The sequence below is a fragment of the Papio anubis genome, chromosome 4 (assembly GCF_008728515.1).
Source record: "Papio anubis isolate 15944 chromosome 4, Panubis1.0, whole genome shotgun sequence".
NCBI lineage: Eukaryota > Metazoa > Chordata > Mammalia > Primates > Cercopithecidae > Papio > Papio anubis.
The window spans coordinates 152,686,693-152,758,781 of record NC_044979.1 but is presented as its reverse complement, the minus strand read 5'-3'; the positions used below and the strand labels follow the sequence as shown (position 1 = coordinate 152,758,781).

Here is a 72,089-nt window from a genome sequence, read left to right as displayed (position 1 = left end):
TCTTCTTTGTACATTTGGAAGAATTCGCCTGTGAATCCATTCAGTCCTGGGCTTTTTTTTTTTATTGTTGCTGGGAGGTTTTTCATTACTGATCTCGCTACTCATTACTGGTCTGTTCATAATTTCTATTTCTTCCTGGTTCAATCTTGGAAGGTTGTATGTTCCAGGAATTTATCCATTTTCTTTAGGTTTTCTAGTTTGTGAGCATACAGTTGTTTATAACCTCTGATGATTTTTTGTATTTCTGTGGTCTCAGTGGTAATATATTCTTTTTTTATTTCTGATTGTGTTTATTTGGATCTGCCCTCTTCTTTTCTTCTTTTCTTAGTCTAGCTAGTGGTGTATCAATTTTATCTTTTCAAAGAACAAACTTTGTGTTTCATTGATCCACTGGGTTTTATTTTTGGTCTCAATTTCATTTAGTTCTGCTCTGATCGTTGTTATTTCTTTTCTGCTGCTAGCTTTGGGTTTGGTTTGTTCTTGAGATGTGACATTAGGTTGTTAATTTGTGATCTTTCTATTTTTTTGTGTAGGCATTCAATGCAATAAACTTCAAAAGGCCCTAAATCTTATGATTGATGTCCTCATAAGGGGAAAGGGAGTTGGAGACACACACAGACACACGTAAATGGAGAAGGCCCTGTGAAGTTGGAGGCAGAGATTGAAGTGATGTGTCTATAAGTCATGAACGCCAAGGATTGCCAGGAACTACCAGAAGCTAAAAGACAGGCAAATTCTTTCTCACATCCTCCAGAATGAACCAATCCTACTAACACCTGGATTTCAGACTTCCAGCCTCTAGAACCATGAAAGAATAAATTTCTGTTGCCTTAAGCCACCCAGTTTTGTGGTATTTTGTTATGGTATCCCTAGGAAGCTCATAGGGGAATGTCATTCCAATATCCAAAAAGCAATGCCAATAATTAGTTTAAAATTTTGATCTGAAACTGAGGAATTACTCTAATAAAGGCTCTTAGCCAGGACCTGTTATGATTAGGATAAATATCCTTGATTATATCCCTCCCAACCATCATCCCCTAGAAAATATGGGTTTCCACATTTGTTGTCGAGAGTAGTCTAGGACGCTGGGCACGATGGCTCACACCTATAATCCCAGCACTTTGGGAGGCCGATGCAGGTGGATCACTTCAAATCAGGAGTTCAACACCAGGCTGGCCAACATGGTGAAACACTGTCTCTACTAAAAATACAAAAATTAGCTGGGCATATTGTGCCTGTAGTCCCAGCTGTTTGGGTGGATGAGACAGGAAATTGCTTAAACATGGGAGGTGGAAGTTGGAGTGAGCAGAGATCATGCCACTGCACTCCAGCCTGGGTGACAGAGCAAGTCCCTGTCTCAAAAAAAAAAAAAAAATAGTCTATGAGATCTCAAATATCTCTTTGGCAATCTGAGAATTGAGAAAAGAAAGACATAAAATTAAGAGACGTTAGAAAGCAAACAAGATATGATAGAGAGCATTGAGAAAGTTGTTTTACCAAAGCACTCCAAATTCTGCTTCAAAGGGCAGAGAAGCTTTTATTATGTTTGAGATTGGTGTGTTATTTGACCACCTGACTATTGTAGCTGCTCAGAAGTCTCTTAGAGCTATTTCCTCTAATTCAGTCATCACTTTTTAAGAAGGTCTGGAAGATAACCTTTTAGGCCTTTTCTGGGATGTAAACATCATTATCAATTGCCTGTAAGAATCTAAAGGTCATCCTAATGTATCATAGGCCAGTCTACCTCCCAGGTCAACCAAATTGTTGCAACAGGCTCATCATCAGTGTTTTTCTCTACCCAGCACAGCCTCCAGTATAAATGAGCCTTGAACCCAGAAAAGATTAACTGACTGGAAACTTGGACTAGCCAGGAATGAAGATGTCCATGTTCATTTCACTTAGGCTTTTGTGCATGATTCATAGCCCAGTCCTCTCCGGAGCTGGCTAAGAGGAATTACACTAGGCTGGTCCTAAAGAGTTTTGGTCTTGAGTGGGACTATGTATTAATATGATCCATTACAGGGCAAGGAACAATAAAGCTGTTTTACATGCAGATAGTTTCAGTTGACCAGTGCATCAGGAGTTCACATCAAGTACAGTTGTCCAGGATGTGAAACTGTATCTTTTTAGACAGAATTCAGGGATGATGCTAAGGGGTGCCAACTTAGTTCACCTAAGGTAAACAAACTCACTGAATGCAAGTATACCTGGTAAATGATTACTACATGAAACTTTATCCAAAGCTCTCTCTTGGGATTCCTGGAACATACACTCTGGCAAACCTAATCTAAGTGTCCTCTCCCACTCCTCCTGATCCTACCTCACCCACCAGCTGTGCAATTGGAAGTATTTTCACCACTCTAAGACACATCAAACACAAATTCTCAAAGCAATACACAAAGATGAGCTTGTACCTAGACAACTCTCGATGGTCGGGAAGAAATGCTCACGAGGTCTCTGGCCAGACCTCCCTCACCCGCTGACTTCTCACCTCTCTCCTAGGCTACTCTTAATGCTAAGTGCTAACTAAATTTTTGTGCTAAATGGCTCCCCTCTCCAGGCCTAGACATGAACCGAAAACTTCTTTTTGCCTCTTTCCCTGGCAAAGGCAAAGAAAGATGAATGTTTATATAAGGGCAACTATCAACAACAAAAAAGTAAATAAAAGAAAGTACAAAAGCATGAGTAAATGTTCAGTTAACATATCCTGCCTGATATGATTTGGCTACATGGGATATGTAGCTCTCACAGTTTCCACGTGTCATCAGAGGAACCCTGTGGATGTGATTGAATTATAGTGATAGTGAATGAGTCTCACAAGATCTGATGGTTTTAAAAACGGGAGTTTCCCTGCACGAGCTCTCTCTTTGCCTGCCGCCATCCACATAAGATGTGACTTGTGGCCAGGAATGGTGGCTCATGCCTGTAATCCCAGCACTTTGGGAGGTCAAGAGATCAAGACCATCCTGGCCAACATGGTGAAACCCCATCTCTACTAAAAATTCAAAAATTAGCTGGGCGTGGTGGTATGTGCCTGTACTCCCAGCTACTTGGGAGGCTGAGGCAGGAGAATCACTTGAACCCCAGAGGCAGAGGTTGCAGTGAGCCAAGATCATGCCACTGTGCTCCAACCTGGTAATAGAGTGAGACTCCGTCTCAAAAAAAAAAAAAAAAAAAAAAGATTTGACTTGCTCCTCCTTGCCCTCCACCATGATTGCAATGCCTCCCCAGCCATGTGGAACTGTAAGTCCATTAAACCCTTTTTCCTGTGTAAATTACCCAGTCTCAGGTATGTCTTTATTAGCCCCATGAAAATGGGCTAATACAGTAAATTGGTACCACAGTGGGGTGCGGCTGAAAAGATACCTGAAAATGTGGAAGCGACTTTGGAACTGGATAACAGGCAGAAGTTGGAAGAGTTTGGAGGGCTCAAAAGAAGACAGGAAAATGTGGGAAAGTTTGGAACTTTCTAGAGACTTGTTGAATGGCTTTGCCCAAAATGCTGGTAGCGATATTGACAATAAAGTCCAGGCTGAGGAGGTCTCAGATGGACATGAAGAACTTGCTGGGAACCAGAGCAAAGGTGACTCTTGTTACGTTTTACCAAAGAGACTGGCGGTATTTTGCCCCTGCCCTGGAGATTTGTGGAACTTTGAACTTGAGAGAGGTGATTTCAGGTATCTTGTGGAAGAAATTTCTAAGCAGAAAAGTATTCAGGAGGTGACTTGGGTGCTGTTAAATGCAATCAGTTTTATAAGGGAAGCAGAGCATAAAAGTTCAAAAAAAATGCAGGCTGACAATGCAATAGAAAAGAAAATCCCATTTTCTGAGGAGAAATTCAAGCAGAAATTTGCATAAGTAATGAGGAGCCAAATGTTAACCCCAAGACAATGTGGAAAAATTTTCCAGGGCATGCCAGAGGTCTTCACATCAAACCCCTGCATCACAGGCCTAGAGGCCTAGGAGGAAAAAGTGGTTTCATGACCAGGCCCAGGGTCCCCATGCTGTGTGCAGCCTAGGGACTCGGTGCCCTGTGTCCCAGTTGTTCCAGCCATTGTTGAAAGGGGCCAACATAGAGCTCAGGCCGTGGCTTCAGAGGGTGCAAGTTTCAAGCCTTGGCAGCTTCTATGTGGTGTTGAGCCTGCAAGTGCCTATAAGTCAACAATTGAGTTTTGGGAACCTTTGCCTAGATTTCAGATGATGTATGGAAATGCCTGGATGTCCAGGCAGAAGTTTGCTGCAGGGGCTGGGCTTTCTTGGAGAATCTCTGCCAGGGCAGTGCAGAAAGGAAATGTGGGGTCAGAGCCCCCATGCACAGTCTCTACTGGGGCACCACCTAGTGGAGCTGTGAAAAGAGGGCTGCCTTCCTTCAGACCCCAGAATGGTAGATCCACTGACAGCTTGTACCGTGCACCTGGAAAAACCACAGACACTGAATGCCGGTCTATGAAAGCAGCCAGGAGGGAGGCTGTACCCTGCAAAGCCACAGGGTCAGAGCTGCCCAAGGCCAAGGGAACCCACCTCTTGCATCAGTGTGACCTGGATGTAAGACATGGAGTCAAAGGAGATCATTTTGGAGCTTTAAGATTTGACTGCCCCTCTGGATTTCAGATTTGCATGAAGCCTTTAGCTCCTTCATTTTGGCCAATTTCTCCCATTTGGAATGGGTGTATTTATCCAAGGCTTGTACCCCCATTATATCTAGGAAGTAACTAATTTGCTTTTGATTTTACAGGTTCATGGACAGAACTGACTTGCTTTGTCTCAGATAAGACATTGGACTGTAGGCTTCTGAGTTAATGCTGAAATGAGTTAAGACTTTGGGGGACTGTTGGGAAGGCATGAGATTTGAGAGGGGCTAGGGGCAGAATGATAGAGTTTGGCTCTGTCCCCACCCAAATCTCTTCTTGAATTGTGACCCCCACATTTGCCACATGTTGTGGGATGAGCCCAGTGAGAGGTGAAAGAATTATGGGGGCCAGGCTTTCCTGCACTGTTCTTGTGATCATGAATGATTCTCACAAGATCTGATGGTTTTAAAAATGGGAGTTTCCCTGCACAAGCTCTCTCTTTGCCTGCTGCCATCCATGCAAGATGGACTTGTTCCTCCTTGTCTTCCATCATGATTGTGAGACCTCCCTAGCCATGTGGAACTGTTAAGTACACTAAACCATTTTTTCTGTATAAATTACCCAGTCTCAGGTATGTCTTTATCAGCAGCATGAAAACAGACTAATACACTGCCCAAGTGGACTATGGATTGGTGAGCTGACTGATGCTAATACCTAGGAATCCAAGGTGGTTGGGCTACAACTTGGCTTTATACATTTTGGGGAAACATAAGACATCAATCAATACATGTAAGATGTACAATGACTGTTTGGAAAAGTGGTACAACTGGAAGTGGCAGTTGCCGGTGGGGAGGGATTTCAGGTCACAGCCAGATTCAAAGATTTCTGACTGGCAATTGGTTATTATCTAAAGATCTGGAATCAATCGAAAGGAATTTCTGGATTATGATAAGGGATTGTGGAGACCAAGGTTTTATCATGCAGGTGAAGCCTTCAAGTAGCAGGCTCCAGGGAGAATAGATTGTAACTGTTTCTTATCCAACTTGAAGAGACTGTTCTACAGAAAATCAAATACTGCATATTCTCACTTATAAGTGGGAGCTGAATGATGAGAACGCATGGACACATGAGGGAAACAACACACAATGAGGCCTGTTGGAAGGTTGGGGGAAGGGGAGCAGGGAGGGAGAGCATCAGGAAGAATAGATAAAGGATACTGGGCTTAACCCATTTATGCCTGAGGTTGAAATTTTTTGAATTTTTGCAATCAATCAGACTTTGGCAATGACCTTGAGCAGTAGGATATAAATAACTCCCACATGCTTAGTGTTCCAATAATGGAACATTAGGCAAATACCTAGGTGATGGGATGATCTCTGCAGCTAATCACCACGGCACACATTTAACTATGTAACAAATTTGCACATCTTGCACATGTACCCCTGAACTTAAAATAAAAGTTAAACATAAAAAAAAGAGTCTTTGTTTGCCAATGGTCTATCAATTTTATTTATTTTTTCAAAAGAACCAGCTTTTTGTTTCATTTATCTTTTGTATTATTTGTTTCTTTCAATTTCATTTAGCTCTGTTCTGATCTTGGTTATTTCCTTTCTTCTGCTAGGTTTGGGTTTGGTTTGTTCTTGTTTCTTTAGTTCCTTGAGATATGACTTTGGATTGTCTGTTTGTGTTCTTTCAGACTTCTTGATGGGGGCATTTATGGCTATGAAGTTTCCTCTTAGCACAGCATTTGCTGTATCCTAGGGGTTTTGATAGTTGGTGTCACTATTGCTGTTCAGCTTGAAGAATTTTCTAATGTCCATCTAGATTTCATTTTTGACCCAATGATCATTCAGGAACAGGTTATTTAATTTCTATGTATTTGCATGGTTTTGAAGGTGGTTCTTTTGGAGTTGATTTCCAGTTTTATTCCACTATGGTCTGAGGTAGTGTTTGGTATAATTTCAATTTTCTTAAATTTATTGAGGCTCATTTTATGGTCTGTTATATGGTCTATCTTGGAGAAAGTTCTATGTGCTGTTGAATAAAATGTATATTCTGTGGTTGTTGGGTAGAATGTTCTGTATATAGCTGTCAAATCCATTTGTTCCAGGATATAGTTTAAATTGATTGTTTCTTTGTTGAATTTCTGTCTTGATGACCTGTCTAGTGCTGTCAGTGGAGTACTGAAGTCCCCAACTACTATCGTGTTGCTGTGTCATTTCTTAGGTCTATTAGTAACTGTTTTATAAATTAGGGACCTTCAGTGTTAGGTGCACATATATTTAGGATTGTAATATTTTCCTGTTGGATAAGACATTTTAACATTCATATAATGTCCCTCTTTGTCTTTTTTAATTGCTGTTGCTTTAAAGTTTGCTCTGTCTGATATAGGAATAGCTACTCTTGCTCACTTTTGGTGTCCCTTTGCATGGAATGTCTTTTTCCATCCCTTTAAGTGTATGTGAGTCCTTACATGTTAGGTGAGTCTCTTGAAGGCAGCAGATGGTTGATGAGTTCTTATCCATTCTGCAGTTCTGTATCTTTTAAGTGGAGCTTTTAGGCCATTTACATTCCACATTAGTATTGAGATGGGAGGTACCATTTCATTCATCATACTATTTGTTGCCTGTATACCTTGGATTTTTTGTTTTGTGTTTTTTTGTGGTTTTTCTTTTTGTATTTTTGCTTTATAGATCCTGTGAGATTTATGCTTTAAAGGGGTTCTGTTTTCATGTGTTTCCAGGATTTGTTTCAAGATTTAGGCTCCTTTTAGTGGTTCTTGTAGTGCTGGCTTGGTAGTGGCGAATTCTTTCAGCATTGGTTTGTCTAAAAAAGACCATTTTTCTTTCATTTATGAAGCTTAGTTTCACTGGATACAAAATTCTTGGCTGATAATTGTTTTGTTTGAGGAGGCTAAAGATAGGTCCCCATTGTCTTCTAGCTTGTAGGGTTTCTGCTGAGAAATCTGCTGTTAATCTGATAGGTTTTCCTTTATAGGTTTCCTGGTGCTTTTGACTCACAGTTCTTAAGATTATTTCCTTCATCTTAACTTTAGGTAATCTGATGACAATGTGCCTAGGTGATGTTCTTTGTGCTTCTTGTATTTGGATGCCAAGGTCTCTAGCAAGGCTAGGGAAGTTTTCCTCAATTATTCTGCCAAATATGTTTTCCAAACTTTTAGATTTCTCTTCTTCTTCAGGAATGCCAATTATTCTTAGGTTTGGTCATTTAACATAAACGCAGACTTCATGGAGACTTTGTTCAATTTTTCTTATTCTTTTTTCTTTGTCTTTGTTGGACTTGATTAATTCAAAGACCTTGTCTTTGAGCTCTGAAGTTCTTTCTTCTGCTTGTTCAAATCTATTGCTGAGACTTTCCAGAACATTTAGTGTTTAAGTGTGCCCATTGTTTCCTGAAATTTTGGTGTTTTTTAATGTATGCTGTCTATTGCATTGAATATTTCTCCCATAACTTCTTGTATTTTTTTTTCCTTAGATTGGGCTTCACCTTTCTCTGTTGCCTCCCTGATTAGCTTAATAACTAACCTCCTGAATTCTTTTTCAGGTAAATCGGGGATTTCTTCTTGGTTGGAATCCATTGCTGGTGGGCTAGTGTGATTTTTTCTGGGTGAAGAACCTTGTTTTATCATATTGCCAGAGTTGGTTTTCTGGTTTCTTTTCATTTGGGTAGCCTCTGTCAGAGAGAAGGTCTAAGGCCAAAGGCTGTTGTTCAGATTCTTTTGTCCCATGGGTGTTCCCTTGATGTAGTACTCTCCCCCTTTTCCTGGGATGTGGCTTCCTGAGAGCCAAGCTGTAGGGACTGTTATCTCTCTCCTGGATCTAGGCAGCCAGCAAGTCTACCAGGCTCTGGGCTGGTGCTGGAGGTTGTCTGCACAGAATCCTCTGATGTGAACTGTCTGTGAGTCTCTTTGCCATTGATACCAGCATCTGCTCTGGTGGAGGTGGCAGAGGGGGTAAAATGAGCTCTGTGAGGGTCCTTGGCTTTGGTTCTTAATGCACTATTTTTGGGCTGGTTGACCTCCTGCTGGAAGGTGGTGCTTTCAAGAAAGCATCAGCAGTAGTAGCATGGGGAGGAACAGGTGGTGGGGGCAACCACCAGACCCTTGAACTCCCAAGGGTATATGCCCTTTGTCTTCAGTTACCAGGGCAGATAGGGAAGGACCATCAGGTGGGGGCAGAGCTAGGAACCTCTGACCTCAGACTCTCTTTGGGCGGGTCTTGCTGCAGCTGCTGTGGGGGATGAGGTTGAGATTCCTAGATCAACAGAGTTATGTTCCTAGGAGGATAATGGCTGCCTCTATTGGGTCATGCAACTTGTCAGGGAAGTGGGGAAAAGCCAGCAGTCATAGGCCTCACCCAGCTCCCAGGCAACCCAAAGGGCCAGTCTCACTCCCCTGTGCCCCCAGCAATAGCACCAAGTCTGTTTCCAGGCAGTGGGTGAACAGGACTGAGAACTTGCCCTAGGCCACCTACCTTCCAGCTGTGAAAGCAATTAGGGCTTATATTCTTCACCTGCCTATGGAGTCTGCACACTAGATTCATGTCCTCCCCTGAGTCTTGGCCAGGAGGCTTCTCAATCAGTTCAAATTGTTAGAAAAGTTCAGCTGGAGATTTTCTTCTCTCTGTGGCCTTTTCCCAGTGCCTCTGGCCACCCTCCCCAAGGGCCCCTGTGAGGCAGGGCAAAAATGGCTTGCTAGGGGACCCAACAAGCCCACAGGAGTTTTCTGCTGCTTCCTCTATCCCTGTATTACACTCAGCTCTCTAAATTGACTCAGCTCCAGGTAAGGTCAGAACCTTCTCCCATAATCTAAGCCTTCAGATTGCCCTGTGCAGGGGGGTGTGTTCTGGGGTGGATGATCTCCGTTTCCCACTTCCACAGTTTGGGCACTCATAGTATTTGGGGTGTCTCCTGAGTCCTGCAGGAGCAATCTGCTTCCTTCAGAGGGTCTATTGGTTCTCTTGGCTTTCCTAATGTATTCCTGCAGTCATTTTGGAGCAAAAGTTCGGGATGCAAGCCCCCACATGCTGCTCTGTCTGTCTGAGTGGTAGCTGCAATCTAGTCCTGGCTCCCATCTGCCATGATCCCTGGATTATACATTTTAAATAAGTCTGGTCTATCAGCCTTAAGGTCTGTGTTGATGTTAATGATAATGAGGCACGTCCAACTCCTCTTTCCCATTATGGCCTGAACTAGCTTTTCAGGTTAACTTTGGAATACCCTTGGCCTACAGGAGGGTCCATTCAAATGGTTGGGGGTGCTTAGAATTTTATTTTTGATTTATAATACTAAATTCCACTGAATTATTCACTTTAAAATGGTAATTTTTATTTATTTTATTTATTTATTTTTTAAGGTCCTTCCCCTGACCTTAAAAAAATGGTAATTTTTGTTAGGTAAATTTTACCTCAGTAAAAAATTAAAATGTTTTTTAGAAAGCAAGTACACACCATGCACACACACACACACACACACACACATATTCTGTGTTAGCCAGTTCTCACATTGTTATGAAGAAATACCTAAGACTGGATAATTTATAAAGAAAAGAGGTTTAATTGGCTCATGGTTCCACAGGCTGTACAGGAAGCATGATGCTAGCATCTGCTTCTGGGGAGGCCTCAGGGAGCTTTCACTCATGGTAGAAGGCAAATGGGGAATGAGGCACCTAAGCAGGAGCAGGAGTAAGAGGATCAGGGGAGGTGCTGGACACTTTTAAACAACAAGATCTTGCAATAATTCACTCACTCACTATCATGAGAATGACACCCAGAAGATGACGATAAACCATTCATGAAGGATCACCATCATGATTCAATCACCTCCCACTAGGCCCCACTTCTGACACTGGGGATTACAATTGACATGAGCTATGGGTGGGTACACAGATCCAAACCACATCACATACATGCATATATCCACATACATGTGCGTGCGCGCGCACACACACACACACACACACACACACACAAGCTCTTAGACTGGCAACCTTTTACTAACTAGATTGAATAAAACAATTGGGACCATCTACAATAAATTTCCCTCAGTTTTCAATCTCATCATCTTGCACTCAAACATGTGGACATCCACACTTTTACTGCCTCATTTCATCCGAAGAGAATAAAGTATCCTTCTTATTTTAAGACAACTGCTCCAAATCCCTTCATTTTTTCTTCCAAGTTCTCACTCCTTTAAATTTCACTTTTTCTGTTGAATATTCCATCTTTTTGTTCTATTGATTTTTTTTCTCTTTAGGCTATAAATAGTCCCAAGTCTCTCCCACCCTAAAAAAACCCATTGACCTTGTACTACTCACTGTAATTTGTCTCCTTTCATTCTCTGCCAACTTTCTCAGACAGCAGTCAACATTCACTTTCTGCTTCAATTTGTCTCCCCAAGGTCACCAATGCCTCCATACTATGAAATCTAACAGACATATTTAAGTCTTTATTATAAAAACAATTCATGATATTGTGAAATATATATTTGATCTTTCACCTATTTCCTGGCATACAACTCTTAAAATCCTTAGACTCTCCAAACTAATGATTTTTTGTATGCTAATGTTGACTGATGGCTGCCAGCCCCTATGTAGCTTCAGGATGGGAGCTGGTCATGGAAAGACCAAGGCATGATTAGAGGACTGGGATTTTTCATCCTACCTCCTGACCTTTGGGGAGGGAGAGTGGCTAAAAGTTGAGTTGATCACTAATGGCTAATTATTTATTCAATCACGTCTATGTAATGAAGCTTCCATAAAAACTCAAAAGGATCAGGTTTGGAAAACCTCCAGGTAACGGAACACTTGGGGGTCCCTGGAGGGTGACTGCCTAGGAAGGACATGGAAGCTCCGCATACCTTCCCCCACACTTTTTTTCTAAGCATTTTTTCATCTGTATCCTTTGTAATATCCTTTACTTATTAATTTTTTTGAGACAGTTTCACTCTCCTGTCACCCAGGCTGGAGTGCAGTGACACAATCTCAGCTCACTGCAGCCTCCACCTCCTGGGTTCAAGCAGTTCTCCCTGCCTCAGCCTCCTGAGTAGCTGGGACTACAGGTGTGTGCCACCACCCCTGGCTAATTTTTTTTATATTTAGTAGAGAGAGGGTTTCACCATATTGGCCAGGCTGGTCTTGAACTCCTGACTTCAGGTGATCTGCCCACCTCGGTGCCCCAAAGTGCTAGGATTACAGGTGTGAGCCACTGTGCCCAGTCATTAATGTATTTATTAAATAATAAGACTTGAAATTCTGTAATGTCCTCTATAATGAACCAGTAAACTGTTTCCCTGGCTTCTGTGAATAAATCAAACCCAAGGGGAAGTTAGGTGATAGAACACTTGAGGACTAAGTTCTGATTTTTTTATCTTGCCCAAATTCCTATCTAAGGGGTCTGGGGAGTCATGCCCTACAAACCATAAATTCTCATCAGATTGGTTTTATTTAACCCTATATATTGTGACTTACTTTCCAATCTGATTCTGGCATAACATTATGAAACAAGAAAGAAAATAAAAATATTTTACCTGAAAACATGTTTCTTTGTCATATTTTGAAATGGCCCTATGAAGCTGTCCTTTGTAGGGGAATATTTGCATCTGTAAAGAATCTCTATTAACATAGCAGAATCTCTATTAACATAGCTAGGTGTTTTTCTTCTGGGCCCTCCCAATCCTAAAGAGATTAACTAAAAGTCTAGTACCTTTTAAAGATCTGAATAGGAAGCATTTGTCATCTATTGTCTCTAAGGGCAGCCACGGTAATAAGACTTCAAAAGAATCTTGGTCTTACAATCTTTTATCTTAACCTGAGCATTTTCTTTCTATGGATCCAAGGTCTTTGGACAAACTGAACAAATTGTCAAGCAATTTGGAAGTGCAAAGTGGAAGTTCCCACTTTGAGTTGCCTTGCCTTTCTATACCAAATCAATGTATTTCCTAAATGTATTTGATTGATTGATGTCTCATGCCTCCCTAAAATGCATAAAACCAGGCTGCCCCTTGACTACCCTGGGAACATGTTCTCAGGACCTCCTGAGGGCTGTGTCATGGGCCATGGTCACTCATATTTAGCTCAGAATAAATCTTTTCAAATATGTTACAGAGTTGGACTCTTCATTGACATGTTTTAGTTAAATCACATTATACTAATTACACTATACCTATTAGTATAATGTGATTCAACATGTCTCAAAATGGAGTCACTTGTGACAAGTGAGAGTCCAGAGTGAAATTGGACATCATTGACCCCTCAAAGTGATAAGCGTATATATGGTGAACGGAGGTGATAACACTTGCTTGGCCAGGCACCCCTAAGACCCAACAAGAAAGCGAAGCCAGATTGGGTACAGTGGCTCATCACGCCTGTAATTCCAACACTTTGGGAGGCCGAGGCAGGTGGATCATGAGATCAAGAGATTGAGACCATCCCAGCCAACATGATGAAACCCCACTTCTACTAAAAATACAAAAATTAGCTGGACATGGTGCCACGCACCTGTAGTCCCAGCTACTCAGGAGGCTGAGGCAGGGAGAATCACTTGAACCCAGGAGGCGGAGGTTGCAGTGAGCCAAGAACGCACCACTGCACTCCAGCCTGGCGATGAGTGACACTCTCTCTCTCTGTCTCTCTCTCTCTCTCACACACACACACACACACACACACACACACACACAAAGTGAAGCCAAAAGGCAGCTGTGATATTGACCATGGACATACCTGAGGAGGGACATAAAAACAGCAAAGAAACTGACCATGGCCAAGATGCCTGCAGAAGCTCTGTCTCAGAATTCTGAGGCCTCTTCTCCACTGGCAGTGGCCACCAGAAGCTGTGGGGACAAAAGCAGCAGCCTCCCACCCACTGTGCTGGTTGGCATTTCCAGGGAAATCCAGTCCTGTCCTGTTCATCCTTCAGCATGCTGGTCCCCTCTCTCTCTTATTGCTGCCTGTGTGTGTGTTGAATATATTTGCATGATTGTTGATGTGTGAAAGCCTCACAATAAACCATGAATTCAAAAGCATTTAATTGGCCACTGAGTCATCCTGAAACCTTCCAGCTCCTAAGTCAGAGTTAGCACAACGAGGCTGATTCGAACCTGACACAATATTGTGGAAACCCTGGTTTACAGGCAGTCAGAAGCCCTGGTAGAACAACCAGGGGCTTGGGATTGACACTGGAAGCGAGGCAAAGCCCCAACCTGTGGGATCCAATACTACTTCCAGCTCCATAGTGTTAGCATTTAACTGAATTGGAGCCATCCAGCTGGGGTCCACTGGAGAACTGATTGCTCACTTGTGTGGGGAAAATCGCACCCACATTTGGTCACAGAATGTGGTTTTCTGTGTTGATTGTTGATGAATGAGAGAATAGAGAAAGCCCTTTGCATTTTTTTGTCCACAGACAATTCCTTTGCTTTGTTTCCACATATCCTGTGTTGGTACTGTTATCTCCATCCACTCTTCAAATATTTGTCTTCCCAAGAGCCCATCCTCAACCCACTCATGCTTCACACTCTGTGTAATTTTAGCCACTCTTATCTTTCTAGCAACCACCTATAGGATGATGAGTCTCTAATCTATTTTTTTATGACTCTCTAATCTATACCCTTGAACAAGATGTTTCCCCAAAACTTCAGACACATATATCCAATTTCTCACCTGCAGCAGGGCACAGTGGCTCACGCCTGTAATCCGAACACTTTAGGAGGCCAAGGTGGGAGGATGACGTGAGCTCAGGAGTTTGAGACCAGCCTGGGCAACATAGTGAGACGCCACCATCTCTACAAAAAAATTTGTTAAAAAAATCAGCTGGGTTTAGTAGCACACACCTATAGTCCCAGCTACCCAGGAGGCCAAGGTGGGAGGATTGCTTGAGTCCAGTAGGTTGAGGCTGCAGTGAGCCATGATCACACCACTGCATTCCAGCCTGGGCAACAGAGTGAGATACCATCTTAAAAAACAAAAACACATTTGGGCCGGGTATGGTGGCTCATGCCTGTAATCCCAGCACTTTGGGAGGCTGAGGTGGGAGGATCACCTGAGGTCAAGAGTTCGAGACCAGCCTGGCCAACATGGTGAAACCCCATCTCTACTGAAAATATAAAAATTAGCTGGGTGTGGTGGCACACATCGGTAGTCCCAGCTACTAGGGAGGCTGAAGTGGGAGGATCGCTTGAACCCAGGAGGCAGAGGTTGCAGTGAGCTGAGATTACGCCACTGTACTCCAGCCTGGGTAACAGAACAAGATCCTGTCTGAAACACATACACACAAACACACACACACATACACAATTTGCAACCAGATGATCCATGGAAATTTCAGATTCAGCACATCTAAAATAAAACATCAACTTCTATGCAAAACCTTCTCCATCTGTAGCACCCATATCCACCCAATTAGCTAAGTTGAAAACCTGAGCATCACCTTTGAATGGTTTTTTTTTGTTTGTTTTTGTTTTTTGAGAGAGAGTCTCACTCTGTTGCCCAGACTGGAGTGCAGTGGTGCAATCTCGGCTCACTGCAACCTCCGCCTCCCAGATTCAAGCGATTCTCCTGCCTCAGCCTCCCGAGTAGCTGGGACCACAGGTGTGCCACCATGCCCTGGTAATTCTTGTATTTTTAGTAGAGATGAGGTTTCACCATGTTGGTCAGGCTGGTCTCAAATTCCTGACCTTGTGATCCGCCTGCCTCAGCCTCCCAAAGTGCTGGGATTACAGGCATGAGCCACCGCGACTGAACCTCACCTTTGAATCTTTGAACTTCTTCACCCCACTCTCTCCTTTAAATGTATTTTCAGAAATTACCTAATTCTGAGAATGTTACCTCTTTAATATTTCTCAGAATTGATTATGCCACTCCCTGCTTAAAACCCCAATAGCAGCTGGGTGCAGTGGTTCACACCTGTAATCCCAGCACTTTGGGAGGCCAAGGCAGGCAGATCACCTGAGGTATTCGAGACCAGCCTGACCAACATGGCAAAACCCTGTCTCTACTAAAAATACAAAAAAATTAGCCAGGCGTGGTGGTGCACGCCTGTAATCCCAGCTACTTGGGAGGCTGAGGCAGGAGAATCGCTTGAACCCAGGAGGCGGAGCTTGCAGTGAGCTGAGATCATACCATTGCACTCCAGCCTGGGCAACGAGAGCAAAACTCCATCTCAAAAAATAAATAAATAAAAATAAAAACAATAAATAATAAAAATCCAAGGTCTTTCCACTGCACTTGGCATAAAAGGACTATTCCAAGGCCCCACATGATCTGCCCTGTGTCTATCTCCACCCACACTCCCCACAGCTTGGCTCCTCACTTACTGGGCTCTTGCCAGATTATGTCTCTTTCTGGTCCCCAAATGCTCCAGCTCATTCATATATCAAGGTTGTGCCCCTTGAGGATTCCTTTTCCTAGAACTGTCTCTTGCCAATTTTTTGCATAGCTAGTTCCTTCCTCATGTCTGCTCTCAACACAAAAGTCATCTCTAAGGGCCCTTCACCCACATCTAATCCTACCCCTTTGCACCCCACCCCTTAACAAGTAAACCCTTTTGGAGATACTATCTTATTTTCTTCATAGCTCTTATCACTGTTTGAATCATCTGATTTGGGCATTTGCTTATTGTCTGTTTCCTCTGCTAAATTAATAACTTATCATTTTGGAAATACTGTATTTGTTCAACTTGGTTTGGCCCATCTCCCCTGCTAGAATGTAAGTTTTATGACAACAGGGATCTCGTGTATATCTTATACATCCAACTCCTGTCCCCCTTCTAGCTGGTCATGGATTCCTCCCTCCCTCACCCTCCCGGTCCAGTACTACTAACATCCCAGCATGCTTTATGTCAGGCCTCTGAGCCCAAGCTAAGCCATCGTATCCCCTGTGACCTGCACATATATATCCAGATGGCCTGAAGTAACTGAAGATCCACAAAAGATGACATTCCACCATTGTGACCTGATCCTGCCCCACCCTAACTGATCAATTGACTTTATGACAATACACCCTCCCTGCCCTTGCGATAATGGACTTTGTGATAATGGACTTTGTGATATTCCTCCGCCCTTGCAGTAATGGACTTCGAGATATTCCCCTGCCCTTAAGAAGATATTTTGTGATATTCCCCCACCCTTAAGAAGGTATTTTGTGATATTCCCCCACCCTTAAGAAGGTACTTTGTAATATTCTCCCCGCCGTTGAGAATGCACTTTTTGAGATTCACCCCCCACCCACAAAAGAATTGCTCCTAACTCCACCGCCTATCCCAAACCTATAAGAACCAATGATAATCCCACCACACTTCGCTGACTCTCTTTTCAGACTCAGCATGCCTGCACCAGGTGAAATAAACAGACTTGTTGCTCACACAAAACCTGTTTGGTAAACTCTCTTCACACGGATACATGTGACACTTTATGCCTGATCTTAACTGAAATATGACAAATAAAAAGAAGGACAAAAAATTCTTTCCATTCACCTTCTAAGAGAAGTCGCACTCCCAGTTCTGAGTGGTGCTAAGTGTATCTTGACATTCAAAATGGCAGCACCATGCTTACTTGGACGCCCAACATTTATTAGACACCTTCTATTTCCATTGTACCATATTGAAGGTTGTGTGAGTTACATTGGGGAATACAGGACTATCTCTGGCCTATAAGAGTTCATACTTTTATCAGGGAAGACACAGCAACTGTAACTGTGGTAATCAAGGATCTTACATTATCTGGGGCAATTCTGATTGCAGGATTATGTGTCCTGGTTTGTGATTCAGAATTTCTTGACCTTATAACTATAAATCTGTATGATAAACACTTACCAATGGTATGAACAAAGCTCTTTGAAAGCATAAAAGAAGCAATTAATTCTGCTGGTAGGATCAAGGGAATTCTCACAATGAATCAGTCATTGGATTCTGAAATAAATACAAGATTTTCCTTTCCAAATGAAGAAGATAAGAAACAGCATTCAACTCAAAGCAAAAACTATGAGCAAATGTACAGAACTGCACAGGATTCTCACACACCAGGGAGGAGAGGAGAAGAGAAAAAAAGAAAAACAACAACAACAACCTACAAAGGTGAATGACTACAGAATGATGGGAGCTTGGTGGTAAATAGCCTTGAATGTCATGGTGAGGAATGTTGATCTCCCCTCTCTTACTCACTGGTTCCCCAGGCCTTGTCAAACTGACTACATGGGAATCACCTGGAAAACTGGATTAAAATACATATTCCTGGGCTCAGATCTCCTTGGGTAGTCCGATTTACACCACTCATAATGGGTCCCTGGAATCTTCCCAAGAAATTCATATGATTAGCCCACGTTGGGAACTATTACTTTAGAGAATGGAGTAAATCATTCTTAGTCTGTATCCGCTTGTGTTACCAATATCTAAAATGGGAACAGGGCACAGTGGCTCATGCCTGTAATCCCAGAACTTTGGGAGGCCGAGGCAGGCAGATCACTTGAGGTCAGGAGTTCAAGACCAGCCTGGCCAACATGGTGAAACTCCATCTCTACTAAAAATACAAAAATTAGTTGGGCGTGGTGACGCGCACCTGTAGTCCCAGCCACTCAAGAGGCTGAAGCAGAAGAATCGCTTGAACCCGGGAGGCGGAGGTTGTGGTAAGTAGAGATTACGCCACTGCACTCCAGCCTGGGCGACAAAGTGGTGAGACTCCATCTCTAAATAAATAAATAAATACATACATAAATAAATAAAATGAATAGGTTTGGCCTTAAAGAGTTCCTGAATGAGGCAGGAAGTGGATTGGTTATCTCATATTCATCGGAGTGCAGGCTCGGGTGCCCTGCTATTACGGTGCATTGCTGGGAGTGCTTGGGCATTTAATGACCACTGGGCCTCCGGTCTTCTCCCATCCTTCCCGACATGTGCCCAGTGTACATAGCTGGGCTTCTGGCCCAACATCACCAGCAGCAACCCAGTTTTCTCCAAAGCTGGCAACTGTGGGAGGAACCCTTAATCATCTGATTGGAGCCTAAGAATCTGCCAAACCCTGACACTCCCTTTTCTGTGGGCTTGGTCCTGGCTGTTAGTGAAGGTCTTAACCCAAACTAGAGAGAACCCCAGAGAAAAAGGTCCTTGCAAACAAGGAGTTATGCAAACAAAGGTTTTCAGCAGGGAGATAACATTTTTGGGTTCATGTTTCAGGAGGATGAATTATTAAAAAAGAAAATAGGGGAAAATGCAGCAAAGCATTTAGAAACTGCTGTCGTAGTTTAGGGAGAAAGACAGTGAAGGAAGAACTTCTCAAAGCAGCCACGGAGAGAATGGAGAGGAAGGGACTGGGAGCTTGGTCACCGATTAGAGGCAGACGGGACAAAGGCAAAGATGGCACCGAGATATCTAGCTTTTATAAAGCAACATTTTAGCTAGATCAGCTATACTGCTTTTGCATCATTCGTTACCTATGTTTTAACCATACTCAAAATTGTCACTCATAGGGTAGCACTATTGTTAACCAATGTCGCCGTGTGTCATGGCCCATCTCTAGAACACACTGTAAGGAGAGCAGCATCAAAAACCTTTCTTCTGGCTTAAACCAAGTTCCTCCACCACAGATGTCAAAAGTGCCTGCAAATGGTAAAGCAATCATTTAGCCACCAAAAGTAACACTATTATTTTCACTTCAAAATAATCCCTTGAAATGCTATCTTATAAAAATAAAAACCATGAGGCCGAGTGCAGGGGCTCACGACTATAATCCCAGCACTTTGGGAGGCTGAGGCGGGTGGATCACAGAGTCCGGAGTTCAAGACCATCCTGGCCAAGATAGTGAAACCCCATCTCTACTAAAAATACAAAAACTAGCCAGGCATGGTGGCGGGTGCTTGTAATCCCAGCTACTTGGGAGGCTGAGGCAGGAGAATCGCTTCAGTCTGGGAGGGGGAGGTTGCAGTGAGCTAAGATCACACCACTGTACTCCAGCCTGGGCGACAGAGTGAGACTCTGTCTCAGAAAAATAAACAAATAAAATAAAAAATAAAAACTATGAATACTTAGTTTATCTTTCAAGGTGAGACTCTTTTTCATTTCAGGATTGCTAATGTGAAAATAAAACTAAAAAACAATAGTAGCAAGTCACTAATCTTTATGTTGCCTTTTATTTTTCACATGTGTATTTTTAGCTTTATTTAATAACTGTATTCCTAATTTCAACAGATGTGCATTACTTTGGTATTTAGCTTGGGAGAGTTTTTTTTTTTTTAAGTAAAACTAATACAAATCACATTTTATTTTTGGAATGTTTATTTTTTCTGAGATTCTGAGAAATGTGCATAGAGTTAAAAGAACAATTTAAAATTTATATTTACTTTTGGACCTTAGAAGTGTCATTCCATTTATAGAGGTTCCATCCTAAAAAAACACATGAATATCCAAATGTCCAATTGTCATATCTTGATTCCCCGAAGGAGCATAGTTGCTTCCTTTCCTCTGCTTAAAGATGCTAAGTAGAACCAAAAGCAAAATTAAGCAGTAAACTTGCTGAAGTAAGATCCTTCATTGCTACGTTGCCTAATGCCCAATTATAAATTAGAATACAACAAAACTGTCTCAGGTTTTCTTTGCAAAGAAACTTGACTCATATGCTGAGTCCACAACCTCCAAAATGCAAACTTGGCTTCCTGATGCACTGGCCAAAATCGCTGGAAAGGCACCCCAGACCTTTTTGTCAACTGAAACAATTCTTTCTTTACCAGGAATTTTATTTTTCCTGGTTTTCTTCATTTAACAAAATAATAAAATGATTGCTAACCTCCAATTTTCTTCTGTTTTACAAAAACTTTCCTACCACAGAGGATGCTTTCGAAACATGCACTATGAAATTATTTTCCTTCTGGTGAGTTCACTCAGCATAGCATGTGCAAGGAGGGGGAACAAAGAGCAGATAAATAATTGCTAATGAGTAAGAAGAAAACTCCTGGCCAGAGGAAGAAGAGTTGCCAACTCCTCATTCTCTAGCACATCCCCTGCCAGTAACAATTGGTAGGCTGCGCCGTGATTTTCCACACTCAAGATTCAGAGGGGCTGAACATTGTTCTGTTCTTCTTCCTTCAAATAAACCAGAGAGAAAATGAAAATAAATGAATAAATTAAGGAGCAGCAGGGGTGGCCTACTTCACTGCTGCCTGAACCTCTAACAAAGGAGCAAAAACCTCCTACACCTGCATGTAAGAACACAGCTCAAATGCAACAGGAATTTGGAACTGAAAGCCAGTTTCTGAGCAATAAGTTTGGAATTGACTTAAGCCAAGAAAGTTAGCACAAGCTAGGACTTGAAGGGATATCTGAGCGTTAACAGAAAAGGGTCTTGATCCACACTCCAAGAGAGGGTTCCTGGACCTTGTGTAAGAAAGAATCCAGGGTAAGTCCATACAGTAAAGTGAAAGCAAGTTTATTAAGAAAGTAAAGGAATAAAAGAATAGCTACTTCATAGGGAGAGCAGCCCCAAGGGCTTCTGGTTGCCTGTTTTTATGCTTATTTCTTGATTATATGCTGAAGAAGGAGTGGATTGTTCATGAGTTTTCCAGGAAAAGGCTGGGCAATTCCTGGAACTGAGGGTTCCCCCTTTTTTCAGACTGTCCTGACATTGCCTTGGCATTTGTAAACTGTCCAGTGCTGGTGAGTATGTCTTTTAGGATGTTAATACATTCTAATTAGTGTATAATGATCAATTAGCATATAATGAAAGTGACCAGAAGTCACTTTTGTCATCATCTTGGTTTTGGTGGGATTTGGCCCCTTCTTTACCACATGCTGTTTTATCAGCAAGGTCTTTGTTACCTGTATCTTGTGCTGACCTCCTATCTCATCCTGTGATTAAGAGTGCCTTAACCTCCTGGGAATGCACCCCAGCAGGTCTCAGCCTTATTTTACCCAGCCGCCATTCAAGATGGAGTTACTCTGGTTCAAATGCCCCTGACATGAGGACTTGACATCTCGCTGCTTGGTCTTCTCCCCAGCTGGTGCTTAAGAGAAGAGATGGTAGGCATGTTAACCCAGCCATCACTCATACTATTCTGTACCTGCTAAAGTGACCTGAACCGAGAGCTCTAACTCTGCATTCCAGCTGAGAGGATCAGGCAAGACAGAGACCCAGGAGCTCAGTTCCAGAGCCTCAAATTCATCCTCATGTCTTTGTGATTATAACCCGTGAATTGGGGATTTAAAATAATAAGTTGGACCAGAATTTTAAAAAGTCAAATACATCGACTGCAGGAACAAACCAGCAAAACTGAGAGGGCCCACAGATCCTCTGAAGAAAGCAGACGGCTCCTGCAGGACCCGGGAGACACCCCAAATACTGTGAGTGTCCCAACCGTAGAAGTAGGAAAGAGAGACCCGCCTCTCCCAGACACACACACCCACTGGAGAAGCCGAAGGTCTGTTTGCAGGAGAAGTTTTTGACTTTACCTGGAGCCGAGTCCAGTTAGAGAGCCGAGTGAAATATGGGGGGTAGATGAAACAGCAGAAAGGCCCTGGGAGCTCGCTGGGTCCCCAAGCAGCCCATTCCTGCCTGGGACCACACATCAGGAGGGTGACCAGAGGAGCAGGGGGTAAAACTCTACAGGGAGAAGGAATTCTCTAGCTGAACTTTGTAACAATTTGAATAGGGTAAGAAGCCTCCAGGCAAGAACTCGGGAGGGTGTGAATCAGGCATGCTGACTTCACAGGCCCGGGAAGAACTAAAGCATGTTTCTTTCCTGGCTGGGAGGTGGATAGCCTTAGGCAAATTTTCAAGCCCATCTCACCCTCCTCTTGGAAACAGATTCCGGGCTGTTGGCCACGGCATGGTGGGAGTAGACCAGCCCTTCGGTTTGCATGGGAGCTGGGTGAGGTCTGTGACTGCTGGCTTTCCCCCACTTCCCTGACAACCTGCATGACTCAGCAGAGGCAGCCGTAATCCTCCTAGGTACACAAGTCCAGTGACCTGGGAACCTCAACCCTAGCCCCCACAGGAGCTGCAGCAAGACCTGCCCATGGAGAGTCTGAGCTCAGACACACCCAGCCCTGCCCCCACCTGGTGGTCCTTGCCCATCCACCCTGGTAGTGCAAGAGAACGGGCACATAACCTTGGCAGTTCTAGGGTCACATCCACTGCCAGTCCCTCCCCACACTACTGCCGCTGATGCTTTCTGGAAAGCGCCACCTCCTGGCAGGGGGTCAAACAGCACAAAAATAGAGCATTAAACCACCAACGCTAAGGACCCTCACAGAGCCTATTGCACCCTCTGCCACTTCCACCCGAAAAGGTGCTGCTATCCATGGCTGAGAGACCCATAAATGGTTCACATCACAGGACTCTGTGCAGACAACCCCCAGTACCAGCCTAGAGCTGGGTAAACTCACTGGGTGGCTAGATCCAGAAAAGAGACAACAATCACTGCAGTTCAGCTCACAGGAAGCCATATCTATAGGAAAAGGGAGACAGTACTACATCAAGAGAACACCCCAAAGGACAAAAAAATCTGAACAACAGCCTTTATCCCTTGACCTTCCCGCTGACAGAGTCTACCCAAATGAGAAGGAACCAGAAAACCAGTCCTGGTAATATGACAAAACAAGGCTCTTCAACACCCCCAAAAAATCATACTAGTTCACCAGCAATGGATCCAAACCAAGAAGAAATCCCTGATTTACCTGAAAAAAGAATTCAGAAGGTTAGTTATTAAGCTAATCAGGAAGGAACCAGAGAAAGGTGAAGCCCAGTGCAAAGAAATCCAAAAAACAATACAAGAAGTGAAGGGAGAAATATTCATGGATATAGATAGCTTAAACAAAAACAATCAAAAATTCAGGAAACTTTGGACACACTTTTAGAAATCTGAAATGCTCTGGAAAGTCACAGCAATAGAATTGAACAAGTAGAAGAAAGAAATTCAGAGCTCAAACCCAAGGACTTTGAATTAACCCAATCCAATAAAGACAAATAAAAAAGAATAAGAAAATATAAACACAGCCTCCAAGAAGTCTAGGATTATGTTAAACAACCAAACATTTGCAGTGAGTTGAGATCGTGCCATAGCACTCCAGCCTGGGCAACAAGAGTGAAACTCTGTCTCAAAAAAAAACAAAACAAAACAAACAAAAAAACAACCGAACCTAAGAATAATTGGTGTACCTGAGGAAGAAAAGAATTTTAAAATCCTGGAAAATACATTTGAGGGAATAATTGAAGAAAACTTCACTGGCCTTGTGAGAGACCTAGAGAGCCAAATACAAGAAGCACAAAGGACATCTGGGAAATTCATTGCAAAAAGATCTTTTCCTAGTCACATTGTCATCAGGTTATCCAAAGTTAAGACGAAGGAAAGAATCTTAAGAGCCGTAAGACAGAAGCACCAAGTAACCTACAAAGGAACACCTATCAGATTAACAGCAGCTTTCTCAGCAGAAACCCTACAAGTTAGAAGGGATTGGGGACATATCTTCAGCCTCCTCAAACAAAACAATTATGAGCCAAGAATTTTGTATGCAGTGAAACTAAGTATCATATATGAAGAAAAAATACAGTCTTTTTCAGACAAACATATGTAGAGAATTTGCCACTTCCAAGCTACCACTACAAGAACTGCTTAAAGGAGCTCTAAATCTTGAAACAAATCCTGGAAACACATCAAAATAGAACCTCTTTACAACATAAATCACACAGGACCTATAAAACAAAAATACAAGTTAAAAAGCAAAAAAAAAAAAAAACACAAAAAACAAAAAACAAAAAAACCCACCAAAGTACACAGGCAACAAAGAGCATGATGAAAGCAATGGTACCTCACATTTCAATACTAACATTGAATGTAAATGGCCTAAATGCTCCAATTAAAAGATAGATAACCACAGAATGGATAAGAACTCACCAACCATCTACTGCCTTGAAGAGACTCAACTAACACATAAAAACTCACATAAGCTTAAAGTAAAGGGGTGTAAAAAGGCATTTCATGCAAATGGACACCAAAAGCAAGCAGGAGTAGCTATTCATACATTAAACAAAACAAATTTTAAAGCAACAGCAGTTAAAAGAGACAAAGAGGTACAAGGCCTTGTCCAATGAGAAGATATCACAATCCTAAACATATATGCACCTAACACTGGAGGTCTCAGATTTATAAAACAATTACTAATAGACCTAAGAGATGAGATAGACAGCAACATAATAATAGTGGGGGACTTCAATACTTTATGGACAGCACTAGACAGGTCATCAAGACATAAATTCAACAAAGAAACAATGGACTTAAACTATATCTTGGAATAAATGGACTTAACAGATATATACAGAACATTTCATCCAACAGCCACAGAATACACATTCTATTCAACAGCACATGGAAATTTCTCCAAGATAGACAATATGACAGGCCATAAAATGAGCCTCAAAAAATTTAAGAAAATCAAAATTATATCAAGCACTCTCTCAGACCACAGTGGAATATAACCGGGAATCAATTCCAAAAGGAATCTTCAAAACCATGCAAATACGTGGAAATTAAATAACTGGCTCCTCAATGAGCATTGGGTCAAAAACAAAATCAAGATGGAAATTTAAAAATTATTCAAACTGAGTGACAAAAATGACACCATCTATCAAAACCTCTGGGATACAGCAAAGGCAGTGCTAAGAGGAAACCTCATAGTCATAAATGCCTACATCAAAAAGTCTGAAAGATCACAAATAGACAATCTATGGTTACATCTCAAGGAATTAGAGAAACAAGAACAAACCAAATCCAGCAGAAGAGAGGAAATAACCAAGGTCAGAGCAGAACTAAATGAAATTGAAACAAAAAGACAAGACAGAAGATAAATGAAACAAACAGCAGGTTCTTTGAGAGATAAGTAAAATTGATAGACCATTATCAAGATTAACCACAAAAAGAAGAAAGAAAATTCAAATAACCTCACTAAGAAAGAAAACAGGAGACATTACAACTGACACCACTGAAATACAAAAGATCATTCAAGGCTACTATGAACACCCTTATGCACATAAACTGGAAAACCTAGATTAGATGGATAAACTCCTTGAAAAATATAACCCTCCTAGCTTAAATCAGGAAGAATTAGATAACCTGAACAGACCAATAACAAGCAGTGAGATTGAAATTGTAATTTAAAATTTACCTACAAAAAAAAAGTCCAGGTCCAGACGGAATCACAGCAGAATTCTACCAGACATTCAAAGAAGAATTGATACCAATCCTATTGACACTATTCCACAAGACAGAGAAAGAAGGAACCATCCCTAATTCATTCTGTGAAGCCAGTATCACCCTAATACCAAAATCAGGGAAGGACATAACCAGAAAAGAAAACTACAAACCAATATCCTTGAAGAACATAGATACTAAAATCCTTAACAAAATACTAGCTAATGGAATCCAACAACATATCAAAAAGATAATCCATCATGATTGAGTGGGTTTCATACCAGGAACGCAGAATGCATTTATTGACATATGCAAGTCAATAAATGTGACTTGCATTTAATATACGCAAGTCAATAAATTGTGACATACGCAAGTCAATAAATGTCAGTAAAAGCCATCTATGAAAAACCCACAGTCGACATAATACTGAATGGGGAAAAGTTGAAAGCATTTCCTCTGAGCATGGGAACAAGACAAGGATGTCCACTCTCACCATTCCTCTTCAACATAGTACTGGAAGTCCTAGTCAGAACAGGTAAAAAGGAAGTCAAACTGTCACTGTTTGCTGACGATATGACTGTTTACCTTGAAAACCCTAAGGACTACTCCAGAAAGCTCCTAGAACTGATAGAAGAATTCAGCAAAGTTTCTGGATACAAGATTAATGTATACAAATAAGTACCTTTTCTAAACACCAACAGGGACCAAGCAGAGAATCAAATCAAGAACTCTACCCCTTTTACAATAGCTGCAAAACAAACAACCAGACAAACAAACACACAAACAAAAAACTTAGGAATATACCTAACAAATGAGTCAAAAGACATCTACAAGGAAAACAAAAAAACACTACTGAAAGAAAGTATAAATGGCGCAAACAAATGGAACCACAACTCATGCTCATGGATGGGTAGAATCAATATTGTCTGAAAATAACCATACTGTCAAAAGCAATCTACAAATTCAATACAATCCCCTTCGAAATACCACCATCTTTCTTCACAGAATTAGAAAAAACAATTCTAAAATTCATATGGAACCAAAAAAGAGCCCACAAGGCTCTTTTTTTGCTTAGCAAGGCTAAGCAAAAAGAACATATCTGGAGGCATCACACTACCTGATTTCAAACCCAAACCCAGCAAATAGGAAATAACCAAGATCAGAGTAGAACTCATACTGTAAGGCCATAGTCACCAAAACAGCATGATACTGGTATAAAAATAGGCACATAGACCAATGGAAAAGATTAGAGAATTCAGAAATAAACCCAATACTTTCAGCCAACTGATCTTCAACAAAGCAAACCAAAACATAAAGTGGGGAAAGGACACCCTTTTCAACAAATGGTGCTGGGATAATTGGCTAGACACATGTAGGAGAATGAAACTGGATCCTCATCTCTCACCTTATACAAAAATCAACTCAAGATGGATTGAGGACTTAAACCTAAGACCTGAAACTATAAAAATTCTACAAGATAACATTGGAAAAACCCTTCTAGACATTGGCTTAGGCAAGAATTTCATGACCAAGAACCCAAAAGTAAACGGAGCAAAAACGAAGATAAATAGCTGGGACCTAATTAAACTAAAGAGCTTTTGCACAGCAAAAGAATAGTCAGCAGAGTAAACAAAGTGGGAGAAAATCTTCACAATCTACACATCTGACAGAGGACTAATATCCAGAATCTACAATGAATCAAACAAATCAGTAAGAAAAAAACCAACAATCCCATCAAAAACTGGGCAAAGGATATGAATAGACAATTGTCAAAAGAAGATACACAAAATGGCCAACAAACATATGGAAAAATGCTCAACATCACTAATGATCAGGGAAATGCAAATCAAAACCACAATGTGATACCACCTTACTCTTGCAAGAATGGCCATAATCAAAACATCAAAACACAGTAGATGTTGGCATGGATATGATGAACAGAGAACACTTCTACACTGCTGGTGGGAATGGAAACTAGTACAGCCACTATGGAAAACAATGTGGAGATTCCTTAAAGAACTAAAAGTAGAACTACCATTTGATCCAGCATTCCCACTACTATCCAGAGGCAAAGAAGTCATTATTCAGAAAAGATACTTGCACATGAATGTTTATAGCAGCACAATTCACAATTGCAAAAATCATGGAACCAATCCAAATGCCCATCAATCAATGAGTGGATAAAGAAAATGTGGTGTATATATACATTGGAATACTACCCAGGCATAAAAAGGAATGAATTAACAGCATTTGCAGTTACCTGTATGAGTTGAAGACTATTATTCTAAGTGAAGTAACTCAGGAATGGAAAACCAAACATCATATGTTCTCAATGATATGTGAGAGTTAAGCTATGAGGACACAAAGGCATAAAAATAATACAATGGACTCTGGGGACTTAGGGGGAAGAGTTAGAGGGGGACGAGGGATAAAAGACTACAAATATGGTACAGTGTATACTGCTCAGGTGATGGGTGCACCAAAATCTCACAAATCAACACTCAACAACTTACCCATGTAACCAAATACCACCTGTACTCCAATAACTTTTTGGAAAAAAAAAGAGTTTAAATAAATAAATAAATAAAATAAAAAGTCTAAAAAATAAATAAATAAACCCAGAATTCTCAGGAAATTCAGGAAGAAATGTTTCAATGGAGCAAAGCTAAAATAATACATTTTCTTCAAAGGCTCTCATTTTTAGTAAAATTCTGTGTATTGCTGAGTGAAGCAAATGCAGTTATATTGTTTCCAGGAAAAAGAGGACAAGGGTGTGAAAGAGATGATAAAGCATGTATACTTGAAGTCCACACAGAGTCACATTCTCAGATTTTCAATCCTTACCCTAGGGGCAAACATTGGCTTCACGTCTTGGGGATGGTAATTGAAACCTTAAAATAGTACATCATCAGCTCAGGGACAAATGACTAATACATGGCAGGGTGTAGCTTTGAACTCAGCAGAGTGAAGGAAATCAAAATATTTTAACACAAATACATTTCGTTGACATATTTTGAGATGGCTGTTACAGAGATAGTAAACAGAGGTTGTCCTGCAAAGCTGTCTTTTGTGAGGAAGATTCACATCTGTAGAGAATCTGCATTGATGCCTGCAGGCCCTTTCTTGTCTGGATCTAGGAAAGATAAACTGAGAATCTGACACCTTTAAAGGTCTGAAAGAAACATTTATCATCTATTCAATCTGAGGTCTGCTAATAACAAGACCACCGTTGCTAACCAGGCCTTCTCTTCTCTCCTTCTTGGAGGGCTGCCAGCTGTGAATTTTCACCTGTACATAACAAGACCACCTTTGCTAGCCAGGCATCCTCTTCTCTCCCTCTTGTAGCCTGTCTTATCACCATAACGTGATTTACCACCATAACCTTTTATTGGCCATGCTCTGAGTCTCTATCCTTTCTGTACTTCAGGATGGTATATAAGCTTCTGCACCCCATTAGGGACTGGAACTGGCTTTCAATTCCAAGTTCCGATTGCAGTTCAGCTTTGTCCTTGCATGCGCTCTGTGGTTCTCCCCTGTGTGCACATTAATAAGTCTGTATGCCTTTTGTGAGTTGATTTTTCACCAAACCTTCAGAGGGTGAAAGAGTTTTTCCTTGGCCCTGACAATGGTCAAACTCAAACCCAGGTTTTATCCTTTGTCCTTTTCATTCCTAAATACCAGTCCCTGGGCTGGTGTCATAAAAATGCCTGGCTCACACACAGGCTCCAGAAAATCCAATTCAGTGTTCGGAGTAAAATCTGGGAAGCCGTGTGTGTGTGTGTGTGTGTTTTTTTAAGTGTATATCAAAAAATAAAATTCGAAGGTCCCCCAACCAACAGAATGGACCCCTCCTCTCAGCCAAGGGCATTTCAAAATTCACCTGAAAAAACTAGTTCAGGCCATGATGGGATGGGGGAGCTGGACATGCCTCATTATACCCTCCTCCATTTTAGAATTATTGACAGAACAGACTCTTTAAGTCTGATAAGAAATATTTACAATCTATTCTCTGAAGGCTGCTACCAGGAGGCTTCATCTGTATGATAAAACTTTGGTTTCTACAACCCCTTATTGTAACCCAGACCTTTCTTTCTATTGATAATAACTCTTTCAACCAATTGCCAATCAGAAAATCTTTAAGTCTACATATAACCTGGAAGGTCTTCTGCTTCAAGTTGTCCCACCTTTCCGGACCAAACCAATATACATCTTACATGTATTCATTGATGTCTCATGTCTCCCAAAAATGTGTAAAACCAAGCTGTACCCTAACCACCTTGGCTGCATGTTCTCAAAATCTGAAGGCTGTGTCAGAGGCCATTGGTCACTCATATTTACGTGAGAATAAATCTCTTCAAATATTTTACATGTTTCCCTCTTTTCGTCAATGAAAGTCTCCTTGACATTTTTCTGCAGCCAGACTTGGGCACCATTGCAGTATATGCTCTTTCAAGCCTTTTTCTCCCCAGCAATTAATTAGTTGATTTCATGGAAACCTTAGCTCATCTTCCAAATCAAAGTAGAATGCATGTGTCACTCTTAGAAAATGTGTTCTTTCTATGATGAAATAAGTTTTGAAAATATTTACATTTCCAGTAGTCCTTTAGAAATGTCTGTGAGGTGTAATTTATGGGATGTTTCCTTACATTCAGAAAATGAGGGTGCTTTCTTGGAGCCAATTTGTCACCCACAATGGTCTTGCTGCAAAACCCTACTGTTTCCTGCAAGATTCATGCATTTCCTTACTTCTCGATGGCTCAAAATGCCAGGGCTTCTGAGGCTCAGGACAGACTCCCCAGCTCATACATTTTTAGATTTACTTCACTTTCGGGACTTACATATTTTAGGCATGAGGGTGTGCATGTGTTTCAACCAATCTTCTAAAATATGCTTTTTCCTAAGACAATTTTTGCCTCTTGTTAAGACTCTGTTGAACATCTCTTGGGACCCGAGGTGGAGATTTTTATATCTTGCTGCTCTCCAGTTATAGGTTATTTGTGTCGTTATGTCCAAGTCTCAAGTTTATTTCTCCTTCTCATTTACTCCTTTACTATGAAGGGGTCCACAACTAGATTAAAATGGGGTTTAACGAACTACAACCCAGGAGCCCATTCTAGCCTGGCATCTATTTTTGTTAGCTAGTTTTATTGGAACACAATGACATCCATTCATTTGCTTGTCTCTGACTGTTTTTATACTACAGTGGCAAAAAGGAGTAGCCAGAAGTAGACAGAGACCAGATGTCCTGCAAAGCCAGAAGTATTTATTATCTGGCTCTTTAAAGGAAAAGTTGCCAATCCCTGGACTAATGGAACATTCCTAGTGAAAATATGTATAGGTTTTCTTTCAATAGGGAAACATCACATTACTTCTGGCATCACTCCAAACTGCATGTGCTATGAGGATTTTGCAGTTTGCCTATGTTTCTTTATTTTTTATCCTTATCTTCAGGCCACAACATACAAAGAACTTCATTTTCAGATTGCACTCATTATTAAAAAGACAATTTAGGGCCTAAAAATTAATGGACAGACTTGTTTATAAATGCCTTTTTTTTTTTTTTTTGAGACAGAGTCTCGCTCTGTTGCCCAGGCTGGAGTGCAGTGGCGCGATCTCAGCTCACTGCAAGCTCCGCCTCCCGGGTTCCCGCCATTCTCCTGCCTCAGCCTCCCGAGTAGCTGTGCTTACAGGTGCCTGCCACCATGTCTGGCTAATTTTTGTATTTTAGTAGAGATGGGGTTTCACCATGTTGGCCAGGATGGTCTCGTCTGCTGACCTCATGATCCACCCGCCTGGGCCTCCCAAAGTGCTGGGATTACAGGTTTGAGCCACCATGCCCAGTCAGATGGCATTCATTAATATACAATGAATCACCTAGTTACATATGTAAGGGGAAGCATCAGGGAGAATTGTCTGAATCTCTATTCGTTTGCCCCAATTCTCTGCCATAATTTATCATGTTAACCTTAACCTTGTTAACCTTTCTCCTGTCTGCTAAAGTGAACCCACATCTCACCTATTTGTAACTTGTTGTGCTATATTGCTGTACATTGCTGATAAAAAAAGAAAACCATTTTTTCTTTTAATCTTTGCCAACCTTTCTTGATAATTAGTGATGGTACAAAGTATGTATCTAATACAATATTAACCCAGGAAAATATATTTTTAGGGACAAATCTTATTTTTTTCGATGAAAGTAAAAAGCAGCGTGCTTTATTTACTAACTGGTAAGACCTTATTACTCTTCTCAAATACCACGAAAGTTACTAAAGAAAAGCTTTCTGATTTGATATTTTAATGATTGCAGAAAAGTAAACTGGCTTGGATCCGACATCACCTTGTCTTTCATTGAACACTCTGCAGTCAAGTTACTGATATTCAACAGTACCAGTTTGCCCTCTTGTGGTGTATTGCAGTTACTGTTCTTTTCTATCACTAAGGAGTTTTGTATAGACCCGTTAAATTTTATGTAACTCATTGTACAAGAGACCAGTCTATCTTACATTTCATCTGTGATTAATTCATATAGAACAATAATCAATAATATATGCTGGAACTTTCAGAACGAACTTCTAAAATTACTCTAGACCATAATGAAATATGATTATCACTGTTTGACAACCATCCTGAATTCCCAAGAACAGTAATAAATCTGCCATCCACTTTTGGTCCATAGGACTACTTTGTAAGACAAAAAGTCTAAAATTATCATATTCTTGCATATCAGGTGTTATAAAGAACTTCTACCTATTCTGCTGTCCAACTCAGAGATATGAATACATACATACGTGTAAATATTTTTATCAAAGGACACATGAACATTCTCCTAAGCAGGAGAATAAAAAGTTATTCTATTCAAAAGAATTATTTCATTTTTGTAAAAGTAAAATCTAAACCACAGTTTCTGGTTGCTTCCATTCAAGGGGAGCTTTGGAAACCCATTCTGACTCCTTGACCTTGTGAATTCATTGGTTTAGGGGAAAGTACAAGGCTCATGGATCAAAGACCAGTGATCCAAAGACCAGTGATCTCATGGATCAAAGACCAGCACCAAAGACCAGCACCAAAGACCAGTTTCATGGAAGATAATTTTTCCATAGAGCAGTTGTCTCCAACCTTTTTGGCACCAAAGACCAGTTTCATGGAAGATAATTTTTCCACGGACCGGGGTGGGGGGATGGTTTCAAGATTATTCAAGTGCATTACCTTTATTGTGCACTTTATTTCTATTAGGATTACATTGTAATATATAATGAAATAATTATACAACTCACCATCATGTAGAATCAGTGGGAGCTCTGAGCTTGTTTTCCTGCAACTAGACAGTCCCATCGGGGGGTGATGGGAGACAGTGACAGATCATCAGGCATTAGATTCTCAAAAGGAGTGTGCAACCCAGATTCATTGCATGTGCAGTTCACAATAGGGTTTGCAATCCGATGAGAATCTAATGCTGCCGCTGGTCTGACAGGAGGCAGAGCTCAGGTGGTCGTGCTCACTCACCCACTGCTCACCTCCTGCGGTGTGGACTGGCTCCTAATAGGCTACAGACCAGTACCAGTCCCTGGCCCAGTGGTTGGGGACACCTGGTGTACCATATATGTTGGCACTTGTGAGACCAATTACATATAATATCTCCTCCACATATATCAGGAATGAATTTCCCTTTTGTTACATATTTTCTCTTTTTTATATTTATACTTTTCCCTCTCTCCATGATACCCACTATGAGTTCAGATTCTGGAGTCCAGACAGCTTGGGCTTTTTTTTTTTTTTTTGAGATGGAGTCTCGCTCTGTCGACCAGGCTGGAGTGCAGTAGCACGATCTCGGCTCACTGCAAGCTCTGCCTCCCAGGTTCACGCCATTCTCCTGCCTCAGCCTCCTGAGTAGCTGGGGCTATAGGTGCCTGCCACCATGACCGGCTAATTTATTTTTATTTATTTTTATTTTTAGTAGAGACGGGGTTTCACTGTGTTAGCCAGGATGGTCTTGATCTCCTGACCTCGGAATCCGCCTGCCTCGGCCTCCCAAAGTGCTGGGATTACAGGCGTAAGCCACCGAGCACGGCCCACTTACTTTCTTACTGGGGATTTCTTGTGCAAATTGCTTTAATGCACTCACCGGAGATTCCTTGTCTGTGTCGGCGGAGGATTACCCAGGTGCTGAGGCAAGAGACTGAAGGCACGAACTGTTTCAGTATAATAAAGAAAATAGAATAAGAATAGTTATAATACAAATTAGATATAGAGATAATCATGGACAATTATCAATCATTACTAGAAACATTACTAATCATTAGCTTTTAATATTACTCTTTGTTGCATTACTAATATAACCTAGGAATAACCGGCGGGTATAGGGTCAAGTGCTGAAGGGACATTGTGAGAAGTGACCTAGAAGGCAAGAGGTGAGCCTTCTGTCACACCTGCATAAGGGCCACTTGAGGGCTCCTTGGTCAAGCGGTAACGCCAGTGTCTGGGAAGGCACCCGTTACTGAGCAGACCGCAGAAGGGAGTCTGCTTTCCTTGGAGGAGTCAGGGAACACTCTGCTCCACCAGCTTCTTGTGGAAGGCTGGATATTATCCAGGCCTGCCCGCAGTCATCCGGAGGCCTAAACCCCCAATAATGAGCTACTCGGGAGGCTGAGCCAGGAGAATCGCAGCACAGTGGTGCTGTGCTTCAATGGTCACTCTCCTTGTCCACTTACATGTTCCTCCCGTACTCCTGGTTCCTCTTTGAAGTTCGTAGTAGATAGCGGTAGCAGAAATAGTGACAGTCTTAAAGTCTTTGAACGTTCTTATAAGTGCGGAGAAGAAAACACGGATGTAGGCTGCCTTCTCTCTCTCTGCTTTGACTACCTAAGGGGGAAGGGCCCCCTGCCCTGTGATCACGTGACTTGCTTCAACTTGTCAATCACTTAGAAGATTCACCTGCCCCCTTGTCTTGTATGCAATAAATATCAGCGTGCCCAGCTGTTCGGGGCCACGACCAGTCTCTGCGTCTTGATGGTAGTGGTCCCGGGGCCCAGCTGTTTTCTCTTTATCACTTTGTCTTGTGTCTTTATTTATTACAATCTCTCATCTCTGCACACAAGGAGAACACTCGCTAAGTCCCGTAGGGCTGGACCCTATATATCTGTAATATGGAAATATTAATAGTGGCAAGCCCACATAGGTGCCACGAGGACTTCATACAATAATAAAGGTAAGGTGCTTAGCATGAGCCTGGAGATAAAGGAAGAGTTTAACAAATGTTACAATCAGTGTTACTTTCTGATTTCTGAATCTAACACTTTATTTTTGTCATATCTATCTCTCCTTTCCTTTTTTCACTGTCTGCTTTTCTAGCGTACTTTTGGTTTGCTTTTATAAATTTTTGGTTTGTGTTTGCCTTTGCTTCATGACAATGAAAAAGTTAGATTTTAAAGTATGGGTTCTTATTTCAGGACCCTGCATTTGAATGGATTTATTGCTATTTCTAACACAGAAAACTGCATTGTAGGACTGTTCTCAGACGAGACTATCAGTCTGCTATTTCTCATGGCCCAATAATGAGATGCAGATGAACTGGGGAGAAAGAAAATTTTTATTTCTGCAACCGTTTACAAGGAGAAGGCCTGGAAATTATCACCAGACCAACTCCAAATTACAAAGTTTTCCAGCGCTTATATACCTTGTAAGCTATATGTGTGTGTGTAAGTGTGCATTCATCTAAAGACACGCGTGATTAACTTCTTTTTTCCCTTTTTTTTTTTTTTTTTTTGAGGCACAGTCTCACTCTGTCACCCAGGCAGGGATGCAGTGGTGAAATCTTGGCTCAATGCAATCTCCACCTCCCGGGTTCAAGCGATTCTCCTGGCTCAGCCACCCAAGTAGCTGGGATTACAGGCACCTGCCACCACACCCAGCTGATTTTTGTATTTTTAGTAGAGACAGGGAGGGGGGGGGGGTTCACTATGTTGGCCAGGCTGGTCTCGAACTCATGACCTCAGGCGATCCACCTGCCTCGGCCTCCCAAAGTGCTAAGATTACAGGCTTGAGTCACCACGCCCGGCCATGATAAACTTCTTTTAATCTATAACTAAGGTCTGAGTCCTGAGACCTTCCCCTGGAGCCTCAATAAATTTACTTGATCTAAATGGGTCCAGGTGCTGGGGTGATTACCCTTAGCTTGTCTCCTGCTAAATCATGGAGGTTTGGGGATTTCCTTCAGACCCCCAATCAATTTGTTTGTGAAGTCTGGGGAGTTTCTTCAGACTCCCAATAAAACTTGTCTAATCCTAAATGGGTCCTGTTAAGGATTCCTTCATTATTTTGTTATGCCTTAAGGTTCAAGAAAAGCCTAGGCAAAACTCTTGGTGGGCTTTTGTTACATTCCAGTCTCCGTATAAGGGCACTGGCTTTCAATACTTAGCCGCTTAGCCAGTGCTGAAACAGGTGTTACGGAAGCCTGCATTAGTGAGACCTGGCCTGCCACAGGACCAATACCTAGAAATAGTGGGGTATTTTTGTGCTACTCAGGTATGTCTTTTTGGACACCCTTTTATTGGAGAGCTGAAAGAGAAGGCTACCATCTTTGGACACCCTTTTACTGGAGAGCTGAAAGAGAAGACTACAGATAAGATATTTTTAAAGTATATATATAAGTATACTTACATGATGTATGTGTTAGGTTCAGTGCAAAAGTAATTGAGGTTTTGCATTAAAGTGATGCGAAAACCGCAATTACTTTTGCAGCAACCTAGTAAGTACTTACTCTGTTTTTTCGGAGGTCAGAAGAGTCTTTTCATTGGGAAGTTTCTAATGCAGGCTAATTTTGTGAGGAGAAACTCTCACATCATGCATCTGCCCATTTTAGAGGAAGGATAAGCATTAAATATGGTACAACATCAGTGGATGGAACAGAAGCCACAACTAGTTGAGGGTATTTCCTTGTCTGCAGCTCCATCAAGCATTAAGAGAGACTTTCTAGGCCAACTCCAGATGAAAAGTGCTTATTTCAGAATCTTTATTTTGGGGGTCTGTGCCATTATGTCAAGATTCTAACACTCAAAATTGGAGCCTAAAAATTCTTCCTGGTTCTTCTTGTACAATTTATAGTTGGAGGAGTTTCAGTCTACCCTTTAGATGTAACCAAGCCCAAAATCTGCTGCGGTTGTTCGGGCGATGTTTTTTCAAGCAGGTAACTCCAGATAATATTTAATAAATAGAATTTTGCCTATTCCTTCCCTGGTCACCACGATTGTTGTCTGTTACCTAGGAATTAAACGTTGCGTGGCAAGGTAGGATCACTATAGTAACTGGAAGGGCATTGGAGCAATGAGAATGTGGGAAGATGTTAAATTTAGATCAGAGTGAGTATATGTCACATTATCAATCCTATTCCTGTAGGAGCTAATTTTCTTCAACAGATCTTCCTTATACAACACATAAAAGGCTCTTTTCTCTCCTTTGTGTCAACTGTCAAAACTGTTCAAATTAGCAAGCTTGATGTTTTTTGCTGTTTTCAGAAATAATTATTTTGTTTCTCTTTTTTCAAAATGTAACTTAGGATAATCATGTTCCTGTGCTATTTAGCTCTTGCTGAATGATAAATAGTACCAATGTCTACTGTCTTCTGGAAACATACTTTCAAAGAATTCTTTTTGTATTTTTTTAATATCAGAAATACACCATCTGACCTGCATTCTGACTTTGCTGTGAATCATTTTAAGTTGGAATGTTTTTGAATTTTAGTACATTTCGTGGCATTAACTTTCCTACCCACAAACAAAGAGCCTAAAAACTACCCAGATGAGGTCAAACAGTTGATGGTATTTATATTTTTCTAGGAGTCAGAAAGAAAAATATAATCCTACAAAGTTAAATGCCTTTCAAGGAAAAAAAGTGACCATGTGGCTGGATGTTTGACATGAAAGACAGAAAAATCTTCTGTCTGTGTTTAGTGTTCCTAAACGTCAGGCAGTCTTCTTTATTTTTTTGCTTTTTTCTCTTTCCCCTGGCTCTCTGAATTATAATTAGGGACCTGGTGAACAGATCTGACCTTCACTTGTGCTCGTTTTTATTAACATATAAAGTCTAATGGAGGACTGTTCTGCTTCTTCACAAATGATTGATTCTACTTCTTTGGTGTTCCTGACACAAATCTGTGGGGTGTTGCCAGTTGTCTTACAAACTGTAAACCCCCGAAGGCAAACTGCATTCCAAGCAGTGCAAACCACACATTCCTAGTTACAAACTTGCTTCATCCATCGCCTATTGTTGTCTAAAAATAACCAAAGCTCATGACCCAGCTTTTTACTAAGACTTTCAAAGCAGTTGACCATCCTTGGATGGTGTCTCTAGGAGAGACGGGTGAAGGACAGAAAGACCATACTTTCTTTCCAACCAGATCCCTTTGATAAAGCAGGAGATTCACTAAGGAGTGGATAAGGGTAGTGTTTCCACGTTTCAATACGACAAGCTAGATACAGTTCATAACAATCTAAATATATTACTATCTCCCTCTGTTTTATCCAGAAAGCTCAAGGAGATTGAGAGACAGTTCATTACCAAAAAAGAAACAATCCTACTAGTAACTGATCCAAACACACAAAGAGTTCAGAGGAGTCTAGAGGCAAAGCATTCAACTCACTGCCTGACATTCCTTACAGAGTCATTTGGTGGGCACCAGGAAGTCTCTTTCTTCTGCAGTCTCCCTTCTCTCCCTGTCTCCTCAACAATGGAACAGAAGCTTCAACTACTTGAGGGTAATTCCTTGTCTACAGCTTCGTCAAGCATTAAGAGTGACTTGCTAGGCCAGCTCCAGCTGAGAAGTGCCTATTTTAGAACCGTCTCCTCTCCCTGGACTCTGGCTCCATCTTGCAGGTGGAGGGAGCAGTAAGATCCTTGAGGTCCTGAGGACTGTTTTTCCTGGACAACTCAACCTTCATTATGCTTGGATTTTCCCTCCTAAGAAGAAGCTTAGACATTTTAGAATCTTCTGATTAGAGCATTTAAGATAAAGATGAACGCTTTTTCTGAAGACATTGACCACTGCTGATAGCATAATATATTGATTCATTTGTTTGTTCGTTTTTGAGACAGTCTTGCTTGTCACCTGGACTGGAGTGCAGTGGTGCAATCATGCCTTTACTGCAGTCTCCAACTTCTGAGCTCAAGTGATCCTCCCACCTCAGGCTTCCAAATAGCTGGGACTACAGGTGTGTGGCACCACACTCAGCTCATTTTTTAATTTTTTCATAGAGACAGGGTCTGCCCAGGCTGGTCTCAAATTCCTAGGGCTCAAGTGATCCTTCTGCCTTGGCCTCCCAAAGTGCTGGGATTATAGGCGTGAGCCACCATGCCTGACCAACATATTTAATGTATTTAAAATTTCTTTACCTTACATCTGTATTATAAAACTCCCTTCACAGAGGTATAGAAGAAAGAAAGAAATCAGAAAAAAAAAGATATCCACTCAAAAAATCCAAATATTAATTTGTGCCTTCTTTGAACCACTAGAATTGTAGCACATGCTGGGGTACCAAAATGAATAATTCATAGCCATAATCTCAGCGTCTGTGAATTCAGAATTTAACTGGGGATAGGGATGAGGTAGCAAACAGGCATATAAAAAAAATTAATGGTGTCACAGTCCTATGAGAACTTTCATCTAGGTATGAACACAGCGTTGTGTTAGCTCCGAGGAAGGCACCATTCCCTGGGAGAGCATGGGCAAGTGGGAGTCAGGCACAAGAACACAAAGGAAAGTACACATCTTGATTAATTTTCCTGGGACTTAGCCTCCTGAGAGCCGATTGCAATGTGGACCTGTGCCATTTTATATAGTGGATTCTCATTCCAAACCTGGTGCTTAACTACTGGGAAACCGACACAGTGACAGAATGTCAAAAGTGAAGAGGACTGGAGGAAAAGGTGGCGTGGGTTTGAACACAGCCATGATGCTCAGGCCGCTGTGCAGCGCGTTCATTTTCTAGGACTGCCATAGCAAGGTGTCACAGAGTGGCTTAAACAACACAATTTTATTGTCTTATAGTTCTGGAGGCTAGAAGTCTAAGGTAAGAGTTCAGCATGATTGGTTCCTTTGGAGGCCCCTCTCTCCTTGGCTTGTAGATGGTTGTTGTAGGGGCAAAATGGTATAATACCTCTTCCTCACCCATCACAAAGGTCACTGCCAACACTCCTAAACAAAAGATAGGTTAGCAAGAGAAAAGTCTAACAAATGTATTTAATCAGTGTTCTATGTGACATGGAAGTTTTCAGAAATGAAGACCCAGGCTGGCTGTGGTGGCTCACACCTGTAATCCCAGCACTTTGAGAGGCTGAGGTGGGCAGATCACTTGAGGTCAGGAGTTCGAGATCAGCCTGACCAACACGGTGAAGCCCTGTCTCTACTAAAAATACAAATATGACCCATGTGTGATGGCGGGCACCTGTAATCTCAGCTACTCGGAGGCTGAGGCAGGAGAATTGCCTGAATCTGGGAGGCAGAGGTTGCAGTGAGCTGAGATAGCACCATTGCACTCCAGCCTGGGCAACAGAGAGAGATTCTGTCTCAGAAAAAAAAAGAAACGAAGACCCAGAGAACCTGTGTATAAACCTGTGTATTTTTATGCTTAGGTTCAGTGAAGAATAGAAATGTGATTGGACAAACATGGTATGCTCTAATGGTAATTAACTGAGGACGCAACTTAGCGAGGCCTGTTTGTTCAAATTCTTTTTGGCCTCTCTGTGTAGCATTCCTTTCTCTGGGTACAGGTCAGGACACCTGTCACATGAAAGTCTTCAAAGGAAAAGTGAGAGAGTCAGAGAGTGACATTTTAAGGTTTTACAGCTTGCTTTGGGGGGAGGAGTTCTAGTTTCTATGACCTGCCTTGGAGGGAAAAGGAGAGAGAGAGAGAAAGGAAGGTAAGAAGTCAGAGAGACGTTGCTTCTGAGCCCTCCCTATCTAGTTCAGTTCAAAGTACTCAACATGCCAAGGGCCATACTTTGCAGTATTGTGTCCTGAGCCCCACCACTGTTGTCTTGTAATGTCTTCACATGGCCTTTCCTTTGTGGATGTCTGTGTCCTAATTTCTTCTAAGGAGGACAGCAGTCATATTGGATTCAGGTCCAACCCTATGACCTTGTTTTACCTTAATCCTCTCTTGACAAGTCCTGTCTCCAAATACAGTCAAATTCTGAGATACTAAATGTTAAAATTTCAACATATACATTGAGGGAGGGGGGACATAATTTAGCCCGAAATATATGGTCTTAAAACATTGGGGAAAGTATGGTTAAGGAAGTTCCAGCTTTAAATTACTCCTTTGGGAGAAAGAGAGAGAGAAAAAAAAAATTCCTGATTTTCTTGGAGTTTTGAAGGCCTAAGATTAGATGGGGATGACCAACAGGTTTGAACTTAAGTGCTATCTGCCATAGATTGGTTGGAGCAGCCTGGAGCTCTGCATTAGGGAGTCAGGAGGAGAGAAGAGAACAAATTGGTTGTCATCTTGTAGGATGACACTTTCCTCTACGTCCATTGGGAAAAATAAACTTAGGAAATAACAAAATCAACAAATGCTATTCTGCCATACATATAATGTGGAATCAAAACTTCCACTATTTATTATTCTACCACCATTTTTGTAACCATTACCAGTTATTGATTGCCTACTAGTTCAGTCCAGCAGAGAAGTTAAGGGCATGGGCCCTAGAGTTACACAACTTTGTGTTTGGGTTCCAGCTCTACTACTTTCAATGTGACCTTGAGCAATTCAACTTCTCTGAGCCTCGTTTTCTTATCTAAAAATATGGAAATATTTTGGCTAGGTGCGGTGGCTCACGCCTGTAATCCCAGCACTTTGGGAGGCCAAGGTGGGTGGATCATGAGGTCAGGAGTTCAAGACCAGCCTGGCCAACATAGTGAAACCCTGTCTCTACTAAAAGTACAAAAAATTAGCCAGGTGTGGTGGCAGGCACCTGTAATCCCAGCTACTCGGGAGGCTGAGGTAGGAGAATCGCTTGAACCTGGGAAGTGAAGGGTTGCAGTGAGGTGAGATCGTGCCATTGCACTCCAGCTGGGCAACAGTATAAGACTCTGTCTCAAAAAAAAAAGTTGTTATTTTATTTAAAATGACTATTCTCAGAGGTATGACTGAGCAGTTGCTCAAGTGATGTTAATCTTCTGATAGAATTCTAGAATAGTCTCTTCCTTCCCCATGTCCAAAAATGACTGAAAATAAATTTTTGTATCCAAAAAACATTGGAAATAATGACTGTGCCTTCCTCAGATTGCTCTAGTGAGAATTATATGAGATAAGAAATGTAAAAATCATTATCGTTTCTATTACTATTTTCCAAGGACTCTACATAGTGGGTGTTTTATGATTGTTATCTATTTTATTTTCTACAACAATCCTATGAAGGTTTTTGTTTTTGTTTTTGTAGATGGGGGGGTCTTGTTATGTTTGTTGCCCACGCTGGTCTCAAACTCCCAGCCTCAAGTAATCCTCCCACCTTGGCCTCCCAAAGTGCTGGGATTATAGACATGAGCCACTGCACCCAGCTGAGGCATATATCATTAGCCCCAGCATTCTACCTACCTTTGCTATCACTGAGGATGATTTCCACGGAGACATTCATTAAGAGCTTTACACTCTGAAACTGGTAGAAAGGGTAGCTTCACAATCATGCCCATCCTCTCTTCTTTGGAGGGTGCATTTTACCCTGTGTATAGCTGCTCTCCTGGCACAGTTCCTATGACAACCTCTCCCTGGGATATCTGTCTGCTCTCCCCAGACATCCATAGTACTCATGGTTCTTCTTGTTAATCGGGAAAAAAAATTACATGCAATTATAAGCAAAGGGCTACCTTTTGTTAATGGGGAATCTCTAAAAGAGCCATGATGCTATAACAATCAAGACAGTAAATTTTTTCAAACTGTTTTATTTAAATGTTACAAAGCCCCATATATGCTCATGCCCTCCAACACAATAATTGGTGGCTTGCACAATGGAATCTCAGGTATTAGGCAGCTATAACTGATATAATGTAAAGTAGAGGTACAGTCATTTTGATGTTGGGGACTTCTTAAAATGTTCTTTTTGATGTTTCTTTTGATTTCTTCTTGTGTTGTAATTCGCTTCACAATACTATGGTATGTAAACATTGGGAACTCTGTGTGTGGCAATTAACTCGAATTTGTACCCTAGGGATCAATTAGCACATGAAGTAACCTAATAGAATTAACACCCTAAGAATTGGCCAAGTGGGGCCAGGCTGTAATCCCAGCACTTTGGGAGGCTGAGGTGGACAGACTACCTGAGGTCAGGAGTTTGAGAGCAGCCTGGCAAACACGGCGAAACCCCGTCTCTACTAAAATACAGAAATTAGCCGGGCATGGTGGCAGGTGCCTGTAATCTCAGCTACTCGGGAGGCTGAGGCTGGAGAATCACTTGAACCCAGGAGGCGAAGGTTGCAGTGAGTCGAGATTGGGTCATTGCACTCTAGCCTGGACAACAAGAGCGGAACTCCATCACAAAAAAAAAAAAAAAAAAAGAATTGGCCAGGTGGCATTAAAAAGTATTTGTATGAAGTCAACATACAGAAGGTTTATTATTTAACATGTTAGAATTTTTCATTGGTGAAATTAGTGGGGTTTAAGTTGTGTGACTGTTGGAAGTTAGACATCTCCATATTTGCAGGAGTTACATATAAATAAATACCTGTCTGGGCTAGTCGTTCATACCAAAGGGCAGCTTCTAGATTGAAGGCCCTGGTGGCCATGTGCTCCTTCTCTTAGCAGACAATCCTGTCACCAGATCTGACCAAAAGTGCTGCCCTTTCATTCATCAGAACCTACCTGCCTCTATTGTGCAGAAATCCTTTCATGAAGGTGATGTTCAAGGGTTGAGAGTGAAAACATTCCAAGTCTCCACTGGCTGTAAAATTGTGTTGTGCCTGCTTGCAAGCAAATATTTGTTTGCTTAGAACAATATGGTCTGAAATAGCATTTGGTCCATTAACATGAACATATCCCCAGCTGACAGATGAGATGAACTCTCTGTGGCTAAGATGAGACCCTCCAGAGAAAATTAAGCAGCCATAACAGAGAAAAGGGTTTGGTCATGTACCCCTACCTTGTTAACTACTGATAGATGCAGGAGACAGATAAGGGGATTTGCCCAGAATCTTGCCTGGCCATGCCTGCAGCGGACTGGGGGCCCACATGAGCACTGGGGGAATGGAGTGGAGCCACCAGGAAATCTGCCTCATCAGGGGAAAGAGCCTGGCCTCTTCAGCTCGTGTGTGGTGGCCTGGTATTCAGTCTGTGAGGTGGGAGCCTATTGGCAGGACCCCCTCTTTTTGCTGAGAACTTTCTTTTAATAAATTCAGCTCTCCTCACCTTTCAATGTGTCCGTGTGCCTAATTTTTCCTGGTTGTGAGACAAGAACTCGGATTTTAGCTGAGAAAAGGAGCAAAAAATCCTGCATCACTACTAAAAGACTTGTTAACTGCTATAAAGTTTTCTTTCTGCAGTTAGACTGCAATCTGTTCTAGGAAAACATTGCCAGACTCATTCGGGTGAACCCCCCACCTTGGGGGTCCTGCCAGCAGCACTCCTTGTACAAGAGACCTGCCTTATAAACATTGTTTCCTGATAAGCAGCTACAGACTAATCCGGTCCCAGCCGGCTTTCAGAGACTGTGCACAAATGTCTTTGTGCCCTATAATTCACTTTTTGAGGTAAAAAGTCAAATTCCGCCTCACTTTAATGATAAAACCCCATGCCAAAGTGAACATGGAATGTATGTTACCTACATGTTAACTCACTGGACATGAGCTTGACTTTTCCCATAAATGTTAATAGATATTCCCCAAGTCTGATGAATATGAGTGCAAGACAGACCCTGGAAGACCTAAATTCCACCGTTTCCTTCCTTTCTGCATAGCACGGTCTTTCGGTTTCCCTAAAAGCACATTTCCCTAATCTGCAGATTATTACTCAGAAAATAGAGTTTTTTCCTTTTTCCTCCTTCCATAGATCTCATGGTCATGTGTTAATAGCTACAACTGCCCGATATCAGCTAGTGCATTGGAAATTCGCCCCCTATAACTAGTAGAGAGTTCCAGTGAAGTCCAAAGTCATTTGACATTCATAGAACTCTTGGTTCAAATTCTCATACCCTCTTCTTCAACACAGACCTCATAATGATCCGTTATATCTCAGTTTCCTTCTGCCACACTAGCATTTGTTTTTGTGATCATGTTCATTGATCTTTACACAAGTGCAGTCTACTGGTCAGAATATCATCTGCAGGTGACATAGAAATGAAGTTTCCATAACCACCATTCCGATACTGAGTCACAAATTCTCATGTCACTTTGAGACTCATATTTTTTCCTTTTAAATAGAATTTTTTTTTTTTTTTTTTGAGACGGAGTCTTGCTCTGTCACCCAGACTGGAGTGCAGTGGTGTGATCTCGGCTCACTGCAACCTCCACCTCCCAGGTTCGAGTGATTCCCCTGCCTCAGCCTCCCGAGTAGCTGGGACTACAGGTGCCCACCATCATGCCTGGCTAATTTTTTGTATTTTAAGTAGAGACAGGGTTTCACTGTGTTAGCCAAGATGGTCTCAATCTCCTGACCTCATGATCTGCCCACCTTGGCCTCCTAAAGAGCTGTGATTACAGGCGTCAGCCACTGCAGCCAGCCTAGACTTTTATTTTTAGAGCACTTTTAGGTTCACAGCAAAACTGGGTGTAATGTCCAAAGAGGTCCCATAACTGCCACATGCACCTCCCCCACCCACCAACACACACACACACACACACACACACAGCCTTCCCTGCAATCAACATCCTGCCCCACAGTGGTGCATATGTTAAAATTGATGAACCTACATGAACAAATCACCATCACTGTCAAAAGATAAATTACCCCAAATTTGTAAATTTAATTAAAAAATTTAACTGGCTTCTATTTGAGATTCTAGAATCAGGCAATACCACATTCTATAAAACAGAATGAATGTTCTGATAAGCCGAGCAGAGGAGATTGGCTTTATAGACAGGAAAGTGTTGAAGAAAGCAGAAACAGAGAACAAAAAGTATATTGGTGGTTTCAAAGTTACTTTCTTTATAAGGTTGAAACAGAGGGTACTCCCCTATTACATTGACTCAGATTGCCTGGAATCTCCTGGGCTGTTTTTTTTGTTTGTTTGTTTTTTTAAACTGGCCCATTTTAAAGTTCAGTTTGATAATGTGGAACGTAAGTGACTCCATCCTAGATTGGTCTGGTCTGCTGGAGCCTTGTGGAAAGCTAGTTCAAAACAATGGCCTCCCATAAATTTTGTTTGTCACTCAAAGTCCATAGTTTACATTAGGATTCACTCTGGGTGTTATATAGTGCATGGGTTTTGACAAGTATATGATGACACGTATCCACCATGATAATATCATACAGAATAGTTTCACTGCCCTAAAAATCCTATGTGCTCTGCCTATTCATCCCTTCCTTTCCTCCAGCTCCAGCAACCTCCAATCTTTTTACCATCCCCATAGTTTTGGCTTTTTCAGAATGTTGCATAGTTGAAATCATACGGCGTGTGCTTTTTCAGATTAGCTTATTTCACTTAGTAGTTTTCATTTCAGTTTCCTCCATGACTTTTCATAGCTCTTTTCTTTCTTTCTTTCTCTTTTTTTTTTTTGAAACAGGGTCTTCCTCTGTCGCCCAGGCTAGAGTGCAGTGGCCCAGTCACAGCTCACTGCAGCCTCCACCTCCCAGGGTCAAGGAATCCTCCCACCTTAACCTTCGAAGTAGCTGGGACCACAGGTGCACACCACCATGCCTGATTAATTTTTGTATTTTTTGTAGAGACAGGGTTTCGCCACGTTGCCTAGACTGGTTTAAACCTTAAGTGATCCTCTTCCTTAGCCTCCCAAAGTGCTAGGATTACAGGTATGAGCCACTGTGCCCAGCCAGCTCATTTCTTTTTGGTGTTGAATAGTATTCCATTGTCTGGATGTGCTACAGTTTGTTTATCCATTCACCCAGCTGAAAAACATTTTGGTTGCTTCCAAGTTTTGGCAATTATGAATAAAGCTGCTAAAAGCATCTGTGCAGGTTTTTGTGTGGACAGCAGTTTTCAACTCATTTGGGTAAACATCAAGGAATGTGATGGCTGGATCATATGGTAAGAGTATATATAGCCTTGTGAGAAACTGCCAACCTGTCTTCCAAAGTTACTGTGCCATTCTGCTTTCCCACCAGCAATGAATGAGAGTTCTTGTTGCTCCCCATTTCCATAAGCATTTGGTGTTGTCAGTGCTCTGGATTTTGGTCATTCTAGCAGGCATCTAGTGATTAGGCATCTGGTGGACAGACATCACTGTTGCTTTGGTTTCACTTCCCTAATGACATATGAATGAGAGCATCTCTTCATAGGCTTATTTGCCATCTATGTAACTTCTTTGGTGAGGTCTCTGTTCAAGTCTTTTGCCTCCTTTTTAATTGGGATTTTTTTAATTATTGAGTTTTAAAAGGTTTTTGTGTATTTTGGATAGCAGACCTTTATCAGATCTGTCTTTTGCCAAGATTTTTTTTCTTAATCTATGGCTTGTCTTCTCATTCTTTTGACTAGTCTTTTCATATAATGAAAACATGCCTAGTTGTGCATCTGATGTACTCATTTATTTGCGCTTTCTTTCATTCAACAGATATTTATTGAGTACCTGCTGAGTGCCAGGCATTGTGCCAGGCAGAAAACAGAGATATAACCAAAATAGGCATGGGGCCTGCATTTGCCTCTAAATCACACCACTCATATTTTAAATCCTCAAACTTGTATTGACATCAATCGTGATTTATCCTCTGAAATATTCTGGAGTCTATCCTCTCCTCTTTTTTTCCTAGACTACCCTGGCTACTCTCCTTATCATCATAGATAATTTCAACAAGCTCATCTGGTTCTCCCCTTTCCAATTCCTTGTCTATGTGGGTGGCAGAGCTATCCTTCCAAAATTTAGATAAAATCAGGTCATAAGTCTGGTTAAAACGCGTGTATGACCTATAGCTGTAGCAGGTATCAGTTTTACCCTGTAACACTAGAATGCAAGTTCACTTCCCTTAAATTCTCTGCAGTTGTTAAATTATATTCAACCCTCTTCACTCAGCCAGTGAGAAATTCAATTTCAGTCTTTTTATTGTGCTCCTTCCTTTTCTATGAAAGATCTTTTGAAATTTACAGGGTTCTCATCCAGAATATTCAGAAATAGGCCCTCTGGTCTTTGCCTACAATGCCGTCTACTGTTCTTCACCTCTACTATATCTACATGGTGCTATGAAGACTGGTAACGCCAACCTTATTTCTTCAAAATATTTGGTTTCTGTCCAGAGTACAAAAGACCCTTAGACAAGGAAAAACAGAAGTTAGGTAACTTCTTTGGTGAGGGAAAGTAAAAATATATAAAACAAGAAAAACAAAAACACTAATTAATATTTCAAATTATCCTGCCTTGTGGAATGAGTCCAACCTCCTTCACGTGGCAACAAGACATATCTACACTTCCCAATTTCACCTTCATTCCTTGGCGTTGTGGAGCCAGTTTTTATCAGCTCATGAGAGTGGAGTGTTAAATTTTCAGAAATTTTGCAGCCAACTGTTAAACATGACTATTATCAAAAATTAAATTATATGGCCCTCTCTTTCTCCCTCCCTTTCATCTCCCTAGAGAGGTCTCCCACTACTGTCTGAGATTCCAAACGGCTATGCACTTCCTTGCATTACAACAAATGTGACATTGTTTCTAATTATTGCTTTTACTAAAATATCCTGTAGACTATGAGCTTGTGGATAACACTTGTCGTTCATATTTGTTTCCCTTGCTAGCAGAGGACCTGGCGCGTGGTAGGAATTCAATCACTGTTCTGTGAGTGAGGGAATGACTCTTGCAGGTTAAAACTTTGTTCCTTCCTGATTTTTTTTTTGAGATGGAGTCTCGCTCTTTCGCCCAGGCTGGAGTGCAGTGACACCATCTCGACTCACTGCAAGCTCTGCCTCCCAGGTTCCCACCATTCTCCTGCCTCAGCCTCCCGAGTAGCTGGGACTACAGGTGCCACCACCACGCCTGGCTAATTTTTTGTATTTTTAGTAGAGACGGGGTTTCACCATGTTAGCCAGGATGGTCTCGATCTCCTGACCTCGTGATCCACTCACCTCGGCCTCCCAAAGTGCTGGGATTACAGGCGTGAGCCACCATACCCGGCCCCTTCCTGATATCTTGAGATCATCTCTCTACCCAGCAGGACTCAGTTTCCCAAGCTTTATGTTCCTAAAAGCCTGCATCCTTCCGTTCTTCAATCAATTACCACAGAGGAAAAGCTTTGTGTGCTTCCCAAAGAGATACAACTTTCATTCTCCAAGGCCCTTCTTCCAAGGGGGGCTTAAAGTGAAGTCAAATACAAGAAGCTAAGAAACAAAGAATCTTTACAAACTCCCTCAGGTACAGAAATCTAATTAAAAGTCTCAGCATCTATGTGTAATATCCTGTGGCACTTGAGCCTGAAATGGAATGTCCATGTGGGCTTATTGGTAAACGAGTGCAAGATGCTCTTCAGCCCCACTGACCTGGAAGCAGAGGATGGATGTGAGAATGGCCGATGTGTATCATTGTCAGTAGGCTGACAGATAGAAAAAGTGGCCAGCAGAGTTCCTCATTGCATAGATATACCTTCTATGTTTATTATTTATTTATTTATTTATTTATTTTTGAGAGACAGTTTTGCTCTTGTTGCCCACGCTGGACTGCAATGGCGTAATCTTGGCTCACTGCAACCTCCATCTCCCAGGTTTAAGCAATTCTCCTGCCTTAGCCTCCCAAGTAGCTGAGATTACAGGCATGCACCACCATGCCTGGCTAATTTTTTTGTATTTTAGTGGAGACAGGCTTTCACCGTGTTGATCAGGCTGGTCTCAAACTCCTGACCTCAGGTGATCCACCCGCCTTGGCCTCCCAAAATGCTGGGATTATAGGCATGAGCCACCATGCCTGGCCAATATACCTTTTAGAAACAACCTTTTTTTTTTTTTTTTTTTTTTTTGAGATGGAGTCTTGCTCTGTCGCCAGGCTGGAGTGCAGTGGTATGATCTTGACTCACTGCAATCACTGCAACCTCCGCCTCCCGGGTTCAAGCAATTCTCCTGCCTCAGCCTCCCAAGTAGCTAGGATTACAGGCACCCACCACCACGCCTGGCTAATTTTTGCATTTTTAGTAGAGACAGGGGTTTTACCATGTTGGCCAGGATGGTCTTGATCTCTTGACCTCATGATCTGCCTGCCTCGGCCTCCCAAAGTGCTGGGATTATAGATGTGAGCCACTGCGCCCGGCCAGAAACATCCTTTTCTGTCTTCCCAAACATACTGGAAGGTTCATGACAGAAATGTCCCAAAGACTGGAGAAAAACAAAGATTAAAAACCATTGCTTTTGATTTTAGACAATGCAACCCCAAGTACAGAACTGCTTGACCTAATTTCTAACTCCTCAGGCAGTTTTGGTGAAATAGTCATTGCTTTGCCCTAGTCTTCCCAGAACAAGAACCAAACGTCCCTGAGGACACCAAATGACACCACCGCCCCACCGCCAAGCTGGCACCAGCAAAGATGCAGGCTATTTGCAGAGAGCATGCCGCCTCTGCTGTGAGTGGGCAGTAAACTACCAGGGAGATGCGTGCTGCCTGCCTGGAGACAGAGTTGCTAGGTGCCTCTGAAGTAGTGAGACCGAGAGGTGTACATTTTTCCCCCACACTTCTTATTTTACACAGTGACAGTTGTAGCCTGGAAACAAAACTGAAGAATAGTGCCTGTAGTATAGGGTATAATGGCCAGCCAGGTGCCCTATGAGGCAGGAGGAGTGGGGCTGAAGCTTTTATCAGGAACAGGAGAAAAAAATCATGTGATTTGGTTTCACCATAATTACTTAAGCAGCCTGCATGAGAACTAATTATGAGTTAATCTGGATCCAGAGAAACCCCACCTCTTCCCTTTTCTAGAATTGTACTGAAATATCAACATTGCATCACCAGAAATCATTCCCATTGGTGGCCTTTCTTAAGAAAAGCAGCACGCTCTTTCCCTCGGAAAGCCACTGGAATCTGTATAGACCCAGGAATTTACATCTTCCCAAGACAAATAAAATACCTCTGACACTCACTTATCACTTGAAAACTCAGAGTGCTTGCCCATAATTGTATCATAGAGAGGGTATTGTTTTTAAATCTGGGGAGCGATGAAATGCAGAGAAGGAAATGAAGAATAAGTTACACGCTTTCTGCCAGACTCAGGAGGGGTTCTGAATTTCAGAACTGAAGGGGTGGCCTGCCCCTCCACACCTGTGGGCATTTCTCGTTAGGTGGAACAAGAGACTTGAGAAAAGAAATGAGACATAGAGACAAAGTATAGAGAAACAAAAAGTGGGCCCAGGGGACCGGCGCTCAGCTTACAGAGGACCCACGCCAGCACCGGTCTCTGAGTTCCCTTAGTATTTATTGATAATTATCTTTACCATCTTAAAGATAAGGGAGTGGCAGGACAATAGGATCATTTTAAGGAGAAAATTAGCAGTAAGACATATGGATAAAGATCTCTGTGACATGAGTAAGTTCAAAGGAAAATGCTGTGCCTTGATATGTATATGCAAACATCTCCACAAACCTCTTAGCAGCATTGCGCCAGCAAGTCCCTCCAGCAAGTCCCTCCAGCAAGTCCCACCTTATGCCGTAAGGCGGTTTTCTCCTATCTCAGTAAACAGAGCATACAATGGGGTCTCACACAGAGATGTTCCATTGCCCAGGGACAGGCAGGATTTTTAACCAGCAAGCTGCCTTCAGGCGCTTGTTTAACAAAGATGCATCCTGCACAGCCCAAAATCCATTAAACCTTGAGTCACCACAGCACATGTCTCTTGCAAGGACAAGGTTGGGGGTAGGGTCACAGATTAACAGCATCTCAAATACAGAACAAAATGGAGTCTCTTATGTCTACTTCTTTCTATATAGACACAGTAACAGGCTGATCTCTCTTTCTTTTCCCCACAAGAACCAGGCTGTTCATTGATGATATCTTGACCCTCCCAGGTTCTCACCAGGATCCCATGGCCCTAAGGAGACAAGTACATTTGCTTGGAAAACTGGTCATCTAATTCCCCAAAGGACAGAGCTAACATTAGACGTCTCAGCATCCAGTCCATCCTAGATGGATTTGGATTCCATCTAGGTTAGTAGTCCACATTACAGCTCTAGATGAAAATTCAATAATGCTGCTAGCATATGCTTGTAGAATAAGCTTATCTGTAATATGCGGACTTTGTGTGGGTTCTGAGAATGAAAGGAGTTGGTATACTACAAGTGTAGAAAAAGCGTAGATTCAAATGCTGGGTTCAACCTGGCTTCAAATCCTGACTGATGCTTGTGAGCGGCATGTAATTTACTGACCTTCTCTGAGTCTTAGATTCAACTGGGAAAGGAAGTAAAAATATCATTTCCCTTGAAGTATCTATGTAAGAATGAGAAATAATACATGAAGTGCTTTCACAGTACTTGAGACAGAGGATATACACGATAAATGGTAACACATGCGATAGTCGTGTCTCTCGCTAAGAGGGTGTTGAGGCTCAGAAAGCGATACCCCAAAGACTGGTGCTCTGAAATGCTGAGAGGACTTAGAAGCTGCCTCAGGATCAAGGTCCTTGTAACCTTGACTTGTTCCTCCACCCCAAGCACAGGGAGTGATTCTTTCTGGAATGTCCTTATCTGACCAAGAAAGTTTCTTTCCAAAAGAAATGTAATTGTCTTAAACCCCCTTCCTAGGGAATCTCACCAAATAACCAGGGAGGATCCACCACCAGAGAAAAGAAGAGACTGGGGGTCATCACCATGTCCCCGACAGACTTTTCATCTATTCTTCTGAGGACAGCTCCAAGTGATTACCTAGGGGTCTTCGTAATAAGTCAACCTTTACTCCTCTCACCTTCCCAAAATATCTGCCTCCCATCTTCTGGGGCCATTCATTCTCTCAAAGGACTTGCTGCCCCTCAAAAGAGTTTTCCACCTTCTTCATCTCTCCCCTCCCCTGGGAAAAAGCATATATAAGCTTCTATACCACCCTGGGTTATTGGGTAATCATTCTCCCGCAGTTCTCCCATCCTGTGCACATCAAATAAATTCCGTATGCCTTCTCTTTTATGTATGTGCTTTTTGCCTGTTGATTTTCAGTGAGTCTCTAGAGGGCAAAGGGGAAATTTTCTCCCTGCAAGAGTCTTATTATCTGAGTGTCTCTGCAAGCAGCACGTGGGGGTTACAAAGACGGACAACGCGTGACTTTTGTCTTCTGAACCACCACCGTTTAGTTAGATGGAGGCGGGAAGGAAGGAGGTAGGGAGAGTGGGACTACCTGAAGCAAGTAGCAACAAAACGACACTATATAATTAGATAGAAAATTGTGTGTTACAAATTCTGGGTGGGGTAGGAATTCAGGGAAAAGAAAGAACAATGAGGGTGCAGCAATAGTTTCAACCACTGAACAGAAAAACAAACATAAGCGTGATTTGCCAACTGTCAAGATTTACAAAGAAGTCATACAGTAGGTCTAACAAAAACAGAAAACCAATACACTAAGGCTCATTTTTAGCACCCAAAGGGTATGCAGGTAAAAACAGCTAGCTCTGGTTACTTGTTCCCTAAAGTCACATTCTCCAAGACTGGTGGGCTTTGAAGGTTCTAAGCATGGGCCTTGATTGGGTCCACCTGTGGTGTTTAAGAGGTGAGCCACCATCTTTATTTTGCAAGAAAAATCAGTTTACAGTTAGAAAACAAGGAGCAGAAATAAATCATACCATTCCAGAAGAGGTACAAGCTGAAATGTAAGTTTTAAAATGCAGTCTCTTATAAGGTTAGAATGGCTTACTCTTCCTATGACTCTGCTTATCCCCCTTGTCAGATATTCCCTGAAATATAATGGGCTTATGCCCAATCCCGTGAACATGGAGGTACAGTCAATGGCACTTTTATAGCTAATCGGAATCTTTATGCCCAGGAAAATATACAACTGTCGTCATTATTGATGACCACCCCTACAGTGGGAGAAGAGAAAAGAAAACACAGTAGCAATGATTATGTATTTAAGTCACACTCATGCTTTATATTTTGTGCAGATTTGCCTAAATACCATAAATACTTCAATGTAAGATGGCATTTTCCCTGAACATTTTTTCATACAAATAAAATGAATTCCCTTCTATTGGAGTCTTTATAAAATCTATCCAGTTATAGGAGTCCTATTCAATTATTGTGAATAGCTAATTATACATGTATGAATATAAAGTGTAGTTTTCCCATTTTTTTCTTAGAGATACAAGAACTCACCTTATATTTGAATCTGTACAAAATCTTTCCCGTTATGGGAGACCTATCCAATTATTTTGGAAAGCTCATTGTGAGATGACATAATGTTCTGATTCAGTCTCAATCAGCGCAAGTTTAAAATGCTTATGGGGTCAGTTGATGGCGTTGGTAAAGAAAGAAGGCAAAAATATTTTACACAGATTTGTAATGATTCCTGGAGGTATGAATTCTAAATTATAACAGTTGGGTAACACTGTAAATGTTCCATTTAAAGAACAACTTAAAAAACAGTAGAGTAAGTGATTATATTGGAAAGATTATAAATACAGATTCACATATGAAATAAACCAGTGCTGGAGTAAAGATGGCTAAATGAACATATTCATTTGTGTTTTGAACCCTCACTTAAACATGATAAAGAGGGTTTTTTTCCCCCCAGAACATAAAATTATAGGGACCAAGAATGAGGGAAGAGACAACAGCATCAAAACTTGGAAGTTGGGGCCAGGTGTGGTGGCTCATGCCCATAATCCGAGCACTTTGGGAGGCTGAGGCAGGATTGCTTGAGCTCAGGAGGTCGAGACCAGTCTGGGCAACATAGTGAGACTCTTGTCTCTACACAAGATAAAAATAAAAATAAACTTGTCAGGCATGGTGGCTTGCACCTGTAGTCCCAGCCACTCAGCAGACTGAGGCAGGAGTATTGCTTGAGCTTGAGAGTTCAAGGTTGCAGTGAGTGGGATCATGCCACTGCACTCCAGCCCATGTGACAGAAAAAAGAAAAAAAGGCCAGGCGTGGCAGCTCACGCCTGTAATCCCAGCACTTTGGGAGGCTGAGGCGGACCAATCACCAGGTCAAAAGATTAAGATCATCCTGGCCAACATGGTGAAACTCCATCTCTAAAAACACAAAAATTAGCTGGGCATGGTGGTGTGCACTTCTAGTCCCAGCTACTTAGGAGGCTGAGGCAGGAAAATCGCTTGAACCTGGGAGGCGGAGGTTGCAGTGAGCTGAGATGGCGCCATTGCACCCCAGCCAGGCGACACAGCAAGCCTCCATCTCAAAAAAAAAAGGAAGTTGGAAAGGACATAAATGAAAGATAACTGATGCAGGATACAGAAGAAGTGCTGGGTCCCAAGATGGTAGGAGAAAAGCTGAGACGCCATCGATTACAACACAAGTCTAAGGAGCTGGTGGTGCTGGGTGGCTCTGGCGGTACAATTGGAAGTAGAGCAGAAAACAAACAATTAGAGACTCAAGGCTCCTATCTACTTTCAAGAAAAGCCTGGAAATTTATTTTTTGGGCAAAGCTAACACAGAGGGTGCTGGGAGTAGTGAGAACTGCAATACTGAACAGAAAATTAGGATTAAGTAGATGTTGGCATATTAAAAACTAAAATTCATTCATGCCGGCAATCAGGCCTACATCTTCCAGAAAGAAGTTAAAAACTCTTTCTCTAATGAATCCACCAAACTGACTATAGAAAAAATTCAGAGACAGCCTGGATCTGTGTTGTCCAATGAAGTAGGAAGTAGCCACTTGTGGCAATTTATTCTAAAACTAAATTAATAAAATTAAGTAAAATTTAAACACCAATTCCTCGGTCACACTAGTCACATTTCAAGTGATCAATAGGCACATGTGGCTAGTAGCTATAGTACTGGACAGTGCCAGTATAGAATATGTCCACCACATCACATAAAGTTATATTGTTAGAGCAGGTAGACAGGCAGACATGAGCAGGGCAGAAGAGGGTTGCCCCCCAATCCCCAGGAATGTCAGACCACCATCAGGTGATGGTCAGGCAGTTGTTAAAACTGTCTCTCTAAAATAATAATTGGTTGCAGCTGGTGCCAAGGAACTAGAAAATAGCTGAAGCTGTTTATCAGCAGGTTCCCAATAAGATCTCAGGGGTTGGGCGAGTGGGCTCAAGCATGTAGACTGAGGCAAAATGGCAGGACATAAATGTCATATGACTTTCCTCTAAGAACGCTCAACTGGTAAGGGAAAAATACCTCAAGTGAACATGTGTACAACCTCAATTAACTCAGTGTGTGTGCAGCCCAGCCCAAGTGCTGGCAAGCCACTGCACATGAGGAGGGCCCACCCCAAAGGAAGAGTTAGGGAAAAAGAAATGCAAATCCCAGAATCATAGCAATGTATAAAACCCCAAGTCAAGGTTCAGACGGGGCACTTGGAGCTCTCAAGTTGCCCACTTGGCCCTCTTTCAAGTGCATTTTACTTCCTTTCATTCCTGCTCTGAAACTTTTTAATAAACTTTCACTCCTGCTCTAAAACTTGCCGCAGTCTCTCACTCTATCTTGTGCCCTTTAGCCAAATTCTTTCCTCAGAGGAGGCAAGAATTGAGTCACTACAGACTTATACAGATTTGCCACTGCTAACAATATTACATGGCACTGACCTACACAAATATCCCACAACAAAGTTCACAATCTCCACTTACACACCCTAAGTGAGCCATATTCTTAAATATATGCAAACAATGAAGGATCACCAGATACTTAAGACATCTAATACAAAAAATAGAAAACAAAGTTAAAGTTTAAGCAAACCAAAAGAACCAGAGATGACACAGAGGGAAGAAAATGTATTATCATTCCATCTCACACCAGTTAGAATGGCGATCATTAAAAAGTCAGGAAACAACAGGTGCTGGAGAGGATGTGGAGAAATAGGAACACTTTTACACTGTTGGTGGGATTGTAAACTAGTTCAGCCATTGTGGAAGACAGTGTGGTGATTCCTCAAGGATCTAGAACTAGAAATACCATTTGACCCAGCAATCCCATTACTGTGTATATACCCAAAGGATTATAAATCATGCTGCTATAAAGACACATGCACACATATGTTTATTGCAACACTATTCACGATAGCAAATACTTGGAACCAACCCAAATGTCCATCAATGACAGACTGGATTAAGAAAATGTGGCACATATACACCATGGAATACTATGCAGCCATAAAAAAGGATGAGTTCATGTCCTTTGTAGGGACATGGATGCAGCTGGAAACCATCATTCTCAGCAAACTATTGCAAGAACAGAAAACCAAATACCACATGTTCTCACTCATAGGTGGGAATTGAACAATGAGAACACTTGGACACAGGAAGGGGAACATCACACACAGGGGCCTGTTGTGGAGTTGGGGGCGTGGGGGGGATAGCATACCTAATGTAAATGATGAGTTAATGGGTGCAGCACACCAACATGGCACATGTATACATATGTAACAAACCTGCACATTGTGCACATGTACCCTAGAACTTAAAGTGTAATAAAAAAGAAAAAAAAAAAAGAAAATGTATTATCATTAATATCCTCAGGGAACTATGAGAAGGTATTGTTTCCATGAAACAAGTATAGCCTGCCATAAGAAAAGGAATATCCAATAAATAAAAATATAAAATATTAGACTCTTTAAAAATATAATGGTGAGACTAGAATGTTCTGAGTGAAAAGAAAAATATACATAATGGCGTTAAAGAAAAACTCAATAGAAGTTTCACAAAATAAAATTTGAGAAATCTTCCAGAAAGCAGAACCAAAAAGAAAAAAGAAAAGAAAAAAATCTGAAACTTAGAGGACAAGTTCATAAGTTCAATATTCAAATAAGAGTTCTCAAGAAATAGAACAGAGAAAATTAGGCTGAGAAAATTATTTAAGAAGTATTTCAAGTGAGTGTCTCAGAACAGAATGACCTAAGTATTCCATTAAAAGAGAATTCACAGTACCCAGATGATGGCTAAGAGTAAACTATATCAAGTCACATCATCACAAGGTCTTAAAACTGGGGACAAAGGCAAGCTTCCAAAGAGGAGGGGAAATGGTCACCTAAAAAAACCAAGAATCTGAATAGCCTTGGATTTTTCAGCAGCACACTGGAAGTTAGAAAAGCAACATCTTAAAAATTCTGGAAGAAAGCATTTCTCAATATACACATCTATATCTAGCCAAGCTATCAATTGAGTGTGAGAGAAGAATAAGAATGTTTTCAGACATTCAGGCTATCAAGAATTTTACATCACCTGCACCCTCTCTAAGATAACCACGTGGAGAATGTGCTTCAGTCAAGTCAGTGGGTAAACCAAGAAAAAGGAAGACATGAAACCCTGGAGACAGGGGAGAGAGGTGAATGAAATGGCAGGCGTGTGGTCATGGTCAGTTCAATGAATACAACTTTGTGACCAGCTCTGAGATCATCCTTTCCAGATTAAAACAAATTATCATCTTCAAGAAGGAGTGCATCAGGAGTATGCAACACCAGGAGAGATTTAGGCAATTGGCAGAAAGTATGAATTAGGATTATATAGAAAACTAATATAAAAATATGTAAGGACAGCTATTTAATTCAGAGAAAACAAGGCTTTAAATGGGGAAAACAATCATATTTGTATAAATCATTGTATTATACAAGGCATAGTTGTGAATAGCATTTGCATCATCATCACAATATAATAATTTGTTATAACTTAAATGATGATATAACTACATTAGAAAGATGGGGAGCAAAAAATTCACGTGATGGGGTGGGGGTGGAGTATAGTTATGAGAAGTAAAGAGGAATCATCATTTTCCAAAATGGGAACCACTATTTTGTGTCCATCATTAAGAATAAAAAAATGGGCCAGGCACGGTGGCTCAAGCCTATAATCCCAGCACTTTGGGAGGCCGAGACAGGCGGATCACGAGGTCAGGAGATCGAGACCATCCTGGCTAACACGGTGAAACCCCGTCTCTACTAAAAAAATACAAAAAATTAGCCAGGTGTGGTGGTGGGCGCCTGTAGTCCCAGCTACTTGGGAGGCTGAGGCAGGAGAATGGCCTAAACCCGGGAGGTGGAGCTTGCAGTGAGCTGAGATCCAGCCACTGCACTCCAGCCTGGGCAACAGAGCGAGACTCCATCTCAAAAAAAAAAAAAAAAAGAATAAAAAAATGTAACAAAACAAAATGGGATGTAAACATTAATAGATAATGGCTGGGAAGAAAACAAGAATGGAAATATTAGCACATTATTTAGAAACATCAAGGTCATATACCAAAGAAAGAAACAAAACAAGTAAGAGTTGAAAGTGGTTGATCCTGGGTAGAAAGAAATGGATCACAGGAGCTAAGGGGTATTTGTAGTATTCTGTTGAATTATTTTATTTTTTAAACTTTGTGCACCTATAACTTTGATTTAAAACAAATGAAAAGCTGGGTCTTCATTAAACAGTATAATTCAGGCCGGGCATGGTGGCTCACTCCTATAATCCCAGCACTTTGGGAGGCTGAGGAGGGCGGATCACCTGAGGTCGGGAGTTCGAGACCAGCCTGACCAACATGGAGAAACCCCGTCTCTACTAAAAAATACAAAAATTATCCAGGCGTGGTGGCTCATGCCTGTAATCCCAGCTATTTGGGAGGCTGAGGCAGGAGAATCGCTTGAACCCAGGAGGTGGAGGTTGTGGTGAGCAGAGATCACGCCATTGCACTCCAGCCTGGGCAACAAGAGGGAAACCCCCTTTAAAACAAAACAAAACAAACAAACAAAACAGCAAAAAAGCAATATAATTCATGTTCGTGTAAAACATGGCTGGGAACATTTGCCTTCTTTAATAAATAGAGTAGAGCCAGTCAACCTATATCAAAGTAGTAATTAAAATAAATGTAATGAATATGTCTACAAAGTATAGTTTAGTGATTTATTTTGCAAAAATGCATGTATATTTGATATAATTTAGTTTGAGAAGTTTAGTCAGTTTTTCTCATTTGTTTTACTTTATGGATATCTATCTGGTTTTTGTTTGTTTGTTTTCCTTTTTTAAATACTTTTTTATTATACTTTAAGTTCTGGGATACATGTGCAGAATGTGCAGGTTTGTTACATACGTATACACGTGCCATGGTGGTTTGCTGCACCCATCAACCCATCATCTATATTAGGTATTCTCCTAATGCTATCCCTCCCCTTGCCCCCAATCCCCTGACAGGCCCCAGTGTGTGATGTTCCTCTTCCTGTGTCCATGTGTTCTCATTGTTCAATTCCCACTTATGAGTGAGAACATGCGGTGTTTGGTTTTCTGTTCCTGTGTTAGTTTGCTGAGGATGATGGTTTCCAGCTTCATCCATGTCCCTGCAAAGGACGTGAACTCATTCTTTTTTATGGCTGCATAGTATTCACATATACACATGGTGTATATGTGCCACATTTTCTTTATCCAGTCTATCATTGATGGGCATTTGGGTTGGTTCCAAGTCTTTGCTATTGTGAATAGTGCTGCAATAAACGTACGTATGCATGTGTCTTTATAGTAGAATGATTTATAATCCTTTGGGTATATACCTGGTAATGGGATTTCTGGGTCAAATGATATTTCTGGTTCTAGATCCTCGAGGAATTGCCACACTGTCTTCCACAATGGTTCAACTATTTTACACTCCCACCGATAGTCTGGTTTTTAAGGGGCTGAGCTTATCTTGTACATGGAAGGTTTATTTTGTTTTGTTTAGCTTTTAAGCAAAGCATTTCAGTTTTTAACTTGTTGGGTATTTTTCTCTTAAGAATAACTGGAGAAATATTAGCCACTTATTTTGATGTGTAATACAGGTGTTTTTTTTCCAGTGTGTTGGTTCCTGTCCTCTCTCTGTTAACTGTTTGGCTATTGGGACAATATGTCTTCAATAATTCAATGTTATTTTGAGTTATGTGTATTAGTATACCCTTAGTTATTCTTGAAATAAAATCAATCTCTTAGCTTATCCTTACAGTGGAAAAAAAAATTGAAGAGAAAAAAGATGAAGAAAATCTAAAGCTGCTGTCCAAATGTTGTGTGTTAGAGAAGATTTTCTTTCTCTTTGTTTATGAGATTTTCTAATGATAGGATCACAAATTCTTTTCACTTTTAGTGTTGCTATCTTCTCTCCTAAGCTTCCCATAGGTTTTCTGTCCTACATCATGACTTCTGCCTCCAAATTCTTCCATTCACTTTCCCATGATTCACCTGCCTGTATTTCTTGCTTAGAAATATGAACATAGTACTTCTAGATAGCTTTATAGTTATAATATAAAATTCTTAAAGGCTGGGCGCAGTGGCTCACGCCTGTAATCCCAGCACTTTGGGAGACCGAGGTGGGCAGATCATGAGATCAGGAGATCTAGACCATCCTGGCTAACACAGTGAAACCCCGTCTCTACTAAAAATACAAAAAATTAGCCGGGCATTGTGGCGGGTGCCTGTAGTCCCAGCTACTTGGGAGGCTGAGGCAAGACAATGGCGTGAACATGGGAGGCAGAAGTTGCAGTGAGCCGAGATCGCGCCACTGCACTCCAGCCTGGGCGACAGAGCGAGACTCCGTCTCAAAAAACAAACAAACAAACAAACAAAATCAATTCTTGAAAACTAGAAGTATGTCTTGTGCTTTAAAAACCTAGCACCTGATTCCATTTTTGCAACAGTATGAACACATATAATGTAAATATTTTCTAGTGACAATTTATTGAGCATTTTCTATTATGGTGGTGATATAGTCACTCTACACACGTCATCTGATTTAATGCTACAAACATCTCTGCAAGGTGAAGACAATAATCGCCATTTTGCAGATTAACAAATGGTAAGGGAAAGAAAAAGCAGTGAAAATTTCACCTTAGCTCTGAGTTTAAAAAGTGTCACAAAATTTGTTTAAATCAAATTGAGCTAATTAGAGCAGCAGTCGGCAAGTAGGAAATTGCATTTCAATCATTTCTGGACTTCCCTCCTCCAATCCCACTTCCAGGTGACACAGAAATCGGGAGTGGGGATGTCTTCTTAGGTCCTAAATCCTGAAAGAAAGGGGTATGGCCTGCACTGGTCCTCACTGATATGCTTATTGTCCAGGCTTTCATGATCTAGTCCCACAGGGAAGTGGTACTCACTGATAAGCTTGGACAAAGGTCTCTGACTTCTCTATCAAGGCAGTTCCTGAGACCAGGGCTCCTAGAGGTCTTCCCTAGTGTCCTAAGGCAATCCACCCAGCTAGGAGTTAACAAGCAGGACCTGGGCTACCCTCTTTGCAAACCACCCAAATTCCCTTTCTTCTTGTCTCGAGGAATTGCTACCTGAAGTCAATTCTGCTTCCACCTCCCAGCACCCCCTAGAAGACCTCATCTTTCTTTTCCTCCACTCTAGGTGATGTGACATAATCCCCACAGTAGGTCTAATTATCCAAACAAAACAAAACAAACATGGAATGAAGCTGTCCTTGGGGAACATCTGCTTTCCATTCGACCATCCAAAGTCCCTGGAACACAATGACTTGGCTATTTTCTTGGAATGGGAAGGGGGAAAATACCTTTGAGCAGTGAAAACAAAACACGTATCTGTGGAGGAAAACAAAAGATGTATAAATTCCTATATTTTGTGGGGGCAGGGAATGGAGAGTTGGTGGTCAAAGGGCACAAATGTATGATTAGGAGGAAGAAGTTTTGAGATCTATTGCATGGCAGAGTAACTATAGTCAATACTGTATAGTATATTCCAAAATAACTTAGAGTAAATTTTAAATGTCTCACCACACACACAAAAAAATTATAAGTGAGTGAGGTGACGGATATGTTAATTAGCTAGATTTAGTCACTTCATATTGTATAGATATATAAAACATGATTGTATACATTAACATGGTGCCCCATGAATGTATACAATTATGATTTGTCAATTAAAAAATACATACATATATTTACATAATCCAACATAAATACACATATACATATGTAATCTAAACATAAATAAGCAGGTATGTATCTCATTACATTTATAACATATGCAGTTGAATGAATGTCTGTGAGAAAAGGAGATTTTCACTGTAAAAAAAAAAGTTAACTTTCATTAAGAGAATCTGTCTCATCCTCTAGTCTTCTGCTGTTGCCTTTAAACCACATTCCAAAGCCAGGGAAAAAACATGTTTATAAAACTGGAAAGGTCAAGGCCAGTAATGGAAATTGATTTTACATGCTCAGCAGAGTGTTTTTAGAACCATGGAACAGTCTAAGGGAAAAGAAATCTATTTAATTACTCTACAGTCTTTTGTAGTCCATTAAAAAGGCTCCACAATGGTCTACCTCCCCTGAACCAACTTAACATAAATCCCTCCCATTAAAGAAGCACTTCTTAGAAATTGCACAGAATGCGCCCTTCTGAAGAGGTGAAAACTCCGGAGGATGAACTCAAACTGGGAATAATGATTCCTACATGAAGAAAAGCTGCTTCCTTTAAATGTTTTTAATGAGGCAGAAATTTTCACTTGAAGCTCCTGCCTGTTACCTGAGTAGCTGGTGTCTTTGAACTTGTATTTTTCTCCCTTCACTTTCCGTGTGATGAGATAATGGGCAAGAAATCAATAGCCTCGGCTTCAGGAGCAATTATGGTGCATTTTTGACTTTGTTCTTTTTGAATTTCAGTCTACCATGTTCAACACTAAAATCTGTCTCTACACTTCAAAGCAAATTCATGGTCATTCAAAATATGATTTTATTACCATTAACAATTAACTGCTTTTAAAATTTTTGCTGTTTAGATTGGAAGAAGAAGAAAACAGTATAAAACTTGGATTTAAGGAGCTGTATATGTGAATGACTACTCGATTACATGAGGAAGTATGCTTACCCCATGATAGGTCAGGGCTCAAACGAGTCTCCTGGGACAATTGTTCTAGAGCTATGTGATGTCAGACTTCTAAAGATCACTATGTTCATTAGATCATCAATTCAATTAATTCTGTTTCATTAAAGTTATTGAATAAGTGCACAGTTAAGCACTATTGTTTGGAATTTAGTCTTTCCACATCAACAGTAATTATTTACTGATGCATTAACCATACAGTATCTAGTCTAGTGGTTTGTGCTACCACTATATAAATTTGAAATAAATAATATTTCAAATTAACTTATGATAGTCTCTCCCTACACTAACAAGATTTCACTATATCATAACTGTTATATCAAGGTCGATATTCACTTAAAGCTACTTCTACCTTCGCTTTCTTTGGTTTTCAGAGGCAGGGTCTCATTTTGCTGCCTGGGCTGGAGGGCAGTGGCTATTCACAAATCATTGCACACTAGAGCTTTGAATTCCTGGGCTCAAGTGATCCTTCTGCCTCAGCCTCTCAAGTAGCTGGTACTACAGGAGTGCTCCAAGCCCCCATAATAACTTCCTGTCTAAAGTGAAATTTAGCTTTCTCCTGATTTCTTCCCTTGAAGCCCATTTCAGTGACAGTCACTTCCTTCTACTAGTCTTAAACCTGCAAGAGAGTCACCATTTTCCTCATTCAGAGTACAGTTTCCAGTCTTTTCTTAAAACAAACACACAAACAAAAAACATTCTCGATGATTTGTACCGATCTTTTGAAATTCATGTATTTGTTTACACTAGCGAGATTCACCTCAGCCAATTATCCATGACTTTCAAAATAGTTTGGAATTCCTACGTCAGTTTTCTTCTCCTATATGACACTGAAAAATTGTTCTCTGAAAGATATTTGTGACCTAGTCCCTAAAGTCTGTAAATGTCACCTTATTTGACAAAATGTCTTTGCAGATGTGATTAAATAAAGGATGTCAAGTTGAAGAGATTGTCTTAGATTATCTGTGTGGTCCCTAAATGCTGTCACATGTGTCTTTATAAGAAAGAGGCAAGAGAAGATTTGACACACATGGAGAGAAGGCAATATGAATGCCTTCATATTGGCATTCCATCCATGAAGATGGAACAGAGAGAGATTTAAGATGCTGGCTTTGAAGATTGGAGTGATGTACCCACAAGCCAAGGGATTCTGACAGCTACCAGCAGCTGGAAGTGGCAAGAAATGGAGTGTTTTCTGGAACTTCTGGAGGGACCATGGCCCTGCCAACACCTTGATTGCAGCCCACTGATGCTAACTTTGGATCTCTGGCCTCCATAAATGTGAAAGAACAAATTTCTGTTGTTTTAAACCAAGTTTGTCATAATTTGTTCTAGTAACCATGGGAAACTAATACACTATCCTATTCTTTATTTTCATTCTCTAAGACTTCACTATCTGTACTGTACCAAGAAGTCATATGGAAAACTAAGATTCAGAAAAGCCCACAAATAGTTTCAAGAACAGGGGAGTGATCAACATCTTTAAATATTATGAGAAGGTTAAGATAAAGGTCTTAAAGTACCTGTTAGATTAGACAATTGAGAAATCTTTAGTGACCGAAAAAGAATAGTTTCAATATGGTGATGGAGTTCACATAAGAGACCCACAAAGGGAACTGTCCCGCTGTGCTGTCAGTACACAGCCTCTTGAGAGAAAAACAAATTTTGTTTTAAGCCACTGTATCTTGGGTTATTTTGTACTGAGCCAGGGCTAATCAGAATATGAAACGACAGGGAATTAAGATAATTCACACTATTTTCTCTTAGTTGGGGAGACTGCTAAATGATTTGGAATGGTTAATATGAGGAATGAAACAGAAAATTCATCAGGGACATGTAGAAAAATGGTTAAGCAGTGTTGAGGGCCCAATTTATGTCATAGACCCTAAATCTTTGACAGCATCAGCCCTCTTCATAATTTTCTCTAGTAGAGCTCAACAGATTTATCTAGGGTTGGAGGTAGGCAATGCAGATACACAGGAAAAACAAGGTCCGAGGGAGAAGAGGGTGGTGTGGGAAAAGTGGTTCAGGCCAGGCACAGTGGCTCATGCCTGTAGTCCCAGTACTTTGGGAGGCCAAGGCAGGCATATAGCTTGAGTCCTGGAGTTTGAGACTAGCCTGGGCAACCCTGTCTCTAGCAAAAATACAAAAAAATTGCTATTTCAGAGGCTGGCTGACGTGGGGGGGATGGCTTGAGTCCTGGAGGTAGAGGTTACAATGAGCTCAGATCGCACTACTGCACTCCAGACAGAGTGAGACCCAGTCTCAATTGTAAAAAGGTAGCAAATCAGTGCCTAGGAGCAGAGCTGATACTTTACACATAGTAAGAATGGAACCTGGGGTTCGCTAGGCTTCTGGGGCCCACAAAAATGTTGTATTTTGTTTTTAGAATCAGAATTTTAAAAAAACCTTCAGACCAAAAAAAGTTTTTATATATAGTAATATATTTATCTTTATAAGGTAATCATAAAATGTACCTTTTAATGTTCTTTTATGGAGGAAGGGGTCCCAAAAGGCAAAAGTGCTTAAGTCATTATGTGGCCCTGCCTAGCAAGGGCAGACATATGAGAGAAAAGGGAGATTTGAAGCATCCAAGGGTGAAATGAAACTGTTACAAATATGTAACAGAACGAAGAGAGCAAAAGACCAAGAAGGATAAGAGCTTATGTTGAGAAAGTGAGAATAATAGAATGTGAGAGTTTTACAGTTTTAGAACTGGAGAAGCATCACACAAGAGATAAGACACTCCAGGATGTTGTTGTGAGAGGTGAGAAGGGAGGTGGTTGTCTGAGCAGAGGAGATCCAGGAACATGGTGGGTGGGGTTTGTGTAGGTGACATCAATGCTGAAGTGATCCATGATCGAGGCAAGAGTTGGAAAGAAGACTAGGATTTCAGACGGACCAATGATTTGTGTTAGGAAAAAAAAAACAAAACATGAAGATGGAAGTATTAAAAGAATTTTTAAAAAATTATCCAAAATAGGACAAGTATAAAGTATGATATAAAATATAGATAGCAAAATGAAGAGATTTATAAACTAAATGACATGCAAATAAAATTGTTCTGCATGACAAACACCAAAATGACAATTCAACAAACTAAGAAAAAAATATTGCAACTCATTTTAGTAGAAGTCTATTTTCCTTACTATGGAAAGACTTACAATAAAATGATAGGAAAATAGGCAAAGGAGATGTCCAGGAAAGAAAGTACAGTGTTAAACATTTGCAAAGACGCTCAACTTCACTCAATGTAGGAAAAACATATATTAAAATTTCAATGAAATATTTTCAATTATGTTCTCAGCAAAGTAAAAAAAAAATGTGTAAAATATTATGTTGGCAAGGCTAATGGGAAACTGGTTCTTCTAAACGTAGCTAATAGGTATATAAATTAGTACACAGCTCATGCAGTACAATTTTTTCAGTATCTATCAAAACTTTTAAAAAGCAAATAACTTTCGGCCGGGCGCGGTGGCTCAAGCCTGTAATCCCAGCACTTTGGGAGGCCGAGATGGGCGGATCACGAGGTCAGGAGATCGAGACCATCCTGGCGAACACAGTGAAACCCCGTCTCTACTAAGAAATACAAAAAATAGCCGGGCGAGATGGCGGGCGCCTGTAGTCCCAGCTACTCAGGAGGCTGAGGCCGGAGAATGGCGTGAACCCGGGAGGCGGAGCTTGCAGTGAGCTGAGATCCGGCCACTGCACTCCAGCCTGGGTTACAGAGCGAGACTCCGTCTCAAAAAAAAAAAAAAAAAAAAGCAAATAACTTTCGACCCAAATAACTTGCAAAGGTAAAAGGTGACATCGGTAGAATGTTATTTATAGAAGCCTTGTTTGCAATAGCAGAAGACTAGAAAGACTAGAATGAATCTACTTGTTCCTCAGTAGGGGACAAGTTAAATAAATTATTGAACATCCACATAAAATATTATGCAGTAATATTTCTAAAAGAAAAATTTGTATGCATTGATAATAAATGTTAGGAAAAGAAGAAGTCAAATTGTCCCTCTTTGCAGATGACATGATTGTATATTTAGAAAACCCCATTGTCTCAGCCCAAAATCTCCTTAAGCTGATAAGCAACTTCAGCAAAGTCTCAGGATACAAAATTAATGTGCAAAAATCACAAGCATTCTTATACACCAGTAACAGACAAACAGAGAGCCAAATCATGAATGAACTTCCATTCACAATTGCTTCAAAGAGAATAAAATACCTAGGAATCCAACTTACTAGGGATGTAAAGGACCTCTTCAAGGAGAACTACAAACCACTGCTCAGTGAAATATAAGAGGACACAAACAAATGGAAGAACATACCATGCTCACGGATAGGAAGAATCAATATCGTGAAAATGGCCATACTGCCCAAGGTAATTTATAGATTCAATGCCATCCCCATCAAGCTACCAATGAGTTTCTTCACAGAATTGGAAAAAACTGCTTTAAAGTTCATATGGAACCAAAAAAGAGCCCGCATCTCCAAGACAATCCTAAGTCAAAAGAACAAAGCTGGAGGCATCACGCTACCTGACTTCAAACTATACTACAAGGCTACAGTAACCAAAACAGCATGGTACTGGTACCAAAACAGAGATATAGACCAATGGAACAGAACAGAGTCCTCAGAAATAATACCACACATCTACAGCCATCTGATCTTTGACCAACCTGAGAGAAACAAGAAATGGGGAAAGGATTCCCTATTTAATAAATGGTGCTGGGAAAATTGGCTAGCCATAAGTAGAAAGCTGAAACTGGATCCTTTCCTTACTCCTTATACGAAAATTAATTCGGCCGGGCGCGGTGGCTCAAGCCTGTAATCCCAGCACTTTGGGAGGCCGAGATGGGCGGATCACGAGGTCAGGAGATCGAGACCATCCTGGCTAACACGGTGAAACCCCGTCTCTACTAAGAAATACAAAAAATAGCCGGGCGAGGTGGCGGGCGCCTGTAGTCCCAGCTACTCGGGAGGCTGAGGCCGGAGAATGGCGTGAACCCGGGAGGCGGAGCTTGCAGTGAGCTGAGATCCGGCCACTGCATTCTAGCCTGGGCTACAGAGCGAGACTCCGTCTCAAAAAAAAAAAAAAAAAAAGAAAAAAAGAAAATTAATTCAAGATGGATTAGAGACTTAAATGTTAGACCTGATACCATAAAAATCGAGAAGAAAACCTAGGTAGTACCATTCAGGACATAGGCATGGGCAAAGACTTCATGTCTAAAACACCAAAAGCAACGGCAGCAAAAGCCAAAATTGACAAATGGGATCTCATTAAACTAAAAAGCTTCTGCACAGCAAAAGAAACTACCATCAGAGTGAACAGGCAACCTACAGAATGGGAGAAAATTTTTGCAATCTACTCATCTGACAAAGGGCTAATATCCAGAACCTACAAAGAACTCCAACAAATTTACAAGAAAAAAACAAACAACCCCATCAAAAAGTGGGCAAAGGATATGAACAGACATTTCTCAAAAGAAGACATTCATACAGCCAACAGACACATGAAAAAATGCTCATCATCACTGGCCATCAGAGAAATGCAAATCAAAACCACAATGAGATACCATCTCACACCAGTTAGAATGGCAATCATTAAAAAGTCAGGAAACAACAGGTGCTGGAGAGGATGTGGAGAAATAGGAACACTTTTACACTGTTGGTGGGATTGTAAACTAGTTCAACCATTATGAAAAACAGTATGGCGATTCCTCAAGGATCTAGAACTAGATGTACCATATGACCCAGCCATCCCATTACTGGGTATATACCCAAAGGATTATAAATCATGCTGCTGGCCGGGCGCGGTGGCTCAAGCCTGTAATCCCAGCACTTTGGGAGGCCGAGACGGACGGATCACAAGGTCAGGAGATCGAGACCATCCTGGCTAACCCGGTGAAACCCCGTCTCTACTAAAAATACAAAAAACTAGCCGGGCGAGGTGGCGGGCGCCTGTAGTCCCAGCTACTCGGGAGGCTGAGGCAGGAGAATGGCGTAAACCTGGGAGGCAGAGCTTGCAGTGAGCTGAGATCTGGCCACTGCACCCCAGCCTGGGCGACAGAGCAAGACTCCGTCTCAAAAAAAAAAAAAAAAAAAAAAAAAAAATCATGCTGCTATAAAGACACATGCACACGTATGTTTATTGCGGCACTATTCACAATAGCAAAGACTTGGAATCAACCCAAATGTCCATCAGTGACAGACTGGATTAAGAAAATGTGGCACATATACACCATGGAATACTATGCAGCCATAAAAAAGGATGAGTTTGTGTCCTTTGTAGGGACATGGATGCAGCTGGAAACCATCATTCTCAGCAAACTATCACAAGAACAGAAAACCAAACACCGCATGTTCTCACTCATAGGTGGGAACTGAACAATGAGATCACTTGGACTCGGGAAGGGGAACATCACACACGGGGCCTATCATGGGGAGGGGGGAGGGGGGAGGGATTGCATTGGGAGTTATACCTGATGTAAATGACGAGTTGATGGGTGCTGACGAGTTGATGGGTGCAGCACAGCAACATGGCACAAGTATACATATGTAACAAACCTGCACATTATGCACATGTACCCTAGAACTTAAAGTATAATAATAATAAAAAATTAAAAAAAAAAGAGAAGAAAAATAAATAAATAAATAAATAAATAAATAAATAAAAGATTTTTTTAAAAAAGAAAGGTTTTAGAACAGGATATTTAATTTTCTACCATTTGTTTATCTTTAAGAAACCAAAAATTTATATAGACGTATGCATTTATAGATGCTTATCTGTGCATATGATTATATTTGCACAAAATACCTTTGAAGGATATCCAAAAACTGGTGATAAAAGTTGCTTCCAGAGTAAAGTAATAAGAGACTGGAAGACATAGGGGGAAGGCAATTTTCATTGTATATTATTTTTGATGAGGAACCACTTGTCATAGTTCTTGTTGATTGTGGAAGTGACCAGATTAGTTCATGCAGGGTAGTGCATGTTAAGACTTAGGTGTCATACTACCAAAGAAAGGGCTTTTTGGATAAGACTGTAGAGTTAAACTTTGGAAGTGACCATGAAGGTCTAAGTCACTATCATCTCCTGGCCCAGAGATACAGAAAGGAAGAATGGTCAGCTTCTTCAGAGGAAACTGCCTAAGAAGTGATGATATCAAGGAAAAGCCAAGTTTCCATTAGGACAAGAACAGAGTAAGTTCTGCAAAGACATTGAGGATGTCACAGAAAATAGAATGAAATTTTTAGAGAGCAGTAGAAGAATTGTGAGAGAGGTCAGCCATCGGAAGTGATAGGAAGATGACCCAGAGAAACGAATCACCGAGCAGGATGGAGAAGAAAATAAGAAGGACAGAGACTGCTGAGGAGTCTGCATTCTAGACCTGAGGGTGACAACCGTGACAGACATGAAAGGAATTAATAGCCAATAAGTTTCTGTGGTTTTGTCATTTCACCCTGGCCTCGGCTGCCAGGTGACCAATTATGTTGTGGTTACATAACATGTCTGTGGCCCAGTCTGTAAGTGCTGAGATTGGCTCTGGCTAGATCCCATACGCTGTCAACTGTTTCAACTATGGCCTTTATTCTACAGATTCTTTGCACAATATCCCTGTATTAGGCCATTCTTGCAGTGCTATAAAGACATACCTGATACTGGGTAATTTATAAGAAAAGAAGTTTAATTGTCTCATAGTTCTACAGGCTGCACAGGAAGCATACTGGCGTCTGCTTCTGGGGAGGTCTCAGGAAGCTTCCTGTCATGGCAGCAGGCAAAGGGGGAACACACATCCCACATGGCAGAATTAGGAGCAAGAGAGAGAGAGAGCAAGAGTAATGTGTCGCGGGAGGTGCCACACATTTTTGAATGACCAGATTTCATGTGAGTTCAGAGTGAGACCTCACTTATTACCAAGGAGGTGGCCCAAGCCATTCATGAGAAATCCACCCCCATGAGCCAAACACTTCTCACCAGGCCCCAGTTCCAACACTGGGGATTATATCCCAACATGAGATTTGGAAGGGACATCCAAACTATGTAAGTTCTTGATGGAAAAAGAATAAAAAAGCTATTTCTGTTCTGCCACAGCATTTAAGCCTATGTAGTGTTTGCCACGCGCATGGAAGGCCTTTCCCCCAACCTCATCATTGCCCTGACATTTCGCTTTCTGATTTTTCCCCCACATTTCTTATCACTCACTGCACTTGACTGAATATTTATGTCCCCCAAAATTCATGTTGAAACCTAATCCCCAATGTTGCAGCATTTAGAGGTGGTATC

At 41.3% G+C, this 72,089-nt stretch overlaps 1 long non-coding RNA gene across 1 annotated transcript; it reads right to left on the bottom strand.

The window, feature by feature from the left end:
• Positions 1-18,252: 18,252 nt before the first annotated feature.
• Positions 18,253-38,884, bottom strand: LOC108584931. The gene is made up of 3 exons (XR_001900565.3): positions 36,509-38,884; positions 33,875-33,941; positions 18,253-19,174 (listed from the first exon to the last, which is right to left on the bottom strand). It is a non-coding gene; the product is annotated as an uncharacterized LOC108584931 (long non-coding RNA).
• Positions 38,885-72,089: the final 33,205 nt, after the last annotated feature.